The sequence below is a fragment of the Nicotiana tabacum genome, chromosome 24, assembly GCF_000715075.1.
Source record: "Nicotiana tabacum cultivar K326 chromosome 24, ASM71507v2, whole genome shotgun sequence".
NCBI lineage: Eukaryota > Viridiplantae > Streptophyta > Magnoliopsida > Solanales > Solanaceae > Nicotiana > Nicotiana tabacum.
In genome coordinates this window covers 101,281,484-101,352,860 of record NC_134103.1, presented here as the reverse complement: position 1 = coordinate 101,352,860, position 71,377 = coordinate 101,281,484, and the positions used below count along the sequence as shown (strand labels likewise).

The following is a 71,377-nucleotide window of genomic DNA, read 5'->3' as shown; positions in this document are numbered from 1 at the left end:
GCCTATTGTAAAAATATATTGGACCCTTGTCCATTGAAAGGCGCATTGGGAAAGTTGCATACCGGGTGGATACCCCAGCTTGGTGGAAAATCCATCATGTTTTCCATGTGAGTCTCCTAAAACCTTTTCGGGAAGATATGGAGGATCCTTCATGAAGCCAACTCATAATACCAAGTATTCGAGGCCCCAATTCAACCGGGAAAAGGCGTGCTGAAGCTATTCTTGATGATCGAGTGATTCACGCCTCAAGAAAGGATCACCAGGAGTTCTTGGTGAAATGGCAGGGATGTGATGTAGAGGAGAATACTTGGGAGAGGGGAACAAACCTCAAAGCCTACAAGAGCCTGATTGATGATTACCTTGCAAGGAAGGCGCCGAGGACGTCGCCAACTCAGGTGGGGGAGAATGTCATGGGCGGCTTTCCAACCATGCCCCATGACCCCTTGGACGCGCCCCGTGGCGTCCTGGCCAGCCTCCCAACGCCCGTCGCCACGGTCGGCCCCGTGGTCTCGGCAGCTCCAAGTGACAAGCGCGCATGTGCCTCTGTCGCCCCACCGATAGCCATCGCCAGCGCCCAGCCACAGGCAAAAGCCAACAGCACCGCGCGCGCAGACAATGCCGTGCGCGCAGACCCTGATGCTAAAGACAAAGTTGCTGCCAACGGACTTGTTGCTGCTTTGTAGAAGACTAAGTCCTTTTCATTGTAAATATAGAGTAGTTTTGCTGCATTTTCTTTAAGTGTGATTTTCCAGCTTTCATAGGTCTAGTCATGTAACTTTGGTTTATTTTTTTTAAATATTATTAAGGGGGACCAAGCAATCAAAACTTTCAAGCAAGCAAACAATTCTCTGTACTGGTGTCTCCCCCCTTCCCCCCCTCCCCCCCTCCCGACACCGTCTTGTTTTTCTGTAATAGCTTTTATTCAATGCAATCAAGCTTTCTTTCATTTTCAATTCTCTTTTCTGCTCTCTTTCAATTGCTCATGACTTTGGTTTTCCCGTACGGCAATGACAATCTAGTCTAGCGTACGGAGGGGACCTCAGTTGGCGGACAGCAACCGTACTGACATCGGCTGCTTAGCCTTACGTCGCCCTTCCAAGGAACTTCAGGAAGGCGCCGCGTAACAGTAAGTACGCGATCGCGTAAGGCTGGAAAAATGTACTCCGCGATCGCATGACCATTTACGCGATCGCGTAGAGTTAAAAGTCTGGGCAGCCAAAATGTGCTTCGCGATCGCGAAGAGTAAAATAAACCTGGGCAAAAGTTGTTCTACGCGATCGTAAACGAATTTCCGCGATCGCGATGAGTAAAAATCCCAGAAACAGAACTTAAGTTCTGAAAATAGGGTTTCGACCCATTTTCAATTCTTTCCCATTTTTGAGCTCGGGTAAGGTGATTTTTGGGCGATTTTCACGGAAAAATATTGGGGTAAGTATTCCTTATCCTATATTGATTATATTTCATGATCTCATACTCATTTATACCATGAATTCTTGAATTTATGGAAGAAAAATCAGATTTTTATAAAATCTTCCAAAAACAAAAATTTAAGATTTGAAGGTCCATTTGATATCGGAATTGGACAAATTTGGTATGGTTGAACTCGTATCGGAACGGGTGTTCGGATTTCGTGAGTTTTTCCGGGATTTGAGATGTGAGTCCCACTGTCGAATATTTTAATGAATATTGAATTTTTATCAGGAAAATTTATAAATTCATATGGAATTAATTCCTATGATTAGTATTGAATATATTGAATTGTTGGTGAATAGATTTGAAGCTTTCAGAGGCAAATTTAAAAGGAAAAGCTGTGGTTGAATAATTGATTGGAATTTGCAAAGCGAGGTAAGTGTCGGGGTTAACCTTGACTTGAGGGAATAGAACCCTTAAATTATTTGTTATGTGAAATTCATGTGAACGACGTATAGGCGAGGTGACGAGTGTCTATACGTCGTCAAATTGATTGTTTGCCTATTTACTTGAAAAATCATAAATTATTTTAAATCATGAATTAATTATTATAATAATTATTTCTCTCCTATTCTTTGTCAAACATTAATCCTTGAATTCTTGCATTAATTATTTCATGCTATTTGAATTATGTGTCTTAATTATTATTTGACATTTAGCATATTAAATATTAAACTGCCTATTTTCTCTCTGATTTTCATAATAATTTGCTATTTGTCATTGTTTGTTTCATAATTAAATCATAATTACTGTATGCTTGCTATCTTATAGTTTTATATTAATTGTTGCAATTATGGAGAAAATTTCTTCTATAAGAATTGGTAAATGGATATATTTTGGAGGATCGGGTTGCACGCCACAACAGACTTTTTAAAAAGTCAATATTGGGGGATCGGATTGCATGCCGTAACAGACTTATTTAAAAGTCTATATATATATATATACTTGATTGAAATAAATACATGACATACTGGATTAAAAGGAATATATTGGGAGAGCGGGTTGCACGATGTAACAGAATTGAACGTGAATATATTGTGAGAGCGGGTTGCACACTGCAATAGAATTGGTTGAAATAATAATGGGTTATGACTGTTGAGTTGGCTTCAATTATTATAAATGAGTTACCTGATTTATTTCTATTATTTGTTGTTGTTATTAATATTGCGTACAGGTTAATGTAAGTGAACCGCCTTAGCCTCGTCACTACTTCGTCGAGGTTAGGCTCAGCACTTACCAGTACATGGGGTCGGTTGTACTGATACTACACTTTGCACTTCTTGTGCAAATTTTGGAGTTGGTCCCAGTGGCGTACCATAGACTTTCTCGGATTTCAGCTACCAGAGGAGACTTGAGGTATAACTACATAGCGTCCGCAGTTCAGAAGTCCCCATCTATTTTACTTTAGCTGTGTGTTTATTTTTAGACATCTATATTTTATTCAGACCTTTATTTGTATTTATTCTTGAAGCTCGTGCACTTGTGACACTAATTCTGGGATGGTATTTAGACATTGTCGTTTTCATGGATTATTTCACCATATTTTAAACTTTGCTTCCGCATTTGTTTCTTGATTATTAATAATTTAAAGATTGTTTAAAAATTGGTTAATATTATTCTAACATTGGCTTGCCTAGCAAGTGAAATGTTAGGCGCCATCACGGTCCGAAGGTGAGAATTTCGGGTCGTGACATTATCCATATAAAAAGGAATGTGAGTCGTCTAGTGAAATATCTAAGCGATCTCGGGAAGAAGAAAAGGAAAGTACACCTAATGAGGTGAATCCAAGACGTAATAAACGTCAAAGGACAACTACTTCCATTGGATCAGATTTTCTGATATTCTTGTTCGAAAATGAGCTTTAGACTTTGAAAGAAGTTATATCTTCCTCGGAAAGAAGTGGTCAATAGTGAGATAGAATCCATATTAAATAATCATAGTTGAGAGTTAGTTGATCTTACTCTAGGCAACGAACCATTGGATTCCAAATGGATGGCATTATTGACATGTATAAGGCAAGACTTATTGTCAAAGGATATAGACAACGAGAATGCCTTAACTATTTTAACACATATTCATCGGTTATGAGTATTACATACATATGGATGTTAGTAGCATTGGCTACGGTGTATGGTCTTGGAATCCATCAAATGGATGTGAAGACAACCTTCTTAAATTGAGATTTAAAGGAAGAAATTTATATGGAACAACCTGAAGGGTTCGTGGTTCCCGAAGGGGAAAAAAGGTGTGCCGACTTGTTAAGTCACTTTACGGACTAAAATGAGCACCCAAAAAATGACATACGAGATTTGACCAAATAATATTGTCAAATCATTTCAAAATTAATGAGTGTAAACAAATGTGTTTACGTTAAGAATAACTCAAATCATATCGTCATTATTTAATTATATGTGGATGATATGTTGATGAAATATATAAAATATGGGGGCTTTTAGCTTATGCATGACAAAAGCCAATGTTAGACATAATGACTAAATGATATAATTTTTGAACCCCACCAATCCTTAGTGGATATTGATATGATAGTCGGTTAATTCATTACTTATTCAGTCTTAGTGATGACTAGTGATGAAACTACAAATTTGATAGTTGTTTACGTACCTTTCCAGAAATGATTTATTCTTTATTGAACATTTACAATGTTTAGCTCTTTTATGAAAGGGTGTCACCTCGAAGGCTATAACTTTTCATGAAAGGTGCGTTAGTATGTTTTGTATAAACATGACTGTTCATAAACGAATGTATTAATACGTTGGTCTATAATGAGGTGAACCAACCGATGAACATGACCAAAATCCATTGCAAGTTAGATTAGTTTCATGAATGAAGGTGCTATAATTTGCATATCATATAGACGTATGAATAAATAGCATACAAATGCTTGAAAATGACGGAGTGATTGCGAAATGTGTTATATATTAAAAGGTTGTGGCCACAAGTGATGCCAATCATTCCAACTGTTGTTATAATATACTATTTCTACATTAAGTGTAGTCAATAATCTGATATGCAATAGAAAGTCAAGACGTATTACTCTACGACATAAGGAACTTCGCATTGAACTGCCATGATAATAAAATGAGTTTTGGGATATTTGAAATATATCTATGACTATGCATTGCACTATAATAAGTATCATACGGTTATTAAGAGGTATAGTTATGCAAATTGGATCAACGGATTAACCTAAACTAAATCCAAAAGTGGATATATTTTTACATTAGTAGAGGAGCAGTGTCTTGGAAATCGTACAAACAAACGTGCATTGCCGGTCTAAAGGGGGGTCTGATTGTTCATTGAACACATTATAACACGAGTACCTAGGCAATATACTATTATTTTTTTATTATTCAAAATTCTTACACTTGTTGATCAGTGTTCCACTACTATAAGTTTGGGATCGAGGACGGATGATAAGTATATATTATATATGTTTTTAGGTATATATTATATTAAATAAATAAATACTTTATTTATAGATATGACTTTTTATTCAATATTTGTACAAATTATTAATATAAGTTGCATGAAAAGAAAAGAAAAGAAAAGGAGAAAAAAGAAGAGTGTTCAAGCAGAGATAGCAAAAAGGCCAAGGATGGCATCTCCAATCCAAGGATGTCATCCTCAATTCTAAGGATGACATCCGTGGAAGAAACAACTGGAGAAAATTGAGCAACTCAGACCAAGGATGACATCCCAGGCCAAGGATGACATCCTTGGGAATTTATGCTTGTGTTTGTCCCTATAAAAAGGGCGTAAACTTCAATTGAAAGGAGAACCATTCTTGTGCAGAGAACACCAACTTTAATTATTTATTTTAGTTTTAAAAGTTATTTCTCTTATTGAAGGAATAGTATTTTTCTATTTTATCTTTTCTCCATAATGGAATAATTTTCTTTGGTTGGGATACTAGATGAAGCTATAAAAGTGTTCTAATAATTATCTTAATTTTATTATCTTCTTATGTTGAGATTTTCTCTTTATCATCATTATACACCAAGGTATTTGATATTGATTATTTTGATAAAATTATATCACTTACTGAAATCTTTATCTTGTTATTTTGTTTCTTATTCGGGAGAAGAGAAAGATTTAAACAAGTTTATTGATTTAGAAAAAGGCTAATCGAAAGAGGCTTTTTCTCACTTAGTGCACTCAACTAAGATAATTCTTGTTTGAAGCCATTACTTTAATTGGTTAACTACACTAATCGAAATAGGTATTATTAGTCAATTATTATTTAATGTCACTAACTGTCAATAAATTAATAACATTATGCGCGAGCGGTGCTATTTATATAATGTTATTATGTGGAGTGATGTCTTAGAAATAAGTGGTCATTCTTCAAACAAGGTCTTTGTTTCACTGTTAATCGATTGACTACACTAATCGAAAGAGGTGTTATTAATTGGTTACTTTTATGTGATTTGGTTGAATTAGAAATAAGCGATCATTTCATTAAACAGAGAAATAAATAATAAAATTTTGATTTTATTATAATAGTTTATCTTGTTGATTCACAATATCCCAACCCCTATCTTTTGTCATAAAACTATAAATATTTATTGCTTTTATTTTTTTAATTTTTTCAACAACTCTCTCCTTACCAATTTGATTCTCTCAAATAGTGACAAAGAAAATACAAATCTGTAGCCTAGGTGATTCCAATCTCTGTGGGACGATATCTTAAACTTTATTATATTTTGACAGAGTACGAGCAGAAAAATTATTTACGCCCAGAGCTCGTCAACGAATATCACACTGAAGCTGCCGTCGAGCGCAGAATCATCCCTTTCCCCTTGTTTTCGAGTGATTTGACAATTTATTACATCTTTTATCTGTTCAATCTAGCAATATTTACCATTTGTATTGAATTAATCTATGTATTCTTAAAACCACTAACAAATATAATTTTTATGCATTTTTTAGGGTAAACACTTTGGCGCCCATCGTGGGGCTAAGGATAATAGTGGCAATTTGATACAAATCTCTGCAACGCACCCTATTTTACACTTGTTCTTTTAAGTATTTTTAATTTCAAGTCAAAGTTTCAAATGTCGAACTCCCAATCTGCTCCTCAGAACGTGGATGTTGAGTTTGGCCACCATGGCGAGAATATGGCACCTAGTAACGAGGTGCCCCATATCGACCCCAACGGAGTTCCGGTCACGGACCCGATCGACGTTAACTCACATATGGCCATCAATGTGAATTTGCCTACCGATCCTGAGAACAGCATCCGCAGGGGAGTCCGTTTGGTAGCCCAACATACACACGACGGTGAAGGTGACAGAATCAACTTGGGAGTAATCTTCGAAATGTTGCAGGCTCAACAAACAGGGATAGCCCAGTTGCAGAATCAGAGCCACGCCCCCAGCAGAGTCGATCCCAAACTATCCCGGGGGAATGCTCGCGAAATGAACCGATCGTAGAAAAGCTGAGTGAAGACGAACCCGGGAACAACCCCGAGATCATAATAATGCTTGAGGAACTGACAAAATAGGTAGTATCGGGAGAAAAGAAAATTGAAGCCAATGACAAAAAGGTGGAAACCTACAATTCTACGACCAAATCCCAGAAGCACCATCGATATTGAAGGGTCTAGATTCCAAGAAATTTGTTCAAAAACCTTTTCCTCCGAGCGCAGCTCCGAAGCCAATCCCAAAGAAGTTCTACATGCCCGAGATTCCTAAGTACAACAGAACAACTGACCCAAATGAGCATGTGACCTCTTACATGTGCGCCATCAAAGGGAACGACTTGGAAGATGATGAGATCAATTTCGTTCTGCTGAAAAGGTTTGGGAAAACTTTGTCGAAGGGAGCTATGATATGGTATCGCAACTTACCCCCTAATTCTATTGACTCGTTTGCTATGCTTGCAGACTCCTTCGTGAAAGCACACGCCGAGTCCATCAAGGTCGAGACTAGGAAGTAGGGGTGCTTATCGGACGGATAATTACGTTTAACGGTTCGGCTTATTGGTTATCGGATTATAAATGTAGTAATCTGCTAGCCATCCAATAAGATAACTGGCGGATTGGTATCGGCTTAACGATTAACGGGCCGTTTATCGGCTAAACCAAATAAAAATTTTTTGAACAATCCTAGTCATCTATTTTCAACTTCAAGTAATAGTGGATCACTTTGTAATTGCAGGTGGGGATACCAAAGGTCCTTGGCTCTTGCCTGATATCTTGGTCAATGTACTGATACTGTCATTGGAGTTGTACGTGAGGTGCTAGCGGTATGTTTATTCAACACTGATTTGCTTTCCTTCAGATGGCCTTTTCTTTGCATACTCTGACCTGGGGATGTGTATGTGATTTATAATATTAACATGCAGAAGGGTGGTCTTTCTTTGGAAAAGGTTGATGATACTCTTGATCTGAAAATTTTACACATGGTAATTTTGGCGAAGTTAGCGAATGCATAGTGACGATCAATTCTAGTTAGTTTGTATGTTGTGGTCGATAGCATTAGTTTGCATTTGAAGTATATTTTTTGTTATGTTAATCATGAATCTGAGGCTAATATTTATGTGTAATCTTTCGGTCAGATTTACTATCCTTTTTTACTTTGCTTTGTCATGTAATAAAAAGGACAATATTAACGCATCTCACATTTCCCCTGATAGATAAAAAGAACATAATCAATTAAAATTCATAGAGGTCATGACTTTCTCCAGAAGAAATTAACTACGTAACAAAGATACACATATTGTCATTAATAAGGAGGTAAAAGTATAAATATAAAAATTCTTAACGGGCTAACGGTTTATCCGATTAGAAAATTGAGTAATCCGCCCCCAAACCGTTAAGCCGTTAATTATAAAATCTTAATCCGTTCACCATCCATTACCCCGATAACCCGATACCAATAAGCCAATAAGTCATCGGTTCGACTCGGTTAACGGCTATGGTTCGATTTTGAACAGCCCTACTAGGAAGTCTGACCTTTTCAACGTGAAACAACGAGATAATGAGATGCTCAAGGAATTCATTTCCCGGTTTCAAATGGAACGAATGGACATGCCTCCGGTTGTGGACGATTAGGTCGTTCAGGCATTCACAAAAGGACTCAATATCGAAGCTCATTGTCTTAACAACAGTTGAAACAAAATCTAATAGAATATCCGGCGGTAACTTGGGCCGACGTCCATAGCCGGTACCAATCAATAATCAGGGTCGAAAATGATCAGCTTGTGGCCCTTTCCGGGTCCGTTTACCTTGTCAGAACTGGTAACAGATCCAAAAGAGACATTGATCGAGGACCAAGATAGAATAGGGACCGGTATCAACCATACAATGGAGATCGAAGAGGTAATGGGTCTGGACGAAACCCTGTGAGAAGTGAAAGTAGCAACGACCGAAGTCAAAACAGTCGGGGTCTCATGAGCAAAAGCGATTTTGAAAGATCCATCGGGCGTAAGGAAGCGCCAAGTCTATCGGAGTACAACTTCAACGATGACGTTTCTACCATCGTATCTGCTATCGAATGCATCAAAGACACAAAGTGGCCTCGACCTCTATAGTCTGACCCTACTAAAAGGGACACCAACCTAATATGCAAATATCATGGCACTCACGGCCATAGAACTGAAGATTGCCGACAACTAAGAGAGAAAGTAGCCCCGGTTATTCAACGACAGACATCTCCGGGAGTTCTTAACCAATAGAGCCAAAAATCACTTCAGGAATAGGGACTCCAATAAGCAGACCGAGCAAGAGGAACCTCAACTCGTCATCAATATGATCATTGGTGGGGTAGATATCCCCCAGGGACCAATGCTAAAATGCACCAAAGTGTCCATCACAAAGGAAAAATGGACTCGGGATTACATGCTAGAAGGAACCATATATTTCAACGATAAGGACGCTAAAGGCATCGTACAACCGCATAATGATGCACTGGTAATATCTGTACTCATAAATAAATCTCGAGTTAAGCGTGTGTTAATTGATCCGGGTAGCTCGGCCAATATCATCAGATTTAGGATCATAGAACAACTAGGTATACAAGACCAAATTGTGTCTACAGTCCGAGTTCTAAATGGATTCAACATGGCATGTGAGACCACTAAAGGGGAGATAACACTACCGGTGAACACCATCTGAACTATTCAGGAAACAAAGTTCTACTTGATCGAAGGAGATATGAGATACAATGCTCTGTTCGGGAGGCCATGGATTCACAACATGAGGGAAGTGCCCTCGACACTGCACCAGGTGTTGAAATTCCCAATGCCATGAGGGATTAAAACAATTTACAGAGAACAACCGGCCGTAAGGGAGATGTTCGCGGTCGATGAGGTGGTCTCAATATCTGCACATTCGACACCAAAGGATCCAAACTCGGTCACTAAGGAAGAGATCAAATAGTAGTCACCGACACCAGCCCCGACCGAATCAGAAAAGTAGGGGACGTGTGAGGATGACGACTACGGAGTTCCTAGGTATTTCATAGCCCTTGATGATTCCGATGCCACCAAATCAACGGTCGAAGAACTGGAGCAAGTCATATTGATCAAACACCTGCCCGATCGTAAGGTATACCTGGGCACGAGGTTAAGTCCCGAGCTCAGGTAAAAACTCATTAAATTCCTTATAGCTAACATAGATTGTTTTGCTTGGTCCCACCTTGACATGAAAGGGATCCTGCCGGAAATAACTACTCACAAGATGAGGCTGGATCCGAAGTTCCACTCGGTCAAATAGAAAAAGAGGCCCAAGTCCAAAGTCAAGCATGCATTCATCAAAGACGGGGTATCTAAACTCCTTAAAATAGGATCCATTCGGGAAGAAAAGTACCCTGATTGGTTAGCAAATGCAGTAGTAGTCCCTAAAAAGGAGAATAAATTAAGAATGTGTGTAGACTACAAAGGCTTGAACAAGGTATGCCCCAAGGACTATTTTCCCTTGCCCAACATCGATTGCATGATCGATGCAACGGCCGGCCACTAGATTCTCAGCTTTCTCGATGCCTATTCCAGGTACAACCAAATTCGAATGGACTCGGGCGACCAGGAAAAAATGTCCTTCATCACTAAATACGGCACCTACTGTTATAACGTAATGTCATTCGGACTAAAAAATATTGGTGCCACTTACCAATACCGATAAAATCAAGAAATAAAGGACATTAACGTGGTGGACAATGTCAAGGCAGTTCAAAGGTTAACCGGGCACATAGCCGCCTTGGGTCGATTCATTTCAAGGTCCTCCGACAAGAGCCATCGGTTCTTCTCATTATTGAATAAGAAGAATAACTTCTCATGGACCCCAGAGTGCCAGCAAGCCTTGGAAGAACTCAAGCAGTACCTTTAGAGTCCGCCTTTGCTTCATACTTCGAAGGCGGATGAGCAGTTGTACATGTACTTAGCGGTATCCGAGATAGCGGTAAGTGGAGTCCTAGTCCGGGAAGAGAAAGGTAAGTAATTTCCTATCTATTATGTAAGCAGGACTCTAGGCGAGGCCAAAACTAGGTATCCTCACCTGGAAAAATTGGCGCTCGCTTTGCTAAGCGCCTCTAGGAAGTTAAAATCGTATTTTCAATGCCATCCCATTTATGTCGTGACTATTTACCCGTTAAGGAACATAATGCATAAACTCGAGCTCCCGGGACTATTGGCCAAATGGGTCATGGAAATCAGCGGGTACGATATCGAATAACGACCCCGAACCGCCATCAAATCTCAAATTTTGGCGGACTCCGTGGCTCACTTCACATTGGCCCTAATACTCGAGGGTGAAAGGGAATTGTTGTTGAACTCGGGGACTTCCTCCGGAATCTGTAGTCTCTTTACGGATGGTGCCTCGAACGCAAAGGGGTACGTACTTGGCATCATGTTGAAACCACCGATGGGTAATGTAGTTAGGCAATCTATTAGAACTGTAAAATTGACTAACAACGAGGCCGAGTATGAGGCCGTGATTGCAGGTGTCGAACTAGCTAAAAGCCTGGGGGCCGAGGTGATCGAAGCTAAGTGTGACTCCCTCCTTGTGGTAAACTAAGTCAATGGGACGTTCGAAGTCAAAGAGAAACGAATACGGATGTACCTGGATAAACTACAAGTAACGCTACATCGGTTCAAGAAATGGATCTTGCAAGCCGATGCTCTTGCTAACTTAGGATCGTCTGTTGATGATGATGAATTCAGCTCAAGAACGGTCGTACAGCTCATGAAATTGGTAGTGGAAGAAGGCTACGCCGAAATAAACTCGACAAGCCTAACCCGGTACTGGAGAAACAAGTACATAGATTACCTGAAGATCGAAAAGCTGCCCTCGAATTCTAAAGAGTCGAGAGCTCTGCGCACAAGGGAGGCCAAGTTCAGCCTGTCCGAAGATAATACCCTATTCAGGAAAACTTTGATGGCCCACTCGCCATATGTCTGGGACCAAGAGATACCGAATATGTCTTGAGGGAAGCTCACGAAGGCAACTGCGGGAACCATTCGGGCTCCGAATCGTTGGTTCGAAAGATAATCAGAGCCGACTACTACTGGATCGATATAGAGAAAGATGCAAATGAGTTCATTCGAAAATGCGACGGGTGTCAGAGGCATGCAACGATGATTCATCAGTCCGGGGAGCTACTATATTCAGTCTTGTCACCCCTGCCATTCATGAAATGGGAAATGGACATCGTCGGGCCCTACTATGGGCACCCGGTAAGGCTCAATTTATATTATTTATGATTGATTATTTTTCTAAATGAGTGGAAGCCCAAGAATTTAAGAAAGTCAGGTAGAAAGAAATTATTGATTTTATTTCGGACCACATAATATGCCGGTTCGGAATGCCGGTCGAGATCGTGTGCGACAATGGGAAGCAGTTCATCGGCAGTAAGGTGACTAAATTTTTTTAGGACCATAAGATCAAAAGGATCCTATCAACACTCTATAACCCTAGTGGGAATGGGCAGGCAGAGTCTACGAACAAAACCATACTCCAAAATCTTAAGAAAAGGTTGACCGACGCAAAAGGAAAATGGAAGGAAATTTTGCCCGAAGTCCTGTGGGCGTATCGTACAACCTCAAAATATAGTACAGGGGCCACACCGTTCTCGTTGGTCTACGGTGATGAAGCGCTAATACCGGTTGAAGTAGGAGAACCTAGTCTCAGAAATGATGAGGACTGTTGCACGAGTGGCGCGAAGCCGCCCTCGTCTGGTTGGCCGCCCAAAAACAACGGATTGAAAGGTATTATAACCGGAAAACCAACCTCCGACACTTCAATATCGGGGACTTCGTGTTAAGAAAAGTGACACTAAACACCCGAAACCCGAACGAAAGGAAACGGGGATTGGGAAAGTCCATATCAAATTATCGAGATCACCAGCAAAGGATCATACAAACTCGAAGCAGTGAACGGTGAGCGACTACCGAACAACTAGAACATAACCCACTTAAAACGATACTACTGCTAAGGTACGACCCCATTCATTCTTTTCTTTATATATATTATGAATTGGACTAACGCTTGCAGGCAACAGCCAAATAATGATATGGCTTTTAGGCCTGAAAGTACGCATTGCACTTTTTTCCCTTGAATCGATATTTTCCCAAATGGGTTTTCCGGTAAGGTTTTTAATGAGGTAACAATAGATCATGCTAACTTAGAATTGAAGACCGGTTATGAACCAGAGTCGAGGATAACCTCAATAATATCTGGGCCCTCTCTACGATTGGCCTCGAATACTGGGAGCCATCACCATCGGATAATGATTTTAGCAAGGAAGGAAACTTTGTTCTTGAACAGTATGGGTTCGGTGGATAGGATTTATTGTAAAGGTCAAACGGTAAAATGAACCGTGCCCACATAGACCACTTGAGCCATAACACGAAGCTTCTACACATTTGCAATCATGTATGTTGCGCAAAGAAATGAAAGAAAGTTTCTACATTGCTGATACATAATTTTGTCCCTTAAGACTATTACATTTTGTTCCTCAAGGATAATGAGCCCAAGGGCCGCCTCTATCCAAATCTAAGAGATAACCCTCACTCGGGGATTGTCATCTAAGTGAAACTCGGATGGCTAGGGTTATCGAAGCTCGGGGGAACAAAGCCTATTAGGCAATCCCTGAACTTAAAAGGCTACGATCATCCTAGAAATGGCTCGGAGACGTCCGAAGGCCGTAACCAAAATGTAAGGCCTTCAAAAATTCCAAACCGGTTCAAAGGCTACCCTCAACAAAATTATAATCTAAAAATATCTAAGTAAGCACTTTGGGGAAATCTTCTGGTCATACCAAGCCCCCACGAGCTTTAAACAAAATTACATCGAAAACGAGCCTTGTTCGTACCTCCAAACTAGACCCTATTACTATTATTTATTCTGTGATACGACATTCAAAGTCTTTGCAATCATAAAGAAGGAGCCGAAAGAAACAAACTCGAAAATTTCTAAAGGGAAAAAAGCCTTATTTATGAATATCCCGACAAAGATCTTTACAAAGGCCAAATGGCCTCAACAAAATATATAAAAATACAAAAACAAAGAAAAATCTACAAGGTGCCTAAGCCTGATCTTCGCCGGAGCCCGCCTCGTCACCGGGGACATCGGGGTCTTCTCCAGCCTCAGATTCGTCGAAGCCCTCAGAGCCTTCTTCGTCCTCGGGATCGACTAACTTCTTGGCCTCAACCTCGAGCCTCTTAGCATTTTTGATCTCGGCCGACAGGTCAAAACCCCGGGCATGAACCTCCTTGAGAGCCTCTCTTCAGGATTGCCATTTCACGTACTCGATAGTGACTTTCAAGCGATCCTAGGCTTCCTCAGCGTCAGCTCTGTACTGGGCCACCATCTCTTCAGCATCGGCCCTGGTTGTTTCCGTCACTGACTTAGCTATTTTAAGCTCCTTGCCAAGGGCATCCCGTTCGGCGATAGTCCAGCCCAGTTGAGACTTGGGGTCTTTGATTTTTTGGGACTAGACCTTACCTTTCTCCCTCGCCGCTCGAAGTTGGGCCTCTGCCGAGGCCAACTGCGCCCGGGCAATCTTCTTCTTTTAAGCCAATCGGTCTATTTTTTCCCTTCCACTCTTCGGCCATGGCCTTGACCTCGTTCATCTCGGCTCGAGGCTAGTCAATCCGGTCAAGCTTTTGCTGGACCCGCGAGTTTTGACCGTTAGTCTCCATGTTTAACTCGTTATCACTAACTTCAAAGATCTTTACATGTTCTACCAGGTCGGCATGTTCTTTCTAAGTCGCATCCAACTCAGCCCCGAGATTTGTGACTTCTCCTTCCCGTTACTCGCTGAGAAGCTTATACATGTCCATCTTCTCAGCAAGCTCTTTGCACTCAGCCTCGAGTTCTCTAAGCTCAGCCAGGTACCAGATAAAGGTTTCGTGGTGGAGTATCGAGGCCTACAAAAATGTGAGAAAGAAAAGGCATTAGAGTTATCAAAAACTAAATTCGAAGATAAAGAGTGTAATAACATCTTACCCGGTTCAGCGCCTGTTGTGCTTCGTTGAACAAGTATGGCGCATCCACCTCATTCATTTTCGCTTGTTCTTCTTCGGTTTCCAGGCACCGGAGGTAGCTAACTATATAGACATGGGTAGAAAGAACCCGGGCATCCTCCAAGATGGTGATAACAACTGATCGCTTACATCCAGGATCCATGCTCGGAGTGGGGAACCGGCTGATCAACCTTGGGCTCGAGTTCAGCCCACCGACCTCCGAGGATGGACTTTTCCTCGGCACCTCTAAGTTGCCCAACCCGGAGAAGTCTTCCAGGGCGGTGAATCCACACCATCCAAGAAGCAGCAGAGGGGATCATACGCTCCATGAACCCCTTCGTTGGATCGCCCCTTCGTCGCTCGGGCTTCATCAAACATAGACTCTGTAAACGAGAGATCATGAAATTTCTATAACACCGGGCGGGGCAGAGCGGCATCTCGAGAGGTCTCGGCCCTCACCTCTGCACTAGCCTCATGAACTTGAGGGGGATTAGCCCCAGTTGTTTCCCCCTCGGCTGTCACCCATTCCTCGGGGACAGACGGCTCACATACCACAAAAAGTCCATCCTCCTCGGGCTCGTCCCTGAGCCGGTAGAGTAAGTCTGAGTCAAGAACTTGGGAGTGGAGCTTTCCTTTGTCTTACGAGCCAACCGTCTCCTCGGTTTCTTTTTCTCCGAGCTCGTGAAACTCGGAGCTCTCCTCTATTTCTTCTCTCTTACTACGACTCCGAGCTGCCCCGAAGCAGAAGGATCAGCGGGCAGGTCTTTTTCACCTACCAAGGGCCTAAGCTCGATGGTCTTAGGCAAGCCATCAAAAAAAAAGAAGAGAAGCAATAAAGACATAGTGTTGAAAAAAAAGTCTAGTGCTACTTATTCAGGAAAATGAATCTTACCGTGAGAACGGGTCTCCTAGCAGCCCTTTGAGAGCTCGCACTACGAGCACTCAGCATAAGGCATCTGCGAACAAATGCCCTTAATCTATTCCTTGAGTCGAGGAATGACGTTTGGGACTCGAGCGAGGGTTGCACCACAGCAAATACCGATGAGCACAAGGAAGATAAAACATAAAATCGACATTTAGGGAGTTATACTTACGTGATACGTTCCACTTCTCGGGGAATGTCCTCCACTCGGCAGGGATCAAGTCTGTGGTCCTCACCAGGACAAAGCGTCCCTACCATCCCCGATCCCGAAAGATTCAGGGATTATACAAGCGGAGTAGAAGATCGATGGTAAACGTGCAGGAGTCGATTTTGTTCATAAAGAATCGGAGGAGAATCACGATCCTCCACATAGATGTGTAGATCTGGCCGAGGCATACTTCATACCTCCTACAGAAGTCCAAGATGACCGAGTCCACCGGGCCCAATGTAAAGGAATAAGTGTAAACACTCAGATATCCCTCAACATAGGTGGTAATGTCGTCATCAGGCCCGGGAATCACTATGTCCTTATCCGTCCAGCCGCAGTCCTTTCGAACCACAGGAAGAACGACCTCAGTAATTGAGCAGATGTACCGTGACACCGCCTCACATCGGCCTTGAACCGAATCGGGCTTTTCGACCTTGAAGTCGTCATTAATCGAACACTCCCTGGGGATAAATATTTTCAAAGGGGGTTCGACCTCCGGTTCATCAGTGGTCGCGCCCAGAGCAGACCTCTCGAGGACAACTACATTGCCACTAGCTATCTTATTTAAGTAAAATATGAAAATAAAATTAAAAAGTACTTTAATTCTTTTAATATTATTCAAATATATTAAAAATTAATTAACAAATATAAAAGCATTCACCCCTAAAGTCACTATATATTAGAAAACTATCCTAAAAATAAAAAGAAATACTTATACATTAATATCCTAAGTATTAGATTTAACGGTTATTTTAGTATATACTATTGTTAACGGTATTTTTGGTAAGAAGAAAAGTCAAAACTGCTTATGCTTCTGCTTTTGGGAAGAAGCTATTTTTTTCTACTTCTCAGAAACTGTTTCTGCTTCTTCCCAAAAATATTTTTTTCCCAGAAAAGCTTGGCCAAACACCTTAAGTTAAGGGGGGAAAATGCTTTTGAGAAGGAAAAAAAAGAAGAAAAAAAGACACTTATGACCTTTGAAGAGGCTCGGCCAAACATGCTATTAGAATATGTCCCTATAATTGTTTTTTCTTTTCTTTTTCGGCAGTGAAAACTACTGCACTATATTGTGGGCTAGGTTTGTTTATGAAAGAAGCGAATTGCAATCTGAACTTGTTCCAAGTCAACAATCTATAGAATCCTAGATTATATATTTGGTCATAGAAAGAAGCTACCCTAGACTCTAGAGCATATTCTTCTTTTGGTTATGGAGAGTGTCCTTAAAAATATTAAAGTAAAAAAATTACTATCTCTGTCTCAATTTATGTGACACACTTTGAGTGGACACAAAGTTTAAAAAATAAAAAAAAACTTTTGAAACTCATGATCTAAAAAAAGTCATAAATATTTGCGTGACAATAAATTATTAAGGGTAAAATAAAGTTTAAAGTTAAATTATTTTTGAATATAAAAATAAATCGTTATTTTTGTGACAGATTAAAAAAGAAAAATATATCACATAAATGGGTTATAGTAAAATATTGCAAATCGAGAATCTAAAATATGAAAGTTATCAATTTAATTCACCAGCTAAGTTAGTATTTTCTTTTCCAGAAGCTCAACGAATTTATTCATTCACAGGAAACATATAGGAACCTAAACATAGAAGGGAAATCTAACAAGAATATCCTAAAATTTCACTACAAGAAAGCAGATGGCAAAATGCCTATTGTGGCAGCTCAAAAATCATCGGTTATTTCGCGGCTGCGGTTTTAGCAACCGCTGGAATAACCGCCGCAAATATATTTTGCGGCAGTGTGATCCGACGCTAATAACAAAAAAAAAAAAAGTGTTCAATCTGTTAGGCCAAGGAGCATTAATGAAATAAAATTCGGGATAAGTTATCAACTCTTGAAATATGGTGAGAATTTTTAAACTTTTTGAAGGGATTTTAGAACTTGGATCATTATAAAGGTATGAGCTTAAGATAATGGAGGAAAATGTGTCAAAATTTGTGAGTAGTACTTTTAATAAATTTAGCAATTTGAATATGTCTTTTGGAGGAAAATGTGTCAGTTCTAATAAACTTATGTTTTTCATCAATCGGAGGAAAATGACTTCCCTACCGAAAGAGAAAGATTTTTCATAAATTTTTTCTCAATCTTTCCCACCCTTACTACCACCCTCAATTCACACTCTCGCCACGCCGGACCCCCAAACCCTCACCTACCACCTTGCACCCCGACCTTACCCCGTCCAACCCCACCCGACAGCCTCATCCACCCTCCAACCCCACACACTTGCCCACCTTCCCCCCAGCAAGCCCCGCACCACCAACCCCCCTCAGCCCCCCTTCCCGCCGTCTCATCCCACCCCATTCCTTCCGCCCGTTGTCCACCAACTCCCGCCACCCCTCGTTAAAATATTCTTGGGATAATATTTTCTTCTTATTAACCAAACGCTAAAAAAATAAATTAAAAAATCACTTATTTCCCATAAAAATATTGTGGATGGTGAGTCTCCAAGCATACATGGTCTTCCATACACTTTTTACCTGATGTCTCATATTTTATACCTCTTTCTTTTTTTAAGTAAGATAAAAGGCCAAATATGGCTAGTTAAGAGCATCGACAATCTTTTTGACTTGAAAGTCCATGTTCAAGTCCATAAATGATTCTAAAATCACAAGCTTCCATTCAATAGTACACTAAGCATATTTCATATCACGTTTAATTGTGCGTCCCTATCCCTCAATAGGACTAAACTATTTTAGTATTGCCAAACTAAAAAATGACAAAGGTGTGAACAAATAGAGATCCTTTCCATATTAGGTAATGATAAAAGAATCAATTAACCTTTTCCAAAGAATTTGTAGTGGACCATTAAAATAACTTTCCAAGTTATGAAGTATCAAAATGCCTACTAGCAAACAGAAAAGTGAAACTGAAAAAGCATCCATTTGCAAATAACCAATTTCACTTGGGTTTTGTTAGAATCACACGCGATATAAAGGGATCGGGATATAATGGGATAAATGAGATTTCTTCACTCTTATTTAAAATTCTCGAGTCCGAACTCTAAAAATCAAAAAACCCTCGGTAGAAAGCACACGCCCTTTAATTTTAATCGGAGTCGGGTCAGTATAGGAGGAAAAATACACATCTCAACCAGCTGTGATGACTGCCAAGTCACATTAGCATGTTACAGTTTTTACTCAGTATAATAAGACTATGCCTAAAAAGATGAGCAAAGCACCACAGACCAGGTTTTGTAAAGTTTTAAGAAAGTAGAGAATCAAGTGCCAAATGTGGGAATGCTATGGACCCCTTTTCTCTCCAAACACTCACCCCCCATTGTCTTTATTTTTTTAATTAATAAACAGAACAAAGTGGGTATATTTTAAACTTTTATTTGTCCTAGATTGGCTTTCCACTAAATAAGTCGAATTTGATTTATTTCTGTCATTTTTAATTGAAATAACAATTTGATCACTGCCTCTCTTTTTAACTTTTTTAGTTGCTCCTACTTTTCTTTTATTCCTCTTGCTTTTTGGTTAAATTGATTCAGACTTTTCTTCTGAAAGCTTAAGAGAAAAAGAAAAAAACGAAAAGTACTTTAATCATCTTTTAACGTTAATTAATATGATCGTATTAATATTAATTTATCCATTGAAAAAATAATAAATACTTCTAAATTTTTTACTCCAAGGACAATATTGGAAAAAAAAAATTAATTCTTTTTTGATATATGAAAAAATCAAATATTGTGAACCACAAAAACAGGTCAAAAAATTAATTAAATTAGACCGGAGGAAGTAAAAGTCAATTTATAATTTTTAAGTAGACTAATTACAGTATATTAAAACAGTCACTACTTCTTTGTTATATGCATAGTATTTAATTTAGTGTTGTTTGATTACCAAGATTAAAATATTAATTTTGATGTTTCCAAGTGTTTGATTATAAGTATAAGCTAATACTAATATAAATTCTTCACAAAAATCTTCATATTATTTATCCATATTAAATGTGGAATTATAATCATATAAATAACTTTGTTCCAAACCGATCCTATAAAAATGATGACATAGGCAAGAGTGAGGTCAAAATTGGACAATTATAAATAGTACTTAGCATATAAAACTAAGGGCTAAGATTTATTTAATTATTTAATTATCTATTTGAAAGTTGTCTTGGATGTCTAATTTTATATAGTAGTGCACATTTTTTTTCTTATTCTAGAGAGAATAGAATGTGGGTCTGCTTCTATTCTTACCTGAAGTTAGATTGAGCCTCAGGTTTTTGGCAGCAAAGCAGCATAGTTTCTGGGTTTTTTGTTCTCTCATGGCTGAATGTTGGACATATGTTGCTGCATGCAAGCTAATTCATTCCCTAAGATTATTTCCCTTTTTGAGTATTTCTTCATTTTCTTGGTAACACTGTTTCTCCCTTTTTTTAACCTCAATCCCTAGCATTTTCTTGAATTTGATCTGGGTATTTTGTTTCTTGATTATTATTATTATTTTTGAAATCTGTTGATGGGTTTTATGATTATCATTGGAAGTGATAAATGGGGTTTGATATTTTGAAATGTCTTTTGATGTGAATCATTGGGCTAAAAAAACATTGAAAGATTAGAACTTTACTTTCTTGGTGTGTTAAAAAAGGAGTCTTTATCATATCTGGAGTGGTTGATTAGTTGGGTATATTCAGGCGGGTGAGTGGAAAATTTATGTGATGTTAACCATCGGGCTAAAAACATATAAAGATTAGAACTTTAGTTTCTTGGTTTGTTAGGAGTCTTGAATTGATTTTCTGGAGTGGTTGATTAGTTGGGTAAATTTATGTGATGGGATCTCAGGGTGGTGGTGGTGGTGGTAATAGTATGGGTGCAACTCAAGCACAAGACCCAAAGCCAAATGCTTTGGCTAGGCAAGGATCATTATATAGCCTTACACTTGATGAGGTTCAGAATCAATTGGGGGATTTAGGGAAACCACTAAGTAGTATGAATCTTGATGAGCTTCTTAAGACTGTATGGACTGTTGAGGCTAGTCAAGGAATGGGGGGAACGGATTACGGGGCGCTGCATCATAGCCAGGTTGCTTCAGGGAGTTCTCTGCATCGACAGTCAAGCATCACGCTAACTGGCGATCTATGTAAGAAGACTGTTGATCAGGTTTGGCAGGATATTCAGCAGGGGCAGAAAAGGGATAATAGTGATAGGAAAACTCAGGAGAGGCAGCGTACTCTTGGTGAGATGACACTGGAGGATTTTTTGGTTAAGGCTGGAGTGGTTGCTGAGCCGACTCCGGGCAAGAGAAGTAGTTCAGGCTCTGGTTTAGGGGGTGATTCAATGGCATTGCCACAACAGCAAGCTCAGTGGTCACATTATGCAATGCCTCAGATACCACCGCAGCAACCACAACAGCAGAATATGCTACCCGTTTTTATGCCTGGACATCCGGTTCAACAGCCTTTGGCTGTTGTTGCCAACCCAATAATGGATGCAGCTTATCCTGAATCTCAGATGACAATGTCTCCAACTGCTCTGTTGGGCACATTATCGGACACACAAACACTCGGAAGAAAGAGAGTTGCACCAGAAGATGTGGTTGAGAAGACTGTTGAAAGGAGGCAGAAGAGGATGATTAAGAATAGGGAATCTGCAGCGAGGTCACGAGCAAGGAAGCAGGTGACTTTTTGAAATGTGTTGCTGAGTCTTGAATATAGTTTATCATCTCCATGGCTATTGAAATATTATCTTTTGATCAACAGGCTTACACCCATGAACTGGAGAACAAGGTTTCACGCCTCGAAGAGGAGAATGAAAGGCTCAAGAGACAAAAGGTATGTTTTGCGATAGAAAACTTTCTCGTCGGTGAATATGGTATTTATTTGCTTATCCTTCTAGTCATTATTTGAGAGTGTATGGTTATGGGTACTTTGTGTCATTTGCATTTACTTGCATTGATGTGGTCATCACTAAAAAGTGTGAATGAGTCCAAATGTTAAAACAGATGAGAAACAAATGTGAAAGAAATGTAGAACAATTTCAATGTAACAATTTTTTGATACCATTTCCAACATATAATGTTGAACTGTTTACTATTAAAACGTATATTTTTCCAGATATGTACGATTTTCACTGCTCTGCAGAACAACCTCTCATTCAATCCAGTCTAACAATCGTCTTAATTTTACTGTCTGAAGCTCTAACTCCTGAAAGAATGTTTCTTATATCTCATATTTATTAAGGTTAGAAACAAAATGATGTTGATCATTTATGCAACGAGAACAGTCGCTCTTTCTCATTCTGGGTCTTGTTTAATTTCCCTTACCCCATACGTAAGGAAAATGAACTTTGAGGGTCTAGTACTGAATTACTGTTTAGTATTATAACTTTATATTCATCCTTGTATCATTGTGTTTCATTTTGTAAAACCTCTAAACTATTACGTTTCCTTTTTGCTGGTTGAGTTGCATAAAGGTGCAGTAGCTATCTGATGGTTAAAGTTCACTGCTTATTCAGATTGGAGAAGGAAATAGCTTAATAGTTTAAAACGCTCAGGCAATCTTCTGAAATTTTATGTTAATTCTCGTGTCCCTTGGTTCATTGAAATAGGAGAAGGTGGGGGTAAGGAAGAGACAGACAACAATGTATCTTTGTAAAACCTCACTGCATTCATTCAAGTTTGTTCACGTGAGAAACTAAGATGAGAATCCAAATACCAAATCCGACTTCTATATACTCCCCACAAATTAGAAGAAGCTCGTGGGAAGGTCAAAGAAAGAACTTGTTCTTCCGACGTTAAGAACTCTTCCAATAATTCCGAGCCCGATCTTTTCAAAAAAGCGCGTACAGTACTTTTGTGTTTCCGAGCTAAAGTTCTAGCACAAGAAAGTCGAAGTATATACTTTATTCGATATAAAGTCTTTTTTTTGGAAGATCCGCTATAATAATGAAAAAGATTTCTGCATATAAGCCCAAATCGGTCAATAATATCAAAATCTGATAAATCGGTCAAAAGATTCAACCTTTGGTGTATGTTCTCTACTTTTGGTCTATTGCTTGTATACCAGAGCTTTTCCCAACATTAATCAAAATATTTACCTCATCAATAAAGATATCCTAAACTTTACCATTCGAACACTAATTCTTTAACCTTCTAACAGTTTATGGCTTTACTTAAGGGGTTAGGAGCAAAGAGGAATGGGTGTTATGAGAGGATCATTTTCCTTTGTATACAAAAAGGGGATGGTCGTCTACATGAAAATAAAGGCAGATTGTTAGTTTTCATCCATCTGAATAGGATCAAAGTAGTATCAGTATGCATCTTCTTTCTGTGTTGGCAAGTGTACTCTTTTCAGGTTGTCTCAAGGTGCAGACATTGGAGGTAAAGTCAAAGATTAGAGGAATAGTTATGCAGTCGTCTTTGGGAGGATAGAGATGAAGATGAAAGAGTCGATGAATGAGTTTTGGAGAAACAGAGAGATTGGAAGGGGTAAGAGATCCAAAGGAAAGGGAGTGCAAGGAGGAGGTCAAGTGAGAGACTGGCGACTGCACAAGACTAGTTGGAGGCAGAATTTGAGGGCATGATGGTTAAAGGAGGAGAATGGTAATACTAGTTGGCATAAAAACCGAAATAACCGGCCAAATCAAAATTTTCGATTTTGGTTTTTCAGTTTATTTGGTTGGTTCACAGTTAATTTTTTATAACTTCAGTTCTTCGGTTCGGTGTCGGTTTCAAGGGATTGGTTTTTCGCTTTTCTTTTCTTTTCTGTTTTGTCTATTTAGTTTTTGAAAGTAGCGAACTTAGCTAAATTTTATTGACCAACTGTGTGTAACTTATGAGGCCGTATCCAAGTAGATTTATTCCTACATGAACCCAAAGTAGAAATGATTAAACCGAAACGAACATGAAAAACTAAAACCAAATCGAAATTACTACGGTTTAGGTTCGGTTATCAAAATCGACAAACCAAATACTGAACTGACTGATACCCACCCCCTAGAGTATAAAGTCAATAAGGCGGTGATGAAGGGTGAGTAGGAAATGAGAGGGGCAATGCAAGATTTTACAAACAGTTGACATGGAGGAAAATTGGGGGGGGGGGGGGATTGGGAATATTCAAATTGGAGAGGAATAAGGGATTGGTTGGAGAGACTTATAGGAGGAGATGAGGGAGGCGATGGGGGAGACAAAGCCCCGGGATCAAATGAATTCACATTGCTTTTTCTTCTCCTGCATTGTTGATCACCTATTGAGAGAGAGTTGTTGGAGACCCATCGCAGAATTTCAAGAAGCTATGGAGTTTGAAAGCAGCCTAAACGCATCCTTTATACCTAAAGAGGGAGTAATGAGCATCAAGGGTTATAGGGCTATTAGTATGCTTTGAGGCATCTATGACGTACATGCTAGACAAGACAGTGTCTGTTTCTCAAAATCTATTTGTGGAAGAAAAACAAATATTGGATGCAGTTTTGGTGGCAAATGAAGTGGTTGGCTCTAGAAGGAAGAGCCAAGGATATTATGCAAGTTGGACTTTAAGAAGACTTTTGATCGCGTGAATTAAGAATTTTGGACTTCATCATGACGATGATGTAATTTGGTGACAAGTAGAGGAGATATCTTTTCTTAGTTATGCTATTGTCCAAACCACTAGTAAGCTTTCCACAAACTAAAGTGCATAAAAATCATAAAATTCGCCCCTTTAAACAATGTCAAAGGAAAATTCAGGGACGTCATGTTTGGTTAATTTTTTCTAAAAATCAAAGATGGGTGGCTCCAATGCTTTGGTCTAGTGGTGAAAGCGTATAGCGTGATGTGTGGCTTAGGTGCACGACGCAGATTTGAACCTTGCCGCCGCCGACAAAAGCGTGACATTTAAGTGGAAAATAGAGGGGCATGCCCATTATCCACCAAGTTTCAAACCGTGCGGCACTGGCCCTCGGGGATTTTTCAATTATCAAAAAGAAATTCAAAGATGGGGTTTAGGATGTATTTATCGAAAAAATAAAAAAAGATACACCATTTTGTTTAAAAAGCAGTTTCTGGTGTCCGACAATAACAACAACAACAACCCAGTAAAATCCCACAAGTGGAGTCTGGGGAGGGTAGAGTGTCCAACAATAAATTTTTTTAAAATCAAAAACACCAAATAGTAGGTTTTCACTATACTAACACACTAAACTAACACAAAAGGTTTTCAAAGACATGTTATCAAAAACTAATTAAACACATTTGTCCCCCAAAGTTATTTTGCCAAAAAAACTTTTTACATATACTAGTTTGCAAAAATTAAACCAAATCAAACCCAGACAGCACCTTAAGTCAAATTGAAGGGTGTGAAGGTATCGGCTCTTAAATTTATCCTTTGTTTCTTTCAAGAAATAGGAGGGTAGCTTGACAACCAAGCATTTTGTATGAAACTGATAATGATCACAATCCGTTTCAATTTTGCCTATGTTGATGCACTCTTGTTATATTTCAAAGCCATCATGATTTTTCGTTGAGAAAAGTTCAACACTTCCTATTTTAAGTAATGAGTAATGATTTGCACGAGTAACTTCTCCTATGTAAGCTCATTTATGGCATGAGAATCTTGTCTGCCTGTAAACTGCTTCTTGCTGACACCTACACCAATGAAAGAAAAGAATTCCATGTCTTCTTCCACATGTGTTTATCCTTTTGGTTTGACTATCAGAGTATAATGCAATCTGGCAAAGAAGAGACGCAACTGAAATCATGGTCTTTGTACACTACTTTGAGGTGACCGTTAGCTGAGACTCTTGGGTGGGTGCAGAGGGAGGAAGATCTTCTAGACTGATTGATATCTTAAAAAATAGAACCAACCCCATAACTTTGTGCTACGTAAGACATGCTGCAAAGTTCTGGAACAGAATATAGTGAGTCTCAGACTCACTACTTGGTTACAGGATCTTGGCCATCTCGAAAGCAAAATTCATGCTTTCCCTGCTTCCCATGGTCTTCCTTATTTTCTGTCTGAAAGATGTTCCGATTTAACCCTTGAAATGCTTTCTCAGAAGTCACTTATGCTGATGACTAATATGTCATATATATTGGTCAGATAGCAAAATAATTGTTACTTAGTTCTTGATGGTTTGTTGTCTTTTCAAAATTAGAAAGTATTTTGAGACTACTCCTTGTTGCCTCCATTCTCGTTCTTCTCAGCTATCAGTTTCACTGAATATTATGTTTACTTGCAGGAGATAGAGAAGGTGTTACCAAGTGTTCCACCTCCAGAGCCTAAGTATCAGCTGCGTAGAACAAGCTCCGCCCCTTTCTAACATCCAGTTTCATGTATGATGAATATGTAGATGCATAGTGTTCGTTATGTCATTGAAATTTATGTTAGCTAATCATTATCCGTCCATCTCCTTGTTCTCAGTTAACATCATTGTTCAGGAGATTGCCCTTGGCTGTCTCAACTTCTCTAGATAAGTTTCCTTGTATGTACATTTTTAATAGTTTTAACTTGAAATTGTGCGGAGGACATAGTTTTTGTAGTTTCCTTTCAGTTACTGTAAGCATTTCCAGTATGAATGCTTTCTAGACAAGTTAAAAACGAAGTTATTGTATGTTTCCAGTTGTATTAAAACGAAGGGAGAGGGGTAACCTGAAGTTTACGACTCATGTTTAGATTAACCTGAACTTTGACAAATTGTTTTCTAAGTTCAATTGTGAGGTGCACATAACTTGATTATAGTGTAGCTTTGCTAAATGTGAGCTAGTTGAACCTCATCTTTAGTTGACTCTATAGATAGCACAAAGTTCTATGTTCAGTTAGCTGAAAGGACTCGGTTAAATGGAACTTTATTGTATCTGGTGTGTGTGTGTGTGTGTGTTTATAATATTAAAATTTTCGAAATTATGTATAACTATGAAAATTTATATAAAATGAGTTTGAGGATTTTTTGGATCACCAAAAATAAAATAAAAAAGTACGTACGTGAATATAAATAGGAGTTACGGATTGGTAGTTACCATAACGTCAAAGTTTCTTCTTTATGTAAGGAAAATATTTTGAGCAATTTTCAGAAACCACTATTGTTTAGTGGATATTAATTTTTTATAGCTATCATATATATAATTACTTTTTATAGCTACCTTTCAGTTGTTATGGTAATGTATTTGATGTATTCGCGCTACTGTATTCATGATGTATTCGCGCTATTGTGTTCATGAATACAGTAGCAAAAATCGGCTAAAAAATAGGGCAGTCCAGTTGTACGCCATTGTATTCACATATATTCGCGCATGTATTCATGAATACAGTGACGGAAATCAATGTAAAAGTAGGTCTCCCCAACTATTTAATAACTGAAAGCAGATCACTTAACGTGATACACACCTAATATAACTCAACAAAATCAATTATAACATGCAACATTATCAATCCAATTAATGAGAAGATTTGTCAGACGCTTAACACCAAAAAACAGAGCCTTCTTCAGAGTTTCAGTCCCTCTTTTTTTTTTTCTGATATAGTTCGATATTTTTTTCCCTGATATTGTCTGAGGTTCTGCTCGGAATTGATACAAGTATCTACAGAAATATTTTGAAATTCGATTTTCTAGATGGCAAGTTTAACAGTGCCAATTCGTCATTCTGGCAAGTGAAACACATCAAATTGTTATGTCGATTATTCAATTGACGGGATATTAATAAAGGAGTATGCGTCGTACAATGATTTGGTTGCTTCAATTTCGAAGCAACTAGGCATTGATTTGAGCTTCAAGTCAATTAAAATTGAATACAAAGTGAAAGGAAATTGCACGCCTATGAAAATACACAACGACATGGGTTACATGGTGTATGTAGAGGTTAAAAGGGAGAATAGAGAATTCGGGATGTATCCATTGTGTATAACTACATTGGATAAAGAAATTGTAGATGGAGGAAGTTTAATTCAAAGATACCTAATGCAACTTGACGCAACAGATGGGGTGAATAAATTTGATACAGTTGATACACTTGCACTTGCGTCTTTAAACTCAGGTGAACCAATTGAGATTTTCGAACTGAAAAGGGATTTGATTATTTCAAATACTAATCAAAAAGAGGTGATGGCTAGACAAGTATTTAAGGATAAGGCCACATTGAAGGCGATGATAGCAATATACAATTGCTGAAAGGTTTCAATTTCGGGTTGATAGGTCAAATGCTATCAGGTTTGCTTGTTACTACTTACAACCTCTTCACTAATATGTTGTATCCAACTGTATGTATATGTATTCATAATAGTTTTATAGTATATTCATGGCAGCATATTATAAATACAGCATATATTATGTTGTATTCATAATATATGTTTTTTTCATGATATGTTTCTGTATCAGTGATTTTAATTAAATGTGCCGAAACAGTTATAGGAGAAGTGAACTATTTATATTAATGTGTTGATAATACATTGTTGTATACAATGTACTGAACATTTTTTTTATGGTGTATTCATGTAACATACATTATATTTCATATTATGTTTCTATATTCAAAACTTTGTTGAAAAATGAAAATGTTTTGTGTATGTGGTTAGAAGACACTTAGCCGAATCAGTTGGTAGGAGTACTTCTCCAGCTATTTTTAAAATATTAATAATGTCACGTTTATACAACGACATTTAATATTAACCAATCGTGATATGTATATATTTAATCCATACATGATCAATTGTATTTATAAATAGCGAGTTACAGATTCGTAGATACCCATAACGTCAAAGTTTCTTCTTTATGTAAGGGAAAAATCTATTCACACCCAATTCTTACACCAAATTACACTAATTCATCACAATTGACTGATATATGTAACAAAAGGTAATTTAGAACATCTCCAATAGTATAATGGTAATTTGAACATCTTCCCTAGTTATATTAATTAAGAAATTTGCTTTGACGTGATGAAAATACTAATGAGACTAACTATATCTCCTTTCCCATTTTTAATAACCAAACCATCCAGAAAAGATGGAAAAGGAAACAAAGTAGTAGAATAACAAAGTACTCTTTCTTCTAAAGACAAAGGTTACTAACACTATGTTTGAATCATTGTTACCCATCGTTTTATAATGTATTGTATTGTATTGTATTGTATTGTATCATTTTATGGATACATTGTATTGTATCATTTTATGGATACAACGTTTGAATAGATTGTATCGTTTGCTGTTGTTAAATAATATTTTTGTTATTGGTTTGACTGTATTGTACAGTACTGTAACTGATAAGTTCACTAAAATAACCGCAATTGTTTAGAATTACATATAAAAATAATTTAAGAAAACTTCTTTCTACTAATTTATCATTAATTACGTAGCTTGGAAACAAGAGCAAAGACCTGGGAAAAAAAAGGTTAACTAATATTAGCTACACTAAAAAAAAAATTAAAACGATGAAAAGAGACAAAGAATTGAACGGAGACTTGGATAATAAAAAGAACGGGACAAACCAACTCCAGAAAAGATGGAAGAAGACAAAGTAAGTCAATAGGTTGGAGATTTGGAATTAAAAAAATAATAATTTAAATGATAAAATAGAATTATGGAGTAATAAGGACATAATTAGAAAAGAAAATAGGAAACGATCGCACCACACCAAATCGGTTGTTTCATAAAATGGGGCTTTTGGTTGTTCCCGAACAATGTATTTAACAATACAATACAATCAATTTTAAACAACCAATCAAAACAAACATTGTTTTAGGATAACAATACAATACGATACAATGGGTAACAACCATCCAAACAAGTTGTAATGTATACACATGGCTTAAAATCAGTCTTCCAACCACCCCTCCCTATACATCTAAATACTTCAGCAAGAAAGTCACATTTTGTTTCCTAAAAACTAAATCCTAAACATCTCCGGCAATCAGCGTCTTTTTGAAAGTTTTAAGCAGCTGCTTCTAATTTCCTCTAGCCTTTTCCAGGTCTGGAAGATCTGCAATCAAGAGATGAATTAATGTTACAACTGGAAAATTCCATCTCCTCATAATTCACTTGCTTCTATCTAGCTGAGGAGTTTGGATGGGGGAAAGTAGGACATCAAAACGGATGGTATTAAATAAACATGACATTTTTTATTTGTTTTCTCGTAAGCAAATAACCAAAATACTCGAGATGATCAACAATTATAAAGATGTTTTGGGTAACTTAGAAGAGAAGAAATAAAAGAAAGAAGAAAAGAGAGAGGGATATTAACTTGCACATTAGGAAAGATCAAGATTAAAAAGAAGCTATTGGGTGTTATGTGATTTTAATACCTTTATCAGATGTTCATATTAATCTTACTTCTAAGGTGTCTTTTAGCATTTACAAAAAGTTCCATCAAGCGAGGTTTCCCAGTAAAATAAACTAAAGGTCCCACTTTCTCATGTTCTCCGCAGTCCATTTCCTTCCTAAAATTTTATTAACACTGCGAACCTCATAATCCTATCTGCACTCCTTGTTCCTCTCCCTTTCAAACTCTTTAAGTTCCCTGTCTCTTCAATGTCGTCCGAGCAGAAAAAATTGCTCATATAAGCAAGAAAACGAGAAGTAAGAAGTTGGTGCTATTCCTCTGTTAAAGGAAATGAGACCTAGACAAGTATCTGAGAGCAGGAAAATACTGATGAACAAGAGTTTACTGGAAAACTTAACATTGCATCTTGGATATATACAACAAATATTTGTTCAATCAGATAGGAAATAACTCACAGAGCATTCCTCCATCATCGCTGCTCTCATCATCTCCTCCAGTGTACTAAAAGAAAATACATTCAAGTCAAATAACTATGATCAAAGTCATTGAACATTATGTTGCATGTAATATTTAACTAGATCAGGGTAGGTATTACCTCAACATCATTGTCAGAGTCCGCTACATGGAACAGAAATCTGGATTAGTCTATGAGTATAATAGGAAATAACACGTACAGATAAACATGAGAAGGTGAGTTAGTGCCAACTGCTGAAAAGCTTCAGTTCTTCCCGAAGTAGAAAAGAGAGAGAAGCAGGAAGTAGGTAAGATGGTATTGTTCATCGCTATTGATACACAGCTGTAAAAGAACACTAACTTGAGAGAGTTGATTATCACTATAGACGGAGAAGGAAGAGGGAGGGAAGTGATGAAATGAAATTTAGTAACTGGATCAACCAGGAGTTCAAAAATCAAATTATCTTGGGAAGTAGGAAGTGCAAACCTGCATGCCTAATCTCTGAGCACATTATCATTTTACATTAACAACTATATCAATTGCAAAATCAAAATTCTAGATAAGCGAAGTTCCCTGGACTTCCGTGTCCAGTAGTAAGAGTAGTAAGAGCACATTGTGTGATGTGTGGTTTAGGCACAAGTCACAGGTTCGTACCGTAAGTAAATGCCTTTATATAAGAAGAGAATGGTAGAGACGTCAACCCATTATCCTTCGAGTTTCAAACTTTGTTCCACAAGCTCTCGGGGATTTCTCGGTTATCAAAACTTTTTTAGACAAACTAACACTTCGACTCAAAACTAAGGAAGACAAGGAAAGGAAAGTTCAAAAAGTCTCCTTTGCCTAATTATTTTTTATCGAGAAATTCCTGAGGGATGTGGCAGACGGTCCAAAGGTTGGTGCTAATAGGCCCGCCCCTCTACCTTCTCGACTTAGATTACCAAGTTTTTGTCTCAAGAAGGTTCAGACCAATGACATGCGCCTAACCCACACATCACGCGATGTGCTCTTACCAGTAAAATAAGAATGAAAATATAGAAAGAAGTAGGTTACTGTCCTTCTGGCACCAGGTTCCATAGTCAAAATATAAGGCAAAATGGTAGCAAGAATTTCCGTGCTTCCCCACTTTGTCTCAAACCAGACAAAAGAAAGAAAATGGTTTTACTTTCTCATTTACTTCTTTCTTCTGATTTTCCTTTCTTTTCTACGCCTTTCCTTTTTTCTAAAAACCATACTCCTTTAATCAGGCATGAAAAGTCTGATTAGAGACAGCCAGACTGAATACACTCAACCTGCAGTCTAATTACTAAAAGTTGCCTTTGATCATTCAAATGAAACGTCTTGCAAGGAAAGTAGAAAGAAAAGAAAATCAAAAGTATATCTAATATTTCATCTGCCACTTAGCTCCTGCTCCAAAGCACAAAAAGAAGAAAAAGAGGGAAGGGCGGAGATGGAGTTGAATTACAAATTAAAGGAAGATTCAACAGCAAAACGACAAGATTGGCTGAACTGCCAGGAGGCTTACCAGCATTAGGATTCACTAAATACTTAGGTTTTCTGATCTGCTCACTGTCTCAAATTAATGTAAAGATAGCCATAATAACTTTTGGAAATTTAAGGAAGCAAGTAATATGCAGCCAACTCACAAGATTCCTCATCATCTTCATCACACCATTTGTTCCAATCGACCTTGAGGTATGGAGCGGGCTTCTCTTCAGACTTCAACAATCTTGGCCACCAGCCTTTTTGCTCCTTTTGGATTGAGCAGAGGATGTTTCTCAATCCAACATTAGTTTTACACCGCTGCACCAAAAGACACTCTTAAGATATTAACCATGAGAATTTTCTTAACACTGAAACAAATATGAAAAGGAAGAAATGTCCGGTTCAACTGTAACATTTCTGTAAGAGAATAAACTATTCGTATCTCATTTCTGTAAGAGAATAAACTATTCGTATCTCATCTAAAGGGATTAAGACAATATACTATTATTCAAACAAAAATTAACAGAAAGATTCTTTAAGTCACGATAGTCATAACACAGCTCAAGCCTCAATGCACATATCAGAATTAGGAAATACAATATCCAACTACGCATAGCGAAGAGCAATCAAACAATGATACCAAGGTGCATACAAGATACTGCGAATAAGGTGCATACACTAGGGTTGCAAATCCCTTTCAACTTTATAACTGCTAGTATCATCAGGTATAAAGGAGCAGACACTCACGAGAGGCATGATTTCATACGATGCACTCTAAACTACCATCACGACATATATACAGTTTGAGGATGTGAATTATGTAAGTGTATTTCACTTCTTCCTTCAAAAGATAAATTACACCTAGAATATATTCACTAAGCTAGAGACATAATTCAAAAGTGTATCCCTAAGATCATGGCTTTTACCCACAATCTTTGACTATACCATCAGACATAATTTAACATACAATCTAATATTGAAATACTCTGACAAGCTCTAAGTCTTAACACTCCCCCTCAAGCTGGAGCGTACATGTCATATGCTCCAAGCTTGCTACAAATGTATTCAATCCGAGCCCCTCTAAGGGACTTAGTAAGAACATCTGCCAATTGGTCATTTGAACCGACGAAGCTAGTGACAATGCATCCGGACTCGATCTTCTGCCTAATAAAATGACAATCCACCTCTATATGTTTCGTTCTTTCATGAAAAACTGGATTTGAAGCAATATGAAGGGCAGCTTGATTGTCGCATATAAGCTCCATCTGTTTGAACTCAACACATTGTAACTCTTGGAGGAGTTGTTTCAACCAAATAGGCTTGCATGTAGCAAGGGCCATAACTCGATATTATGCTTCTGCACTAGATCTGGCAACAACATCTTGCTTTTTGCTTTTCCAAGAAATTAGATTTCCCCCAACAGTACCCAAAAGTGGAGCGTCTATCTGACGGAGAACCTGCCCAATCAGCATCAGAATATACAACAATGTTTGTGTGACCTTTGTCTTCATATAATAGTCCTTGTCCAGGAGCATTTTTGATGTATCTTAGAATGCGAATTACTGCGTCCCAATGATCTTTACACGGAGCTTGGAGAAACTGACTAACCACACTTACTGCAAATGAAATATCAGGTCGTGTGATAGTAAGATAATTCAGTTTACCGACCAGTCTTCGATATCTACCAGGATCTTCTAATGGCTCCCCCTGTCCAGAGACGAGTTTGACATTTGGATCCATAAGAGCGTCAATAGGTTTGCAGTTTAACATGCATGTTTCCTCAAGTATGTCCAAAGCATATTTTCTTTGTGAGATAGCAATACCGGTCTTGGATTGTGCTACCTTGATTCCCAAAAAATACTTTTAACTTTCCCAAGCCCTTGGTTTGAAAGTGGCTGAATAGATGTTGTTTTAGCTCAGATATTCCTTTTAGATCATTTCCAATTATGACTATGTCATCAACATAAACAACCAGATAAATGTTCTTTTCTGCACCATTATGTCGATAGAAAACTGAGTGATCTGCTTCACTTCGAAACATCCCAAATTGTTGGACAACAGAGCTAAATCTGCCAAACCATGCTCTCGGAGATTGCTTAAGGCCATATAATGAACGTTTTAGACGGCATACTAAGTTTGACTCCCCCTGAGCAACAAACCCAGAAGGTTGCTCCATATAAACTTCCTCAGCAAGCTAACCATATATGAAAGCATTCTTAATATCTAGTTGATGAAGCGGCCAACGGTGCATTGCTGCTACGGAGATAAGCAGTCGGACAGATGCAATCTTGGCAACTGGAGAGAATGTGTCACCATAGTCAAGACCATAAATATGGGTGTATCCTTTAGCAATAAGGCGAGCTTTCAGCCGATCAATTGTTCCATCTGAACCTACCTTTACTGTATAGATCCACTGACATCCAACGGTAGATTTTTCTTCCGGTAACTGGACCAATTCCCAAGTGTTATTGGTCTCTAGAGTAGTCATTTCTTCGATCATAGCACCTTTCCACCCTGAATGTTCCAATGCTTCGCCAATAGTCCTTAGGATAGGTACATTAGATAAGGCAGATACAAAGGTATAATATAATGGGGACAATCGATGATAACTTAAGCAGTTAAATCGTACTGGTTTTTGAGTAGTGCATATACCTTTGCGTATGGCAATCTGATGAAGGCATGACTGGAGCAGGTGACGTAGGAGCAAGAGATGAGTCATTGGGAGCTACCAACGTATCCAGATCAGGAGTAGTGCTATCATTAGTATAAGCTAGAGGACTGGCACGTCTGGAGTATACTTGGAGAGGAGGAGGAGAGTCTTGAGGTCCGTCAAATTTCTGGCAAAACTTGAGGCGTCAAATTTCTACTTGTAGTGTTTAGTGAAAAATAGGGAGATGTCTCAAAGAAGGTTACATCTGCAGAGATCAAATATTTATGTGCTTTTGGATCATAGCATTTATAACCTTTCTAGTAACGAGGATATCCAAGAAAGACACACTTAATTGACTTTGGTTGGAGTTTGTCGCTTCCAGGACTGTGATCATGAACAAAGCAAGTACATCCAAACACTTTTAAAGGTAAATGATAGGGATTTTGACCTGCAAAGAGAATTGAGTGAAGACTTTAGTGTTGCAACACAGAAAAGGACATCCTATTGATCAGATAGCAAGCAGTGAGAACAGCATCTCCCCAAAAACGAAGAGGAACGTGATGGTGTATAAGTAAGGTACGAGTAGTTTCAATGAGATGCCGATTTTTACGTTCGGCAACTCCATTTTGTTGAGGAGTATATGCACAAAAAGTCTGATGAGTGATTCCTAGAGATGACATGAAACTAGTGATGGGAGATGATAAATACTCCTTTGCATTGTCACTACGTAATACCTTTACTAAAACACCAAATTGATTGTTTACCTCAACGCAAAAATTTTGAAAAATAGAAAATAATTCAGAACAATTTTTCATTAAGAATACCCATGTGCAGCGGGAGAAGTCATCAATAAAGGTAACAAAATACTGAAATCCTAAACTTGAAACAACACGACTAGGACCCCAAACATCTGAGTGAACAATGTCAAACATAGATGAAGCCCTATTATTGACTCTTTTGGGAAACGAGGTGCGAGTGTGTTTCCCAAGCTGACAAGTCACAAGACTCACATTCAAAAGAAGACAATGTGGAAAGATTAGGAATTAATTTTTGAAGCTTTGCAAGACTCGGGTGGAATAAACGGCTGTGGAGTAGATCAACTGATGTAGCGGAAGTGAAGGCAACTGGTGGTTGTGATTTGTACATATGATATAGTCCTTGTGACTCATATCCTGTTCCAATAGTCTTCCCCGTTTTCCAGTCCTACACAATAACAGAGTTAGCAAAAAAAGTGACAGAACAATTAAGGTTTTTGGTTAATTTACTAATGAAAATCAAATTGAATGAGCATTCAGGAGCAAATAAAACTGAGTTTAAAGAGATAGAGGGAAGAAGTTGCACTTCTCCTATTCCTTTTACTGCAGTTCGAGCAATTGGGTGAAGACCTGCTCAGACAAGCAAAGGGATTACCAGTTTGTGAGGTGCCAGATGAGAGTGATTGTTGTTTAGCCGCTTGATACTGCAGGTAATCACTATAATCCACCCCAGATAAAGTAATAAAATCAGCATGTTGATCATCTGTTTCACCACCATTTTGAACTATGTGGGTTGTACTGCGATTGTTTGTACGTGGTTGTCGACCATGCAGTTTCCAACAAGTTTGTCGAGTATGTCCTGGCTTGTTGCAGTAGGGTCTGCTGCTTTTTCTTTTTTCTCTTTGATAGATATTTTGTTCCTGTGGATTTTCATTTTGCACAACCAATACAGATGTCTCCACTTTATTAGTATCAAGTACTTCTGTTCCAATACGCAATAGCCAAGCTGAAACCTCAACTAATGAAGGAACTACAGAGCTTGCCAAGATCTGATCTTTTATAGGGCTGAGATCAGATCGAAATCCTTTCAGTGCCAAAACCATAAAGAACTTATCTCTTTGTTGCTCCTGGGTGGTGACACTTGCAGAAAGTGGCATGAGCGAGTCAAATTGATCTTTCAAAGTATCTATTTGTCCTAAATAACTCGCCATATCTTGATTATTCTGCTGAAGTTGGACTAAATCTGAAACTACTTTGTATATTCGTTGTATATCATTCGTATACAAAGCTTTAGCTTTAGTCCAAACTTTATAGCAAGTTTTACAAGATTGAAACAAGTTGAGTAATTTAGGATCCAAAGAGTTCCATAAAAGATTACACAATTGTGCATTAATTCGGGTTCACTTAGTCTTTTCACTAGTATTAATTTCACTAGCATTTTTGACTAAGTGATCCTCATATCCCTGTCCCATGAACCACATCTCAACTGAAGAAGACCATGGTGAATAATTATTACTACCTTGTAATTTAACAGTAGTGATAGTGGAAGGATTCAAAATTGGAGAAAAAAATGGTTTGACTTTTTCTGTCGTGGAGGACTCACCTGTCATTTTGATATTTAAATTTCAAGAAGGCAAGTGTACAAAATAATATGGGACAGAGGACAAAAGTAAGAGCACTCTGTAATGAAATAGAAGACTTTGTTGGGCAAGAAAGCTTGTAAGAATGGCCCCCACATGTAAAGACAAAGTAATAAAGTATGACTTGAAATAAACAAAGCTTAACTTTGGAAAAAGCTTTTCAAAACCAAAATTTTACTCTTCTGCTTCAAACGAAAAATCCCATCTCAAGTGACCCACCAAATTAAGACTCAACAGAATACTTTTCTTTTCCTCTCACCAAAATCACAAGATCTGACCGGGAAAGTAGCTTACTAATGGAATCGGGTCAGAGGGTAACAAGATCTGACCGAAAACTACTTCGGAGATTTTAGAGAATGTGATGGGTAAGACTGGAATAAATGGTCGAACCTCACGTATCTGAAATGAAAGTCAGAGATGGCTGGAAAAATCCGCCGAAGAAGTGGATGCCGGAAAAAGCAACCGGAAAAGGTGGTCGGAAAAATCCGTCGGACTAGTGACTGCCGTAAAAAGCAATCGGAAAAAGTATTTGAGTCTCTACCGAGATCGTAGAGGCTCTGATACCACAGCGTTTTGGATAGCGTGCGGCGACAAATAGTGACGAGGGCCCCCTTCACTGAGGCGAGAGGCGCGCAGCGAAGCGCTCGCCTTTTTGATGTGAAGCGACAATTTATACAAAAACATAAAATATTATATACATATAACTAAAAACTCAATAACAATAATATATTAATAAATATATCATTCAAAAATTAAAGACTCAATAGATAGTCATAGACTCATAGTAGATTCATAAACTAAAGTCTAATAGTCTAAAACAAGCAACGTCTATTCTTCTTCAAGATTTTCAAAAAAAGGCTACTGCCTCTGGAAAACAGCAAAGAAAGAAGAAGAAAAACATAGCAAAAAAAAAAGGCTACTGCCTCTGGAAAACAGCAAAGAAAGAAGAAGAAAAATGAAGAAACTAACAACAAAGAAAGAAGAAGAAAAACAGAGCCCAAAAAAAAGGCTACTGCCTCTGGAAATCAGCAAAGAAAGAAGAAGAAAAATGAAGAAAGAAAGAAGAAAGAGCTGATCATTGAATGATTGAAGAAAGAAGAAAGAAGAAGAAAAAGAAAAAAGAAGAAGAAGCTGCTGAAATAGAAGAAGAAGAAAGTAGAAGAAAAAAGGAGAAGAAGAAGAAAAGAAAAGAAAGTAACATACCCGGTGATGATGGCTGATGATGGAAGAAGAAGAAGAAGATCGAAGGTCGCTGAAGGAGAAGAAGAAGGTCGCTGCTCGTCGCTGAAGGAGAAAAGTGAAACCCAAGCCCTAATTTTGTGTTTTAATATTAATGCTGTCTTTTCTTCCGTTTTATTCAAAAAGCGACGCCTCGCAGCGCCTCTCGCTACACAAGCAGAGGCGCTCGCCTTTTCTTCCTCGCAACGCAACAGACCAAAATAGCGATGCTGTCTCGCCTCGCGTTGCTACACGCTATTAGCACTGTAGCGCTCGCTATTTACAACACTGTGATACCATGTGAATTATGTAAGTGTATTTCACTTCTTCCTTCAAAAGATAGATTACACCTAGAATATATACACAAAGCTAGAGACATAATTCAAAAGTGTATCCCTAAGATCATGGCTTTTACCCACAATCTTTGACTTTACCATCAGACATAATCTAACATACAATCTAATATTGAAATGCTCTCTGACAAGATCTAAGTCTTAACAGAGGGCATAATGTAAAATTCAAATTTCTTCTTTCACTTTTCAATAGATTAACATGGATAGAGCATATGTACACAAAGCATTTTTCTAGCTTAATTTATAAATTCACCTCAAAAAGTAAATCACATATAAACGCAAAACATAACTACATACATGATACCAAACTATAGAAGAATAAAAAAACAAGCAAAGACAACTTATTGGTGCGCGGTCTGATATGCACTTCCTAACATTATGATAAATTTTTCTATCCATTTATATAGTCCAAGACCAAGGCAGTGGGTAGATCTACCTTACTCCACTGCAGAAAGAAAGAAGTGTTACAACAGCTATGATTGAGCGAGCAATGTACTAACCCTGTGAAACCCATTAGAAATCACAGCATAAAAGTAAACATCCTGATTCAGAAACTACAGCCCTTTTTGTCAGAAGAACACCTCAATTGCAAACTAGTTATAGTCGGCTATATGAATCTTCAATATCTGTCTGACTCCAGTTGTATCCATTCTATTCTAATATTCAATACTTTGGGGTTCTCTAACATTTGAAGTTAGCAACATTTTATAATAAAAGACAAATCCCAGAACAAACTAAAAGTAATTATTAAAAAATATCTAGCAAACACTGGTCGTAACGTGAACATACCAACAACCATGTTCATCAAACTCAACATAATTGCTACATTTTTTTGATAACCAAGATTCTTCGGAGGGCCAGTGATATATCATACATGGTTCCAAACTCAGTGAATAATGGGTCACCGTTCCTCTACCCTTCTCCGCTTAAATGCCATGCTTTTATCAGCGGCATGGTTTGTACCCGTGACGTGCTCCTTACCACAGAGCACACATTGCGATCTTACCAATAGACCAAAGCCCTAGGGGCGACATAATTGCTACTACATTTTGCACCCGTTTCATTCCAATACTCAGTAATTTAGGGTTTCTCTACTATCTCCACATATTTTACTTACATACAAAACCCTAAACAAACTATTAAAAGAGCTCCTAGCAAACACAGGACTTAAATTAAAAGTGCCAATATCTCTTTTCACCAAACTCAACAAATTTGCCACCAAAAAAAAAAAGAAGAAAAAAACAAGACTATGCAGAAAATAGTAAAAAGAATAGGAGGGGAACCTCAGGGGAAATATTCCCATAAAGTTGGAGAGTGAAGGTAAAGGAATCGCCTTGGACACCAACAGCAGAGAAATTAAAAACACCATCTCCCTCACATTTCAATGTTACGTCTTTAGCATCAGGCAATGATATGGTCAAGTAAATTTTCTCAGATCGTTGAGCCCAAAGAACTTCTGGTTGACGACTACTGCACATTTTTTCAAAATTTTCACATTAAGAAATACAAATCGGAAAGGAAAGAAAAAAAATAGCAGATTTTGAATTTTCTCGAAAATGGGTACCTCATTTTTTTGGAGAGGAATTGCAGGTTTGTTTCGTCCACTGAATCAGTTGATGTCGCCTTTTCCGCTACTTTTCGAGTTTAGAACCAAGGTTTTCTACTAGTAGTTCGCACTTACTCCTTTTGACTTGAGTCCTCAGGGGTCGTTGTGGCAATCCAAAATAATCCCTTATATATTGGTCAAATGTTTATTTGTTAAGTATTTTTAATAGCTAATAGTATACGTAATAATTAATAGGACTTTATATATATTGATAGCATAAAAAAATTTATATTATTTGTATAATTTAATTAATTATTTAGGTTAAAATATTAAGCTACGTACAAAAAATTACTTGTACTGGATCGAATCATCGAACTCAAAAACAATATTCTGGAATTCAAACTTATAAAAGTGAAAGTCGAAAATACTATCCTGAAATTCAAACTCATAAAAATAAAAGTGAAATTCAAATTCATAAAAATAAAAGTCGAGAATACTATCTGGAGGTTATATATAAATAAAATTACATCACATTCTCCTAGAATACGAGAAGGAGGCGATTTGAACTCCATGATATTTTTTTTTTTTTTGGGAGTTTGCAAGTTTATGTTGGAGTAAATTTCAAACTCCTGTATATTGCTGGAGGTTTTCTGTAATTTTTCTTAGAGTATTTGCGTTTAAATTTCATTTTCGTATTAAAAAACGGCTAAAGTTTACAATATATAATTTTGACTAATGGCTAAATGTTCGACTAGCGGTCTCAATTCTCAAAAAAACTGTCCATTTTTTTGGAAAAATTACGCGACACATCAAATATTTTTACTCTATTTACTATTCGTAGCTATACTTTTAGTAAATTTATCATTCGTAATTATATTTGAATTTTATAACAAATTCATGAAATAAGAGATTACTTGTTTAAACTGAAACAAAAGAGCAACAAGCTCACTAGCTCACTATAGTTTAGAGCACAATAACTATAATTTGCCTAATTACCATTCGTAACTCTCAGCTATGAGAGCTTGCTGCTCTCTTATTTCAGTTCAAAATAATTAATCTCTTATTTTATGGATTTAGAGCCAACTGAGCTATGAGAGCTTGTTGCTCTCTTATTTCAGTTCAAAATAATTAATCTCTTATTTCATGAATTTGTTATAAAATTTAAATGTAGCTACAAATGGTAAATTTGCTAAAAATATAGTTACGAATGATAAATACAGTGTAAATGTTTGATGCGTCGCGTAATTTTCCTTCATGTAAGAGGATTGGACTTGGGCATCATAACCTTACATGGGCCAACCCACATCTAATTGTAGTTTGGCCCATTAAAGTTTTATAAGCCCATTCATCTCCAGCGCAAAGGAGAAAAATATCGACTAAGGGCAGTTCCTCTTCTTCTCCCACTTTTCAGAAAACCTTAAACCCTTGAAAAGCTTCCATGGCGGTAAGTACTCAAGTAGCATTCTTCAATAGCTGCTCTTGCTTTTATATACTCGCTGTTACTTTGTTCTTCTTTGTTATCTTAATATTATTATTTTACCTTATTATTACAAAAGTATATATATTTGTTACTGAATAATTGTATTATACTTCTTACTGTTTCTCTGGTTAATAAACCTGCAACATGTGATGCACCGTGCTCAGCTTTTTTTCTTCTCGAGAGTCTAACTAAGTTAACTTAATCAACATTCTAAAAAACGTATTTTTTTGGTCAATTTGATATGAGAATAGTACTTTTAGATTTTTTCTTTTAAATTTCTTAATTTTAATTTGAAAAAAAAATGAATATATCTGGTCGGAATTAGCTTAATCAATTTATCGAATTGATTCTCCCTAAGCAGAATTACCAAACAGATTGAAACATAGAGGGTAGATCCTAAGTATCGGTGCAGCTTATTTTAGAAGCTTGTTGGTAGCCCCAAAGGCTTAGTTCAAGTGGCAATGTTTGAGGGACCACTGACTTTGGTCGCAGGTTCAACCCCGATACCATGTGAACTAAGCCTGGTATTTAAGTGGGGAAGGGTAGAGGACTGCAGTTGGTCCTAAGGATCGGCCTCAGATGGGTTTCTCGGTCATAAAAAAAAATTCAGAAGGTTGGTACTGAAAATCTTCTGAAGAACTCCAGGTCTGTTGGTACTCAAGATTTTATCTTTGCCATATTAATCATCATGATGTTGTACCATTTACTCATTATGCGGTGAATAACAATACAAATAGAGTAATGTTCTATACTTAGAAACTTTGGGTTCTGATTCTGAATAGCTTTTAATATGTCGTCATTGCAGACAGTGCCAGTTAACCCCAAGCCTTTTTTGAACAATTTGACTGGAAAGCCTGTGATGGTAAAGCTAAAGTGGGGAATGGAGTACAAAGGTAATCTGCTGATTGGACTTATTGGTTCCTAATATTATGTTCTTCATTAAGGTTTTTGAGATTGAGATGTCTGCAGACATTGTTTAACTAAACTCCTTCTTGTCTTTTCGCTTTCTAGGGTACCTGGTCTCAGTGGATTCATACATGAACTTGCAGGTAATAATGTTTATTTGAGTTTCTGTCCTTTTCCATTTCAAATTCTCTAAAAGAACATTATTAAGTGGAAGTATGTGCATCTATATCTTTATGGTATGCTTGACTCCATTACTATTCCTGCTATCCATCAGGGGCATGAGTAGCTGTCTAGATAACCGCATTTACTACTACTGTATTAAAAGTTTTGTTATGCAAGCAAGTTGAAAAGAATTTTTCCTAATATCAAACTTTGTTGGTCCAATTCTGTTTTTTTTTTTTTTTGTGTGTGGCCAATTGTTGTTAACTTTGAAATGGTGGGAACATTTACTTTTTTTTCTTTCCTATATGTGGATGTGGGTTGGGGATGGACTGTGTTCAGTAAACTCAGAGCTTTGTTCAAGAAAAAGTAGCATTAAGTTCTTGCAATAATACAGATTGATCACGGATGCAATAAAATATCAAAAACTAAGAGAAAGCCCGTGAACTATTATACATTTTGAGCCCTTTCCACAGTATTTCCTTGTTAAGGATAGCTTCTTGTATCCTGTCTACATAAAAAAAATGACTCTGGGAGGAGAGTCTGTTTTACAAATGGCTTTACAACTAAAATCAGAAATATAGCAAGCACAACAATAAAATTTACAGTAAAAGCACATTCATTGCCCGAAGAAGTAATTTCAAGCTCCTAGTAACCTGCTTGTTCTATAGAAGTGTGCATGCGTGCGTATTTTTCTGTGTGATTTTCTGAAATCGTGTTATTCTTTTTACAGCTTGCAAACGCAGAAGAATACATTGATGGACAATGCACTGGTTCTCTTGGAGAGATCCTGATTAGGTACCTTTGTGGCTTCGTCATTTGATCTTGATAATCGTATTTGAAATTAATGCCAACAGCTGAACATAATAATCATAATATCATGGTTATTTTTTTTAAAAACATAGTAATTGTAATAGCTCAAACTCCTTCATTTCTTCCTCTCCCCCTGGCTCTCTTTTCTGCCTGCATCAGGTAGCAGGCGTATAAAACTGAAGAAACATTTAGTTGTAAATGGAGCTCATCCTTTTTCTTCCTTGGTTGACTTCTTTTTTTAAAAAAAAAGGTTCCTACAATTGGTTGAATTTAGGAGGTGGAAATATGGAGATTTTTCTTTGTTTTGCATCTTTTTATTAGTTGCATGTCTCGTGTGAATGACAAATATTAGACGAGTATGACAAATGTTTGATGTACTCTATTTGCCCTGCTGCCTTAGTAATATGAGTGAGTATGCAGACATTCGTAGCGTTTCAAAAGTAGTCTCTTATTGCTAACTAATTCTATCCATACCTGCGGACTTGATTTACATGTTCCATCTTCCTCACAATACCATTCTTCAATCGGATCAGTTACATAAGATCGTAAAAGTTGCCTCCCTGTTTTCATTTTTTTTAAGATTTTCAATTCTTGTAAAAAAGTGCCTTAAATATTTATTGATTATTGATTGGTTTATAAGTTTATGATTCAGAATTATCTAAATGGTAGTTGACTGACACATCACTCTACCATAGTGATCTATTTAGCTCTTATAAATTTACTTGTTAATTTGTAAGAATCAATTGTATCATGGTAAATCACCAATTCACTTTTGGCAGTCTTTTCATATAGTTATATAACTTTATTCGTAAAAGCATTTGCCCTAACGAAAATGTGACTTCTGTTTCTTAACCTTAGCGATTTCGCTTTTGCAGATGTAATAATGTCCTCTATCTTCGTGGTGTACCTGAGGATGAAGAATTGGAAGATGGCGACCGCGACTAGATAGTGTTTTGTATTAGTAGTGTGATGGTTCTTTTGGTGCAATCAGATTTCTGGTTCATTGAACATGATGGAACAACATATTCGTCTGCTCGAATGTATTATCAATTATGTGTAAGCTTTCCTAGATGCTGCTATCTAATCTATATGATGATGGATATAGTTGGGGAAGAGGTTGGTTTTCACTATAGAACAAAACGAAGATGGAAACGCCTCCCTTCTTCATATTGAGGATCTTGATAAACTCTACGACTATGAGGATTCAAGTAGGTTTTTGGAGTGTGTTTATGGTCTATTTTGTTTCTCCACGTGGCAGCAACCTGCTATAATTTGCAATCCCAGTACATGAGAAGTAAGATTTCTTTCCGACGTAGATATGGACCGCTATTGTCACTTTTCGTTAGGTTATGAACCAGAAGAAAAGATTTCGTTGTTTTTATGAGACTCGAAAATACAACAAGGTATTTTAAAACATACACAAGAAACTGGATTTTCACTTTAGGCATAGACAAATCGTGGAAGGAGATCGAAACCATTTCCCAGTTTAATCGATTGAGGGAGTTTGCATTAATGGAGTTTAACTCCATATGTTGAATGGTTTTATTGGGAAGAAAAGTATGGTTGCATTCGATGTGAAAGCCGAGAGTTTCAGAACTATTATATTTAAATAATTATCACCTATAGAAGTGAAGGAAAGTTTTTAGGAAATGGCCAACTTGAAGAATGGGGGAGGCATTTCATTACTGGCTTTCACTTGGTTTATAATGAAGGATATGCAGTTCCATAAAATGCATTTTTGTCCCCAGACGTACATTAATGGAGAGATTATAGAGTGAAGCGCTATAAATTCTCTTATTTCTGTTACGATATTACAAGAACAACTTGGATTAAACATTAAAGGCATTTATCAATGTGTAGAAAGCCTCATCCCATTGGAGAATTGCAGTGCTGCTCAACAGGGTTGAAATGTTAACTCACCTTGTGCTCGGAATAGACAATTCAGTAATACCGTATCACCAAATGTCACAGAAAGCACAGAGAAAGTAAGATATATAGCAGAAAGAAACTATTAATATAGAAACTGCATGGATATCAATGTGGCCTGTTTTAGGCAAACTATTCCCCTAAAAATTCTACATTGCTTTACATCCATTCAGATATCCTACATTCTTCAGCGTTCAACTTGATAAGAATTTAGAACAAAAATGATATCCTAAAAAGGGAAATCTAGCTGTATTTATAAGAAAACATTATTTTTTCACGAAAACAATCAACTGATACACAGTAATAACTTCAAATCAGCTGTTCTTGAATATAAGCGACAACTTCTGCATTTTCATGCTACCTGACAAAGCCAACTATATCATGATAAAAAGCCACAAGATCAAACCGTTAGAATCAAGCAAGTACAAGATGACCTCGTCCTCCACAGTCTGAACACATTATGTTACCAGAACCCCCACAACCTGCAAGGTCAAAGTCAAAGAGTAAAACATCTGGCTGCTTTAAGATCTCAATAAAGATGATTCTAGAAATCATTTAGATGAAATTAAAGACAGAGGAACAATATAAGCAGGAACTGAAATACATGAATAATTTTAACAAGGGAAGAAATATTGTTAAGAAAGAGCATCCACGGTTTTTAACGATTTGAAGGTTAGAGAAATTGCACATCGACAAGGAGCAGATTCAGGATATCTTTTCAGATCAAATTAGTTCCGGTATTTGCACAAAGTCTTTTAAACAGGTCAGAGACTTTTATGTCAACGTAGGGATAATTGTCAGATTTACTAAGCCTCTAGTTTTAAAGAACCCCTAATTTGACTTAAAAACAACTCATCTACTATTGGGATGAAATGGATGCAAACAGAACAAAATGTTTATGGAGGATTCACATAGACAGCAATATGGTTCTTGAACCTTATTTTATGCTTTAGCATAGTGTAATATCAACCACATTTTCTAGATATGGTTAACAAGTTCTCAAAATTCCTACATTTTGTCATGGCCTCCAAGTTCTAGAAAAAACGGTGTGAAAACTCAGCTTGCAAGTTCATTTGTTCCCTAGAAGTTAGTGTTCTCTGTGTTATGATTCTCTGGTTGTAAGGCCATACAGTTTCTATATTCACGGGTCGCCAAAGCTTAGCTAAAAGCTGAAGGCTCTTGCCCCAAAGCTATGAGTTTCCACTGATTAAGCTAGCTGAAAGAAATTAAAATGAGAAATGCTCAGGTAATAACTTTCAAGTTCCAACTATCCAGGGTAGGAGGAATTTGTAAAGCAGTTAAACTTGTCCACGTTTTCTCATTTCAAAAATTTCTTAAGTGATCCACTTGTAACAGCAAAATAGTAATATATCATCAATTTCCACCACAGGGAATTAAATCCCTCAGCCTTAGATAATCCTCAAGTACGTAATATTGCAATATTATGGACCTAAACAATGCATTTATGATATTGAGGACTCATATAGCCGACCCCAACTAGCTTGGGATTGAGGCCTAGTTGTTGTTGTTGGGAGTTAAATCCCTTAATCAGAATAGAAAAACTGATTAGCTATGGACCTACACTTAGGGATAAAGAGCGGAAATATAACAAGTCTAAAATATGTCCAGCAATCAGCATACAGTGAAAAAGATTGAAGGAAATATGAAAGTGAAGGGAAAGAGAGAAGAAAAGTAACTTACCTAAGCATCTAACTTTGACAATTATCCCCTGACTTTCCATTATAGAATCAACATATAGGCCTGTACCGGAGCAGGTGGTGCAAAGGACAGCACCTTTAGCTTCACACCCGGGACAATGAGGATTATCTCCAATACTTTTCTTGGCCAAGGACAATCCAGTTGGCTTCTCAATTCTTTCCTCTGGTACAGATTTATCATAGCAAAACAGAGATTCAAGACTGCTTATTCGTTTGTGAGCATCACCTACACCATTTATTTGCATTGCCTGCAATATTGAGGCACATACTCTTATTAAGAGAAAAGTAAAATTTGAGTTTTTGCTAGATTATTTTCAATCACGTTTTTCGTTATGATCACGAAAACAAATGAAATATATTTGCTTTGTGAAATTGATGCAAAAGATCTTAAATAAATTTTGATACTGACATGCCTAGCTAAATCCTTCTCTCTAAGTTTTTTGGTAGTGTTTTTTCAATGTTAAGCTGTATGCTACCATCCATTTGTCATGCTTCTAGTTTTCATTGGAGGCGGATGCAGTGTAGTCTCAACAAGTTAAACTAAACCCAATATATTTCTCACAGAGCATAAATACACATACGAAAATTCACTAAAATTTCAATAAATACTAAGTTTTGAATCCATAATTTCAAAAATACAATGGATTCAGTAGCGAGAATATAAATATTGAACTTGTCAACTTAAAATGCTGGATCCGCCACTCTCTAAATAAAGGCATGTGGTGGTGCCTCATCAAGAGTACACATTAGGTTAACACTATGGTCAAAGTATCTCTTAAAACAAAAATTTTAATAAGAATTCAGAAAATTGAAGAATTGAAATAAGATAGCATCAAACATGTACTATAAAATTGGAAACAAAATAAGCACTCACTCTTGGTGAGGGAGATTGAGAAATAACATTGTTTGGGGTATTTCTCAAAATGGGTCTTGCAAAGAACAAGCCTGTGCTCCTGTTGAAAATAGAAATTGGCGAAAATTTGGGCAGGCAAACTGAGGAAGATGATATCTTTAACGTACAATCCATTTTCACAAAGTGAATTCAGACCCAGCTAAAGGCGAGAGTTGCTGAAATTAAGAAGATGAACCAAACAAACCTGAAAGATTTTTTTTCTTTGTTATCTGACAGCAATGTATTTCTCTTTCGATTCATATGTCGATGAAATTCAATGTCTCTCACCTAGTATTTAACGACAAATGGATCTGTCTTTACATTCTCTGTACCTTTCTATTTCTGCAACTCGAACTCAAGAGAGATGAGGCTCGTTATGGATAAATTTGGCAAGTGGGCTGGACTAGTCCCTTGAACCCAATTGGCTCATTGAGTCTTTGGACCACCGTAAGTGGAACCTTAATTCCGAGCCCCGGGATCATCCCGGCCTTGCACTGCCCCCAACATAACAAACAACATAAATAAAGTTTTTTGAAAAATTGGCATCCTATAACTAACACATAACATGAATTGGCAATTTTTTAGCCTTATATTAGGTTTGGCAAAGATAGCTCCAAACAATTGGCATTATATAGCCAAATCTTAAAAAAATTACTCTCTTTTATATTCTCTCTAAAAAAAAAACTACACGCTTATTTTGGCTTCCCACCCCTTTTCTCTCCTTGTATTTCTTCTTCCATCTCTTCTCTTTTCTCTCATAGTTTAGCAAATTTTTTGCAAATTATGCAAAAAAAATCAGTGAGATGAAAAGGTAAGGTTGATCTCACATCAGAGAAAATCAGAAGCAAAAACTAAGAGAGAAAAAATATATTTCAACTTTATTTTTCTTCTCTCTTCTTTTTTTGGTTGGATTGAATGAGCGGGTGTGACTGAAATTAGTTAAAAATATCTAAACAAGGCTATATATAAAATTTGAGCAAGATTAGCAAAAACTAAGAGAAAAAAATATATTTCAACTTCGTTTTTCTTCTCTCTTCCTTTTTTTGTTTTGATTAAATGAGTGGGTGTGATTGAAATTGGTTGAAAATGCCTAAACAGGGCTATATACAAAATTTGAGCAAAATTAGAAGTGATTTAGACTGGTTTCAGGTAAAAAAATCAGACCTAAAAATCCAACTGCGACATGTGTATATCACGTTGTATATCATGTAACATCAGTGTATATCACACACAAGTTTTTTGACCTCTGTGTATATCACTTTGTATATCGTGTATACAACACAATTTTTTTATGGACGCCCGTGTATATCACATTATATATCATATATATAACACAAATTTTTATGGATATACACAGACACACATAATATACATGATATATCACTGATGTACATAGAGATATACACGGATTACAATAGGGGATACACATGTGGAGTCGTCTTGAACTTGAGTTTTCAATATGAAATGTGTTATACAAAGAAGGAAAATAAAATTTTAATAAATATTTTTGATATACACATTATTATTATGTTATACATTATGATATACAAATAATATAATTATTAATTATTGATCAAAAAAGGATTTTTTTTTATATAGCATGTTTAAGCAAGTTCTAAAATATAAAAATAATAAATATAATTGAGGGAGTAAATAATATTTTGGTATACAAAGAAAATTAAATTTTGATATACACAAAGAAGAAAAATAAACTTATGATATCTATTTTGGTATTACACATGTCTGATATTCTATACACTGTGATATACAAATAATACAATATTTTTATTGTGATATACATTAATATAAAGGCAGCAATAACTATATATATAATTTAATATTATCGATATACAAAGAATAATATTATTTATATACAAAGAATGAAAATAAAATTTTAATATACATGTTTATATACATTGTTCCTTTCCTATAAAAGCTCCAGATTCCTTTTATCACTTTTTTTACTTTATGATTTTGAACCTTCTTAAGTTACCCTCGAATTTTCTATCAGCCCATCAATCCTTCAGATCTTCATAAGTTGTTCTTCACATCTTTATATCTTCATCTCTTGTCTTCAAACCTTCATACTAACCTTCAAACCTTCATATTTCCATATTGAGATGGCTAAGACTTCGTAATCGGCAACCCAAAATACAACACCTTCGACTTCTACCTCGGCCGCAGGCACCAAGGCAACACTTCTGGTAGTAGCCCCGGGACCTCCTCTTATAGAATTCATCCCCAGAGGCTGCTCCATAGATAACAACTTCAAGGTTTTGATAATTGAAAATTTTGAACCAACCCGACTCATCAGGGGCGGCCCAACCCTAAAGCAAGTGAAACACTTGCTTTAGGCCCCAAAAATTTAAAGGCCCCAAAATTACTAGTATTTCTCTATATATAATAGTATATTATTTATATAATTATCTTTTATTATTGATAAATTTATTTCTTTATTGTCATATTAATTTTTAATAACTCGATTTCTTCCTCTAATTAATATAACTAAAATAGTTTTTTGTCAATCTTATTTTACTTTTTTACTTAATTATATTTCTCTATTCATTAGTTGGTCACGTAACTGTATCTAATAATCTAACTTATTATTTATTTTTCTTACATAAATTATACTCTCTCTGTCCCAATTTATATGAAAGTGTTTGACTGGATATGGAGTTTATCAAATAAAGGAAGACTTTTGAAACTTATAATCTTAAATAAATCATAGAAATTTGTGGGTTAGAAATTATCTCATTAATGGTAAAAAGAAAAATTTAAAGTTGAATTGTTACAAATATAGAAAGGGACTTACTAAAAAAACGGAGTCACTTAAGTTGGGATGGAGGAAGTATGTTTTCTGGGTTCTCCCATTTCAGTAGTGATGCAATCAACGTTAAATTCATTTAATTTTTTGTACTTTATAAAACTAAGTTCTTATTTTTTTTAATTCTACATCCTCACTTGTCTAATTTTTTAAAAAAATAATGTTTAATTAATATATATATATATATATATATATATATATATATATATATATATTGCTTTAGGCCTCACCCGATGTTGGGCCGCCCCTGGTTGGCATAAATTGGTTGCTCCATCACCGAGGAGATGCTTCAAGTGGTCCGAGAGGACTGCAAATAGGAAGGCAAAGACATAGTCGTTCCCAGTCTTGATTAGGATATCACGATACACGTGGGAGGATACTTAAGCATTTACTCGTATCCTTTCACGTTTGGTCCGGTGGATACGGTGATCATCAATTTTTGTAAGAGGTATGAAATCTGCCTCGGGTAGATGCACCCGTCTTTTTGGAGGATTGTGACCCTTATCCGTCACTTCGCTAACTCGATTCACGTTTGACCATCTGCTCCGAGTTTACAACCCCCGAATCTTCCGAGGTGGGTTAATCATTCTCGCCCGTCGGGCAAAGAAAGCTCCATTCTCCTGTATAGACGAGGATAGGGACCGAGGCTGGCGGGGAGGGGGGGGGAAGGGGGGAGTTTGTTCGGATAAAGACCGAAGACCTCATTTCCTCCAAGTTCCTACTGTTCCTCGAGAAGTGAAACTCAAAACGTAAGTTTGCTTCCTCTTACATTGTCAAAGTACTTTTTTAAATCTACTCCTCTTTCTCATTGTTCACCTATTTTGACATGCAGTTGTCGCCCGAGTCCCCAATGCGGTCCCTCGTTTTAGGGAATGGGTCGAGGGAATATGTAAATAACTCACCTATTTCGAGCGTGAGTGGCGCAAGCTTTCCATAGGCAAGTGGGAGGCTCGTTCCCATGGTGAGTGTCCCTCTTCTTTTGGTTGAATTTCCCTTGGGGTCGTTTTTATTTTGTCATTGTTATGATTAATCCTTTTCCCCTGCCTTTCCTAAGACTAGCAAACTTCTGGCAATCACTGAGGCCGTGGCCTCGTCCCCGTCTTGAAAACTCTTTACTTCACTACAGCCTACTGCCGAAGCTTAATAAGGAGGAGAAAATGAAGAAGAAGAAAAGGTATCCTGACTTCTCGGACGCTCCTGCCGAGGCTAAGAAGAATAAAGGATCGTGGTCAGGGTTAGAAAGAGCACCAAGAAAACTTCCTGTGCCCGTGTCCCTGATTCCAAAGCTCTTTATCGTCTTAAGGACTATCTTGAGGATGACGACGACATGGAATTCATCATTCACAAGCCGATTGATATCGACCTAGAGTTGGCACCCCCGGAGGGGGATGCTCGAAAGCCTAACTCCCTTATAGCTCGGGGGCTCGAAGAAGATCAAGTAGCTACTGCTTCGCAGGAAGCTTCTCCAGTTCTGAGGGAGGCTGCCTCGGAAAATGCTGACGTTGTCCATGTTTCGGAGCCACTGCCTAATGTGGAAGCCTTCTTAGACGAGGCTCGAGTCGCTGTAAAAAAAAATGAATGAGGCGTCCCGGGCCATGACAAGGCCTTTAACTCATTTTTTGAGGGCGTAGATGTCGGCATGCTAGAGGATTACTCTGGCTTTGGCCACTGGAGATCCCAAAAAGGGTTGTGCAGCCAGAGTCATGTGGGCCGAGTTCGAGCCCAAAGCTCGAGAAGCAGATTCCTACCACGAATGTGGACCCTGACCAAAAAACGACGGTCATGTTCACAGTACCGGCGGATACTAGCATGTTATTCGTGCTAGTTGGAGTGGCCAACTATCTCTTCTCCTTGGTAACCGAAGAGGACCAAGTGAAGATGAACGAGGTAGATGGGCTAAGCCTCTTTAACGAGGCTCAACAGGCATTGAATATGGCATACCTTCTTCACTTCATATCTTTAAAGAGTTCTTTTTTCATTAACGTCATTTTAACTATTTTTCTCTCTTTATATTTCAGGCCTCGGTGCTTCATCATGAAAGCTTTCACCGATCCTGGATGGAGGTGAGCCATCTCGAATTTGAGCTCAAGGGGCAGGTCCAGCAAAAAGATACTCCCTTCGTTTCAATTTATGTGAACCCATTTGATTAGGCACAAAGTTTAAGAAAAGAGAGAAGATTTTTGAACTTGTGGTATAAAATGAGGCACATATATTTTGTGTGGTTATAAATTATTGCATAAAGCTAAATTATTTCCAAATAGGGAAAGAGGTCATTATTTTGGCACGGACTAAAAAAAAAATAGGTTTACATAAACTGAAATGGAGGGAGTATGTATAAAGCTCTCTGCGAGAAGAAGGATAAAGTCCTCAGGGACATGTCTGACCGCCCTACCCTCCAAGCCGGGATGGAGAATGCCCAAAAGAAGGCCTCGAAAACGAAACAGGACCATGCCCTTCTTGTTGAAAATGTAAAAGTGCTCAAGATCGATATCGAGAGTTTAAATGCAAATGCTAACGCTGCAACCTCACAGGTCCCGAAGAAAATAAACTTGATCGACCAGCTCAGGTCCAAGATGGACGAGGTCACGGCTTCAGCCGACGAGCTTAAGGGCAAATGGACCTCCTAGCATCAGAGCGAGATACCACCAAAGAGGATCTAGAATCGACCAAAGTATAGCTCCGAGTGATAAGAGAGAAGGCCGACAAATGGTCTCGGTTGAATGAGGAGCTCCAAGCACAACTTGCCTCGGCCATTGCAGAACGCGATGCCCTTGGCCAAGAATACTCGACGCTGAAATCCAAATTATAAATGGCTTCGAACGGGGCCTCTGAAGCCCAGGACATGATGGCCCAGTACAAGAATGATGTAGAGGTAGCCAAGGCCCGTGATATAACGAAGGACGAATATGTAAAATGGCTATCCCGGAGAGAGACTCTCGAGGAGATCCAAGCCCGAGCAGTTGACTTAGTGGCTGACATCGAGGAGGCCAAGAGGATCAAAGCCGAAGCTAAGGCAAAGTACCAGCCCGAGTTGTTAGATAGTGAGCTGGGTTCCGAGGAAGACTAAGCAGGAGATGCCTTAGCTTATTTTTGCCTTTTTTTACTCGTACATTTTGTACTCTGGAGCCATTTAATAGTGCCTCTGTAAATACCTTTTGGTAAATATATATGAAATTTTCCTTCGGCTACATGTTGTGTTCTTTAACTTTTCTGCATTTGTTTATGTTTAAGACTTAGGATATATGACTTGTGTCTCGGTCTTAATATGCCATCGATGCCTTAACATAGATTTTGACATTACTTAAATTGTTAAATTTTCCAAAGCACGGATGAGGCCTGGGATAAATAATAAGTCCGAGTTACTTTGACTTCGGAGGACCTGATAAAAAATAAAGTCTTTGTTAAAATATTCGAATGAGTTATCCAGACACAACTAATTTTTGCCGAAGGCGACTCTTTTCATGGCCGCAATTCGAGTTTGATTGACTTGGTCGGGTCAGAAGTAATCTTTTGTGGATTTAAAATGTATAAGGACCTTACTTTTTATGCACGAACTCAGACGTCTACGAGCCATTTATATGTTGTGATCGAAGTTCTAAAGGCTTAGTATCTTAAGTTGGTCATGGCCTTTCGTGTTTGGGCCCTGACTTGTAGGCTCGGTGCCTTTGGGATTTAGTAGCCCAATTTTTCCGATCTTATTATCGGGTAGTAGTCCCCGATTCGGGGTGACCCGCAAGATTATGGGTCTTTAGATGGTTGTGCACGGTATTGTGGATTCTTACCACCTTCGGAGTTTCATGCCCCCATTTAATAGTGGCTCGGTGGTCTAGAAAGTTTTGAACCCAATATTCATTCTAAGTGACATAACAATAACATTGCTTGTGCGAATGTGAACCGATGAAACATAGAAAACGAATTTCTTTTTATTACTTAAACTTTTGTGTACGAAATTAAAGATACAAAAGCTATCCACCATGGCGAGAATGAGCTATACGGGCACGGTTCGTTTGACCGTTTGACCCTTACAATAAATTCTAATATTCAAGCCTTGGCTTTCGATGTCGAAAGGAGTGCCTTCTAAATTTCCGAACTTAGGTCTTCGGTTCTTGACTCAGGGTGTGATAGTTACTAATATTCGAGACTGAGTTTTGAGGGCTTGAATACTATTGATCTGATACGTACGATCCACAGTCTCCGATCTTAAACAGGTCTTCAAAACTAGGGTAGCACACTTACTATTGCCTCATTAAAAGCGTTGCCGTAAAACCCACTTCAAAAAAATCGATCGAAGGGAAAACGAGTGCAACACGTACTTTCAGACCTAATCCTTGGATTTAACTTCGATCGAGTACCTGCATGGGTTAATTCAAGGCGTAATAAACAATATAGAAATTTATGTTTCATACCTTCGCAGTAGTACTGCTTTAAATGTGCCACATTCTAGTTATTGGGTAGTTATACACCGTTTTCAAACTCGAGCTAGTACGAGCCTTTCCTGGTTATACCGGTGACTCTGTATGGTCCCTCCCAGTTCGGGCCTAATTTTCTGTCATTCGGGTTCTTATATGCAGCGTGACTTTTCTCAATACGATGTCTCCGACTTTGAAGTGTCGAAAGTTCACCTTTCGATTGTAGTATCTTCCCATTCGCTATTTTTAGCCGCTAACCGGACTAGGGCAGCTTCTCGCTTTTTGTCTGCTAAATTTAAGCTTGTGTCCATGACCTCGTCGTTCGATGTCGCCGTAGCATATCAGAAACTTAAGCACGGTTCTTCCTATTCTACCGAAATCAAAGCCTCTGTGTCGTAGACTAGAGAGAATGGTGTTTCACCGGTACTCGACCTCGTAGTTGTTCGATATGCCCATAGGACCTCGAGCAAAATTTCTTTCCACTTTCGTTTGGAGTCGGTCAATCTTTTCTTCAGTTTCCACAATATAGTTTTGTTTGTTGACTCCATTTGACCATTCACACTTGGGTGGTAAGGGGTCGACAAATCTTTTTGCTTTTGTGATCTTTAAAGAACTTATTGACCTTGCTGCCGATGGATTGTCTCCCGTTGTCACACATGATCTCGGCCGGTATCCCGAACTGGCATATTATATGGTCCCAGATGAAGTCGATGACCTCCTTTTCTCTAACTTTCTCGAACGCCTGTGCTTCAACCCACTTGGAGAAGTAATCGGTCATAAGCAAGATGTACTGGGCCTTATCGGGTGCCCATGGTAAAGGACCTACGATGTCCATTCCCCATTTCATGAACGACCAAGGGGAAAGGATCGAGTGAAGCACATCCCTCACTTAGTAGATCATCGGGGTGTGTCTTTTACATTAGTTACATTTTTGAACAAAGTCCTTTGCCACTTTTTCCAACTCGTTCTAGTGATAACCATCCCTTGTCAATTTCCGAACCAACGATTCCGCTCCTGAATAGTTTTCGCAAGTACCCTCATGGACTTCCCTCATTATGTAATCGGTCTCCTCGGGACCCAGGCACCTTGCTAACGGTCCAAAAAATAATCTTCTGTATAGTTTCCCTTCAACTAAGCTAAACTTGGCAGCCTTAGTTCGAAGGGCCCTCGATTCTTTGGTGTCCGATGGCAATTTCCCATTCTGAAGGTAGTCTATGTATTTGTTTCTCCAATCCCAAGTCAAACTTGTTGAGTTTACCTCGGCATGGCCTTCCTCTATCACCGAGTTCATCAATTGCACCACCGTTCCGGAATTGAATTCATTGGAAACTGACAAACCCAAACTAGCTAGTACATCAACCTCATTATTCTAATCCCGAGGCACATGTTGTAGTGTCTATTCATTGAACCGATGTGACCCCACTTATAATTTATCCAAGTATCTCCGCATCCGGTCTTCTTTGGCTTCAAACATTCCGTTAACTTGGTTAACAACGAGGAGGTAATTGCACTTGGCTTCTATCACCTCAGCTCCCAAGCTCTTGGCCAGTTCTAGACCTGCAATCATAGCCTCATATTCGGCTTCATTGTTAGTCAATTTCACAGTTCTAATAGACTGCCTTATTACATTACCCGTGGGTGATTTAGTACGATTCCTAATCCTGACCCTTTCGTGTTCGAAGCACTATCCGTGAATAGGGTCCAGACCCCCAAGCTAGTCCTCGAGGCAAGTAATAACTCTTTCTAGACCTCGGGGATCAAGGTCGGTGTGAAATCGGCCACGAAGTCTGCCAAAATCGGAGACTTTATAGCTGTTAGGTGTTTGTACTCAATATCGTAACCGCTAACATCTACGGCCCACTTTGCTAGCCGACCTGAAAGCTCAGGTTTATGCATAACATTCCTTAGTTTCCTAGATACGCTTAACAAGGCAAGCGCTAATTTCTCTAGGTGTGGATACCTTATTTCGGCATCACCTAGGGTTCTAGTAACATAATAGATAGAAAACTGCGTACCTTCTTCTTCCCGGATCAGGACACCACTTATCGCTACCTCGGAGATTGCCAAGTTAAGGTACAACTACTCGTTCGCCTTCGGGCTGTGCAACAAATGAGGACTTGATAAGTATCGTTTGAGTTCTTCTAAAGCCTCTTGGCATTCTGGGGTCCAAGAGAAGGCGTTCTTTTTCTTTAGTAATGAGAAAAATCGGTGGCTCTTATCCGATGACCTAGAAATAAATCAGCCCAATGCAGTTCTCCGACAGGTCAACCTCTGTACCGCCTTGAAATTGTCAATCACGGTGATATCTATGGATTTTATTTTATCCGAGTTGATCTCTATTCCTCGGTTAGATACCATGAAACCGAAGAACTTGCCCAAGTCGACTCTGAAGGCACACTTCTCCGGGTTCAGCTTCATGTTGTATTCCCTTAGTATGTCAAAGGTTTCCTGCAAATGTTTCAAATGGTCCCCTACTTGCAGAGACTTAACTAACATATCATCAATATAAACCTCCATTGATTTTTCTACTTGTTCCTCGAACATTCGGTTAACTAGGCGTTGATATGTGGCACCTGCATTTTTTAACCCAAACGGCATCATGTTATAATAATAAGTGCTGAACTTAGTTATGAAAGAAGTCTTATCTTGGTCACTCAGGTCCATCCGTATTTGGTTGAACCCAGAATAGGCATCGAGAATGCTCAATGTCTCGTGCCCAACCCTTGCTTCTATCATTCGGTCGATGTTAGGCAAAAGAAACGAATTTTTCGGGCAAGCCTTATTCAAGTCCTTATAATCTACACACATTCTAAGCTTGTTTCCTTTTTTAGGTACGACGACTACGTTAGCTAGCCAATCTGGGTATTTAACTTCCCGAATGGAACCTATTTTTAAGAGTTTAGATACCTCGTCTTTGATGAATGCGTGCTTGATTTTGGACTGTGGCCTCCTCTTCTGTTTGACTGGGTGGAATTTCGAATCCAAGCTCAATTTGTGAGTTGTTATATCTAGAGGGATTCTTGTCATATCTAAGTGGGACCAGTCAAAACGATCAGCATTAACTTTTAGAAAATCAATGAGTTTTTTCTTGAGCTCGGGGGTTAATCTCGTGCCCAGGTATACCTTTCTGTTCGGTAGGTGCTCGATCAATATGACCTATTCTAGTTCCTTGATTCTTGACTTGGAGGATTAGTATCATCAGGTGCTACGAAGGATCTCGGGACCCCGAAGTTATCTTCCTATTTCGGTGGGACTTCCTCTTATTTTTTCGGCCCGGTCGAGGTCGGGACCAGTGATTGCTATTTGGTGCCTTTCTCTTCAACCAATCCCTCACTTTTTGATGTCCTGATTGCGGGCATCGGGCTCACTTCCTCGATGGTAAATATCTCATTTGCTGCCGGTTGATAGACCGTTTTGATTCCACTTAGGGTTGGAAACTTCAACGCTTGATCCAAGGTCGACAGTACCGCCCTCATGTTGTGGACCCATGGTATCCCGAACAAGACGTTCTATCTCATATCCCCCTCTATTACATAGAACTTTGTCTCCTGGGTGGTTCTGGCTGTGTTGACCGGTAGGGTGATTTCACCCTTCGTTGTCTCATACCATATTGAACCCGTTCAATACTTGAATCGCTGGTACGATCTGATCCAACAGCCCCAGTTGTTCCACGACTCTCTATCGGATGATGTTGGCCAAGTTACCTGGATTAATTAACACACACTTAACTCGAGGTTTATTAATAAGTACATATATTACCAGTACATCGTTGTGAGGTTGAATGTTGTCCTCGGCGTCCTCGTCGCTAAACAAGATGGATCCCTCCAAAACATAGTCTCGAGTTTGTTTTTATCTTGTGATAGAAAATTTGGTGCATTTTATCATTGGCCCTTATGGAACATTTATTCCTCCGATGATCATGTTAATCTCATGTTGAGGTTCTTCCAACTCGATTTGTTTGTTGGCGTCCCTGATTTTGAAATGGTTTTTGGTCCGCTCAATTAGGAATTCCCGAAGAATCCCATTGTTGAATAGACGAGCCATTTCTTCCCTTAACTGTCTACAATCCTCGATTCTGTGATCGTGAGTTCCGTGATATTTACATATCAAGTTGTGATCCCTCTGTACGGGATCAGACTAGAGTGGCCTTGGCCATTTGGCCTCCTTGATGCAACTGATGGCTGCTACTATACTCATTTCATCCACGTTGAAGTTGTATTCTGATAGTCTCGGGGCATCCCTGCCCCCGAGTGATCTGTCGAAACCGTTTTTATTCACTAAACCTCAGTTGCTTGGACGCTGGTAGCTTCTTTTATCGTTCCTGGTAAGGTAGCGATTGGGTCTGTTTAACCTTCTATCTGAGCTGTATGGCTGGTATCGATCTCGTGGTGGCCTCGACTCCTCATCCATAATTCTTTTAGACTTGTCATTTGTTCTATTGGGATAAATCGACCCCGAGGGAGCTCCTAGTTAGTCGTACTCGACTCTGATCTTTGACTTGTACCTGTTGTGGATATCGGCCCAGGTAACCGTAGGGTATTCTACCAAGTTTTTTTTTAATTGTTGAGAAGCAACCAAACTTCGTGGGTTGAGTCCTTGAGTAAATTCCTGAATGACCCAACCGTCTACAACTAGGGGCAGGTCCATCTGTTCCATCTGGAACCTCAACACGAATTCCCTAAGCATCTCGTTGTCCCTTTTCTTGACTTTGCACATGTCGAATTTCCTCATTTCGACTTTGATAATATATCGACCCAACCAGTTGTTTTGCCTTCTAGAACCCTGTTTCCCTAAATAAGACTCCTCGTATGAGATTTTACTATTTTATGACTTATGGGGATGGTTAGTTCAGGATTTTAAAGGGTTCGGGTTAAGATCGGAACACTTGGTTCCTTAGTTTGGCTTTAAAAAAGGTAAGTATGACTTCGGTCAACGTTTTGAGTAAACGACCCCAAAATCAGGATTTGATGGTTCCAATAGGTTCGTATGATGATTTTGGACTTGGGCATATGCTCGAATCGGGTTTTTGACAACCCGGGAGCGTTTTAGCGCTTAATAATGAAAGTTGACTATATGAAGGTTTTAAGGTTCTTTAAATTTGGTTTGGAATATGTTTTGGAGTAATCGAGGCACGTTTGGAATTTTGAGCCTAAGAATAGTCCCATATGGTGATTTAAGACTTACACGCAAAATTTGGTGTCATTCCGAATAGTTTAAGTATGATTCAACACGTTCGGAGTAAGTTTGAAGAACATGAAGTTCTTGAGTTGAATCGATTTGGTTTGGGGGTATGATTCTTAGTTTTGATGTTGTTTTATGCGTTCCAATGGTTCGAGCAAGTCCGTTTTACGATTTCAAACTTGTTGGTATGTTCGGGCAGGGCCCCGGGAGCCCCTGGTGTTAATTGGACGAGGCTCAGACCAAGTTTTGACTTAGGAGCAATGGCTAAAGCTTCCAGCTTCTGGTGTAACCGCACCTGCGCATGGACAACCACATGTGCGAGCTCGCAAAAGTGAGCAAGAAGCCGCAGAAGCGGTCCAATGGGGGTAGCTCAGAAGCCGCATGAGTGAAGTTATTGGGCGCACCTACGGGCGCGTAGGTGCGATGGAGGAATCCGCAGAAGTGGACCCGCAAAAGCGGGCACATGGTCCACATGTGCGAATTTTGGCTCAACTGGAGGAGACCGCATTTGCGAGGATTTTTTCGCAGAAGCGGTTGTACCTCTGCATGTGCGAAAATCAAAAAAGGCAGAACCTTCATTTAAGTCAGGGTTTGAGTATTTTGACTATTTTCTTCATTCTTGGGGCGATATTTGGAGCTTTTGGAGAGGAGTTTTTACCTAGCACTTTGAGGTAAGTAAGTACCACCAAATGTAAGTTTAATACATAGATTATGGGTAGATTATAACATATAAATTATGAAAATCAAGATGAAAATTGTATACTTGAGTTCCTAAGGTTATGGGTAACGATTTCCTTCAAAATTTTTCGAAAATTCGGGCACGTGGGCCCAGGGTAAATTTTAGAAATGTTTTCAATTTGGGTTAGGTAATCAATCTAATAGTTAAATTATGAATTTTTGAGCATATATTTATTAAATTATATAATATTTGACTAGTTTCAGATTAATCGGCACCGAGTTGGGGCTTTAGAATGAAATTGTGACCGGAAAGTAGGCTTTGAGATGAGGTAAGTTTCTTGTCTAACCTTGTAAGAGGGAATTCACCCCATAGGTGTTCTAAATAAATGTTTACTTCTAATTGTGGGGGGGCTACGTACATACGAGGTGATGAGAGTCTGTACGTAGCTACTAATTATGCTTATGTGCGGGTAGTTTAGGATCCATATCGTGAACTACTTGAAATGTTTACACTCTAACTGTTAATTAAAGTGCCAAAAATTATGTAGAACATGCGAAAGAAAATTGTATTACTTTGTATATAATTCATTAAAAACGTTTACGGCAAATGCTTATAAAGTATCCTTCTCTTCTTGTGGAGCGGGCCGAACACCTTGACAGTAGATAAATGCATCTATGGTTCGTGCCGCTCGACCCTCGCATTGTACACATTATTCTGGATCGGGCCGTATGACCTCAGCATAAATCGTGCTTAATAATAATTACTCGGTGCTTTGATATTTTGTTGCAGCTTGTGAACATAAAGACTTATTGAAAATTACTAAATTGTGAAAGAATTATTTGTTCCTGGTTGCTAAGAAAAATTGTTATTATTCACATAACCCGTGTTTATTTAATTATTTCTATCTTAATATTATTGACCCATAGTAAGTGTCGAAGTCGACCTCTCGTCACTACTTCTTCGAAATTAGACTTGATACTTACTGGGTACGTATCTGAGATAGGTGCATTAGGCGGTCCTACCAGCGCGCATCCCAGATATCTCGAGGCCTAGTGGTGAGCTACTTTCTGAGCCGTTCTCCAGCACCTAGAGTCTCTCTTTCATATTTGTGTTCTGTCTCTACTAAATGCTCATACACTCGTGACACCAGGTATGGGCACACACACTAGTAGAATTTTGGTTTGGGACTATCACTTTGGTTATGAACGCACGCATCTGTTTTGTTTTATTTCTTAAATCTCGCAAATAAGGAAAGTTTAATTACTCAGAAACTTATAAAATGAGGAATAATATGTCTAATTCACTATTTGGCTTGCCTAGCGTTAACGTTGGGCGCCATCATGACTTATAGGTGAAATTGGGTCGTGACAACATGGTATTAGAGCACTAGGTTCACATAGGTCTCACAAGTTATGAGCAGGCCTAATAGAGTCTTGCGGATCGGTACGGAGACGTATATACTTATCTTCGAGAGGCTATAGGGTGTTAGGAAACTACTCTTTCTTCATTTCCTATCGTGCAATTGATGTAGTACTAAGTATTTTTCTCTCATTCTCTTACAGATGGTGAGAACGTGCACAACGGATGTACCGGACCATGGAGGAGCTGCTCCCCCTGTCGGGAGAGGCAGAGGCAGAGGCCGAGGGATGGATCCAGTTTGTGGTAGAGGACGAGGGCGTCCTAGAGTTGCTCCAGTTACACCACCAGTGGATCCAGTAGAAGATACCATTGTTGAAAAGCAGGGTGAGGTGCCTGCACCAGGACCAGCACCGGTAGATTTCATGACAGCACCGGGATTTCAGGAGGTCATGGGTCGTATGTTATGGTTCATGGATTCTATGACTTAGGATGGTTTATTTCCACCAGACCCTGCCATATCTCAGGCGGGAGGGGGAGCACAGAACCCTACCGCTCAGGCTCCAGGGCACGCAACTACCATATATCAGACCCCGGGTGCACTGCCCGTGGGCGGAGCTCCATCAGTTGCAGCAGCCATACCTGAGCCCATACCAGCTGTGGTCGGCGATCCACATAGGCTATTGGACAGATGGACCCGACTATAGCCTCCTTTCTTTGGAGATGAACAATATGAGGACCCTCAGGACTTTATTGACCGGTGATAGATTGCACAACATGAGGATATTGGAGTCTCACAGAGTGGTTTTCACTACTTTCCAGCTGGAGGGTAGGGCCCGTAGATCGTGGCAGTCTTATCTTCTTAGCATACCAACAAGTTCTCCTCCCATGACTTGGGACCAGTTCACACGCCTCTTCTTGGACAAATATATTCCATCCTCTTAGAGGGAAGAGTTGCTGTTTCAGTTCGAGCAACTCCAGCAGGGCCAAATATCAGTGACCGACTATGAGGTAAAATTCTCTGAGTTGTCTCGTCATGCACTTATGATACTTTCGACCGATGCAGAGAGGGTGCAAAGGTTTGTTGTAGGATTACACTCTACCAGCCATGCCACTATGGTCCGGGAGGTTAAGATAAGGACTTCTTACGAGCTAGTTGTAGAGATAGCTTGGAGGATCGAGGACGCACGTCAGCATGCTCGGGAGTAGGCTATGAGGGATAAGAGGTTCAGGTATTCTGGAGAGTTTAGTAGAGCCCCGGCTGGGGGCAGGGGTCAGTCTAGAAGGCCTACATATCTAGCACTGCCGCATCCTCGGGGTGCTCCAGTGTGACATTATTTCAGTGTTATACCAGAGAGTTCTTACCGCCCACCAACTATTCAGGGTTCCTCCAGTGGGTATTCAGGTCATCAGGGCCAGACTTCAGGTCAATAGTCCACTGCACCGAGGGGTTGTTTCGAGTATGGGGATTTCAGTCATGTACGGAGATTCTGCCCCAGGCTTCAAGGCAAAGCAGTACAACAAGGTTAGCAGCCTATTATTCCAGTACCACTTGCCCCACTAGCCGTCCGACCGCCTAGAGGCGGAGGGCAGGTAGGTAGGGGTCGTCCTAGAGGTGGAGGTGAGTCGGGTGGGGGCCAGTCAGTGGGCGCTCCATCCAGATTCTATGCCTTTACAGCCCGATCAGATAATGTGGCATCATATGTCGTGATTACATATACTATTTCTGTCTGCGGTATGGATGCTTCGGTACTATTTGATCCAGGGTCTATGTATTCATATGTTTCATCTCTGTTTGCTCATTTCTTAGGTATTCATCGTGAGTCCTTGGGTACTCCTGTGTATGTGTCCACACCAGTGGGTGATTCTGCTATTGTAGACCGGATCTACCGGTCCTGCATTATTATGTTCTGTGGTTATGAGAGTAGAGTGGATCTTCTGTTGCTTGATATGACTGACTTTGAGGTCATCCTGGGCATAGATTAGTTATCTCCATATCACGCCATCCTTGATTGCCATGCCAAGACTATTACCTTGGCGATACCAGAGTTGCCTAGATTGGAGTGGAAGGGTTCATCTGTTTGTACACCTAGTCGGGTTATTTCATTCCTGAAGGCTCGACACATGGCTGAGAAGGGATGCTTGGCCTATCTAGCCTATGTTTGGGACACTACGGCAGAGACTCTGGAGATTGATTCAGTGCTCGTAGTCCAAGAATTCTCCGACGTGTTTCCTTCTGATCTTCCAGGCATACCACCAGATCATGATATTGATTTTTTGTATTGACTTGGCTCCGGGTACCTAGCCTATATCTATCCCACTGTACCGTATGGCTCCAAAAGAGTTGAAAGAGTTGAAGAAACAACTTGAGAAGTTGTTAGCAAAGAGGTTTGTCAGGCCAAGTGTGTCGCCTTGGGGTGCACTAGTGTTATTTGTGAAAAAGAAAGATGGGACTATGAGGATGTGTATTGATTACTGCCAGTTGAACAAAGTCACCATTAAGAACAAGTACCCGCTGCCGTATATTAATGATTTGTTTGAACAGTTGCAGGGTGCCAGAGTGTTCTAAAAAAATTGACTTGAGATCGGGTTACTATCAGTCGAATATTCGGGATTCGGATGTTCCGAAGACTAATTTCCGGACTAGATATGGCCATTATGAGTTTCTGGTAATGTCCTTCGGGTTGACTAACGCCCCAGCGATGTTTATGGATCTGATGAACCGGGTGTTCAAGTCGTATATCGAATAGTTTGTCATTATCTTCATTGATGACATTTTGATCTACTCGTGTAGCATGGAGGAGCACGGGCAGCATTTGAGAGTGGTGCTTCAGACTTTGCGGGAACAAAAGCTATATACTAAGTTGTCCAAGTGTGAGTTTTGGCTAGACTCTGTAGCATTACTGGGGCATATCATATCGGGCGAGGGTATTAAAGTTGATCCCAAAAAGATCGAGACAGTTCGGAGTTGGCATCGTCCCACTTCGGCAACTGAGATCATGAGGTTTTTGGGGTTAGCGGGTTATTATCGTCGATTTGTGGAGGGATTTTCATCTATTGTAGCAACTTTGACTAGATTGACCCAGAAGGGTGTTCCGTTCCGATGGTCCGATAATTGTGAGGTGAGCTTTCAGAATCTTAAGATCGCATTAACTTCAGCATCAGTATTAGTGCTGCCTTCCGGTTCAGGGATGTATACAGTATATTGCGATGCGTCACGCGTTGGCCTAGACTCTATATTGATATAAGAGGGGCGAATTATTACATATGCTTCGCGTCAGCTGAATCCCCATGAGAAGAATTACCCGGTACATAATTTAGAGTTGGCCTCGATAGTTCATGCTCTTAAGATCTTGAGGCATTATCTTTACGGCGTGTCCTATGAGGTTTACAATGATCATCGCAGCTTGAAGCATTTGTTCAAATAGAGGGATCTAAATTTGAGGTAGCGCAAGTGGCTTGAGTTACTAAAAGATTATGATATTACTATCCTTTATCATCCGGGCAAAGCAAACGTAGTTGCAGACGCCTTGAGCAGAAAGGCAGAGAGTATGGGTAGTTTGGCCTTCATTTTAGCAGAGGAGAGGCCACTAGCTTTGGACATTCAGTCCTTGGCTAACAGACTTGTAAGGTTGGATATTTCAGAGCCTAGTCGAGTTCTTGCATGTGTCATTTCCCAATCTACACTATTTGAGCAGATCAAAGCTTGCCAGTTTGATGGTCCAAACTTGTTGGTTCTCCGAGACAATACTACGGGGTGGTGACAAGGAGGTTACTATCAGTGAAGATGGTGTTTTGCGACTCTAGGGCCATCTATGTGTTCCTAATATTGATGGCTTGAGGGAGAAGATTCTAGAGGAGGCACACAGTTCTCGGTATTCTATTTATCTAGGGGCTCCGAAGATGTATCGCGACCTGAGGCGGCATTATTAGTGGCAGTGAATGAAGAAGGACATAGTTGAGTATGTGGCGAGATGCCTAAATTGCCAGCAGGTCAAGTATGATCATTAGAGGCCAGGTGGCCCACTTTAGCAGATGACTATACCGGAGTGGAAATGAGAGTGCATTACTATGGACTTCATAGTTGGGTTGTCGCGGATCTTGAGAAAGTTTGATACAGTTTGGGTTATTGTCAACAGGTTGACCAAGTCGGCACACTTCATTCTGGTTGTGACTATGTATACTTCAGAGAGATTGGCCCAGATTTATATTCAGTTTACTTCACATTTTTGGAGAGCAGTACAGAGTGAATTGGGGACCCGTGTAGATCTCAGCACAACCTTTCATCCGTAGACCGACGATCAGTCGGAGCGGATAATCCAGATCTTGGAGGATGTGCTCAGAGCATGTGTGATTGACTTTGGAGGGCAGTGGGATCGTTTCTTGCCTTTGGCCGAGTTTGCTTATAACAAAAGTTACTAATCCAGCATCGAGATGGCTCTATTCGAGGCTTTATATGGTCGGCAATGTCGTTCGCCCATCGAGTGGTTTGAGCCCGGCGAGGCCAAGTTATATGGTACAGATTTGGTGAAGGATGCCTTGGAAAAGGTAAAGTTGATTCAGGAGCGACTTCGTACAACACAGTCCAGATAGAAGAGTTATGCGGACCAGAAAGTGCGTGATTTATCATTTATGGTTGGTGAGAAAGTTCTCTTGAAGGTTTCGCCGATAAAGGGAATTATGAGTTTCGGGAAGAAGGGCAAGTTGAGCCCAAGGTTTATATGCCCATTTGAGGTATTGAGACGAGTTGGGGAGGTTGCTTATGAGCTTGACTTGCCTCCCAGTCTATCGGGAGTTCATCCGATTTTCTATGTATCTATGCTCCGGATGTATCATGCTGACCTGTCACATGTGTTAGACTTCAGCACGGTTCAACTAGATGAGAGCTTGGGTTATGAAGAGGAACCAGTTGCCATTATTGATAGGAAAGTTCGCCAGTTGAGGTCCAAGAAGATTTCCGCGATAAAAGTTCAGTGGAGGGTACAACCAGTCGAGGAAGCGACTTGGGAGGCCGAGGAGGACATGCGGAGCAAATATCCACACTTATTTAGCACTCCAGTTATGATTCTAAATGATTGTTTAAGAAGTGGAGAATGTAACGACCTAACCGGTCGTTTTGCCTTATAGAACCCCGTTCCCCTAAATAAGACTCCTCGTATGTGCTTTTACTATTTTATGACTTGCGGGGATGATTAGTTCAGGATTTTAAAGGGGTCGGGTTAAGATCGGAACACTTGGTTCCTTAGTTTGGCTTTTAAAAAGATAAGTTTGACTTTGGTCAACATTTTGAGTAAACGACCCAGGAATCGGGATTTGACGGTTCCAATAGGTTTGTATGATGATTTTGGACTTGGGCGTATGCTCGAATTGGGGTTTGGACAACCCGGGAGTGTTTCGACGCTTAATAGTGAAAGTTGACTATTTAAAGGTTTTAAGGTTCTTTAAATTTGGTTTGGAGTAATCGAGGTCCGTTTGGAATTTTGAGCCTAAGAATAGTCCCGTATGGTGATTTAAGACTTACATGCAAAATTTGGTGTCATTCTGAGTAGTTTAAGTATTCAGCACGTTCAAAGTAAGTTTTAAGAACTTGAAGTTCTTGAGTTGAATCAATTTGGTTTGGGGTATGATTCATAGTTTTGATATTGTTTTATGCGTTCCAAGGGTTCGAGCGAGTCTCTTTTACGATTTCAAACTTTTTGGTATGTTCGGGCGGGCCCCCGGGGGCCCCGGGTTTTAATAGGACGAGGCTCAGACCAAGTTTGGACTTAGGAGCAATGGCTGAAGCTTTCAGCTTCTAGTGTAACCGCACCTGCGCATGGTTAGCCGCAAATGCGAGCTCGCAGAAGCGAGCAAGAAGCCAAAGAAGCGGTCCAGTGGGGGCAGCTCAAAAGCCTCAGGAGTAGAGTTATTGGGCGCACCTGCGGGCGCGCAGGTGCGATGGAGGAAGTCGCAGAAGCGACCAAGCCGCAGAAGCGGCACGTGGTCCGCATGTGCGGATTTTGGCTCAACTGGAGGAGACCGCATCTGCGAGGATTTTTCCGCAGAAGTGGTCGTACCTCCACATTTGCGAAAATCACAGAAGGCAAAACCTTCATTTAAGTCGGGGTTTGAGTATTTTGACTCATTTTCTTCATTTTTGGGGCGATTTTTGGAGCTTTTGGAGAGGAGTTTTCACCTAGAACTTTGAGGTAAGTAATTCCTACCCAATGTAAGTTTAATACATAGATTATGGGTATATTATAACATATAAATTGTGAAAATCAAGATGAAAATTGTATACTTGAGTTCCTAACGTTATGGGTAACGATTTCCTTCAAAACTTTTCGGAAATCCGGGCACGTGGGCCCAGGGTGAATTTTAGGAATATTTCCGATTTGGGTTGGGTAATCAATCTAATAGTTAAATTATAAATTTTTGAGCATGTATTAATTAAATTATATATTATTTGACTAGTTTCGGATTGATCGGCATCGAGTTGGGGCTTTAGAACGAAATTGTGACCGGAAAGTGGGCTTTAAGATGAGGTAAGTCTCTTGTTGTAAGAGGGAATTCACCCCATAGGTATTCTAAATAAATATTTGCTTCTAATTATTGGGGGCTACGTACATACGAGGTGATGAGAGTCCGTACGTAGCTACTAATTATGCTTTTTTCCGGGTAGTTTAGGATCCATATCGTGAACTACTTGAAATGGTTGCACTCTAGCTGTTAATTAAAGTGCCAGAAATTATGCAGAACTTGCCAAAGGAAATTGTATTTCTTTGTATATAATTCATTAAAAATGTTTACGACAAATACTTATAAAGTATCCTTCTCTTCTTATGGAGCGGGCCGAACGCCTTGGCAGTAGATAGATACATCTATGGTTCGTGTCGCTCGACCCTCGGCAATATACATATTATTATGGATCGGGCCGTACGACCTCGGCATAAATCGTGCTTAATAATAATTACTCGGTACTTTGATATTTTATTGTAGCTTGTGAAGATAAACGACTTATTGAAAATTACTAAATTATGAAAGAATTATTTGTTTCTGGTTGCTAAGAAAACTTGTTATTATTCACATAACCCGTGTTTATTTAATTTTTTCTATCTTAATATTATTGACCCATAGTAAGTGTCGAAGTCGATCTCTCATCACTACTTTTTCGAGATTAGACTTGATACTTACTAGGTACGCGATGATTTACGTATTCGTGCTACACTTGCTGCACTTTTTGTGCAGGATCTGAGAGAGGTGCATCAGGCGGTCCTACAGCGCGCATCCTAGATATCCCGAGGCTTAGTGGTGAGCTGCTTTTTGAGCTGTTCTGCAGCCCCTAGAGTCTCTTTTTCGTATTTGTATTCTGTCTATTTTATGTTCAGAGAGTAGTTAGAATTTTGTATAATCTACTAGATGCTCATATACTCGTGACACCAGGTCTGGACACACACACTAGTAGAATTTTGGTTTGGGACTATCACTTTGGTTATGAACGCAAGCAGTTGTTATGTTTAATTTCTTAAATCTCGCAAATAAGGAATGTTTAATTACTCGAAAACTTATAAAAGGAGGAATAATCTGTCTAATTCACTATTTGGCTTGCCTAGCGGTAACGTTGGGCGCCATCACGACTTATAAGTAAAATTAGGTCGTGACAACATGGTGTCAGAGCAGTAGGTTCATGGCGATCCACATAGGCTATTGGACAGATGGACCTGGCTATAACCTCCTGTCTTTGGAGGTGAGCGACACGAGGACCCCCAGGACTTTATCGATCGGTGCAGGGATAGACTGCACAACATGAGGATATTGGAGTCTCACGGGGTGGATTTCACTACTTTCCAACTGGAGGGCAGGGCCCGTAAATGATGGCAGTCTTATCTTCTTGGCAGACCAGCAGGTTCTCCTCCCATGACTTGGGATCAGTTCACACGCCTCTTCTTGGACATCTATATTCTACCCTCTTAGAGGGAAGAGTTGCGATTTCAGTTCGAGCAGCTCCAGTAGGACCAGATGTCAGTGACCGACTATGAGACGAAATTTTCCGAGTTGTCTCGTCATGCACTTATGATACTTTCGACCGACGCAGAGAGGATGCGGAGGTTCATTGCAGTATTGCACTCTACTAGCCAGGCCACTATGGCCTGGGAGGTTGAGATGGGGACTTCTTACGAGCTAGTTGTAGAGATAGCTCTGGAGGATCGTGGGAGCACGTCAGCGTGCTCGGGAGCAGGCTACGAGGGATAAGCGGTTCCGGTATTCTGGAGAGTTCAGTGGAGCCCCGGCTGGGGGCAGGGGTCAGTCTAGCAGGCCTACATATCCAGCACCGCCGCCTCCTCGTGGTGCTCCAGTGTGACCTTATTTTAGTGTTATGCCAGAGAGTTCAACCGTATCGAGGGATTGTTTCGAGTGCGAGGATTTCAGTCATGTCTGGAGATTTTACCCGTACACAATCTTAAAAGTATTTTTATATAATCTAGGTAAATATTATATGGTTGACGCAAGGAAACGGGGTTGGAGTGGAGGGTTCGAGGGTAGGAGTGTGTTGTTGGGGGTAGGGGTTGAAACGATATTTTGGGGGCCGAGAGAAAACAATCAGCGTGGAATGCCGAGTGCCACTTCGAGAACTAGTTTCCCCTAATTCAACTAGGGAAGTTAATTTGTTGA

At 39.0% G+C, this 71,377-nt stretch overlaps 5 protein-coding genes across 8 annotated transcripts; 2 read left to right on the top strand and 3 right to left on the bottom strand.

The window, feature by feature from the left end:
- The first annotated feature begins 20,870 nt into the window (after positions 1–20,870).
- On the top strand, positions 20,871–26,333 carry LOC107815582 (ABSCISIC ACID-INSENSITIVE 5-like protein 2). Its single transcript, NM_001325954.1, has 3 exons — positions 20,871–21,716; positions 21,800–21,871; positions 26,253–26,333. Exons 1-3 carry the CDS (start codon positions 20,871–20,873, stop codon positions 26,331–26,333), a joined length of 999 nt encoding a protein of 332 aa, NP_001312883.1.
- A 3,379-nt stretch (positions 26,334–29,712) lies between these two features.
- LOC107815574 (co-chaperone protein p23-2-like) lies at positions 29,713–40,556 on the bottom strand. The gene is made up of 6 exons (XM_075247905.1): positions 40,401–40,556; positions 40,120–40,306; positions 32,382–32,538; positions 30,880–30,902; positions 30,740–30,785; positions 29,713–29,984 (listed from the first exon to the last, which is right to left on the bottom strand). The coding sequence occupies exons 1-6, from the start codon at positions 40,403–40,405 to the stop codon at positions 29,950–29,952; spliced, it is 453 nt and encodes a 150-aa protein (XP_075104006.1). The 5' UTR covers positions 40,406–40,556; the 3' UTR covers positions 29,713–29,949.
- LOC142178437 (uncharacterized) lies at positions 32,547–38,107 on the bottom strand. 3 transcript variants are annotated; one of them, XM_075247904.1, is made up of 4 exons: positions 36,281–38,107; positions 35,881–36,073; positions 35,184–35,318; positions 32,547–35,057 (listed from the first exon to the last, which is right to left on the bottom strand). In XM_075247904.1, the coding sequence occupies exons 1-3, from the start codon at positions 36,401–36,403 to the stop codon at positions 35,188–35,190; spliced, it is 447 nt and encodes a 148-aa protein (XP_075104005.1). In that variant the 5' UTR covers positions 36,404–38,107; the 3' UTR covers positions 32,547–35,057; positions 35,184–35,187. The 3 variants fall into 3 exon arrangements, with proteins under 3 accessions (XP_075104005.1, XP_075104004.1, XP_075104003.1); XM_075247903.1 differs by having other exon boundaries at positions 32,547–35,318; XM_075247902.1 differs by having other exon boundaries at positions 32,547–36,073.
- A 1,156-nt stretch (positions 40,557–41,712) lies between the features above and the next one.
- LOC107761142 (putative small nuclear ribonucleoprotein F) lies at positions 41,713–44,988 on the top strand. Its single transcript, XM_016579315.2, has 5 exons — positions 41,713–41,826; positions 42,668–42,755; positions 42,874–42,911; positions 43,661–43,725; positions 44,616–44,988. The coding sequence occupies exons 1-5, from the start codon at positions 41,821–41,823 to the stop codon at positions 44,683–44,685; spliced, it is 267 nt and encodes an 88-aa protein (XP_016434801.1). The 5' UTR covers positions 41,713–41,820; the 3' UTR covers positions 44,686–44,988.
- A 744-nt stretch (positions 44,989–45,732) lies between these two features.
- LOC107761144 (uncharacterized) lies at positions 45,733–48,739 on the bottom strand. Of its 2 annotated transcripts, XM_016579318.2 has the most exons (4): positions 48,482–48,739; positions 48,259–48,337; positions 47,368–47,632; positions 45,733–46,148 (listed from the first exon to the last, which is right to left on the bottom strand). In XM_016579318.2, exons 1-4 carry the CDS (start codon positions 48,535–48,537, stop codon positions 46,081–46,083), a joined length of 468 nt encoding a protein of 155 aa, XP_016434804.1. In that variant the 5' UTR covers positions 48,538–48,739; the 3' UTR covers positions 45,733–46,080. The 2 variants fall into 2 exon arrangements, with proteins under 2 accessions (XP_016434804.1, XP_016434803.1); XM_016579317.2 differs by having other exon boundaries at positions 48,259–48,730.
- Positions 48,740–71,377: the final 22,638 nt, after the last annotated feature.

Coding starts and splice junctions, on each gene's coding strand:
- LOC107815582 (NM_001325954.1), top strand. CDS start 20,871: ATGGGATCTCAGGGTGGTGGTGGTGGTGGTAATAGTATGGGTGCAACT. Junction 21,717..21,799: donor GGTCACGAGCAAGGAAGCAG/GTGACTTTTTGA, acceptor TTTGATCAACAG/GCTTACACCCATGAACTGGA. Junction 21,872..26,252: donor AAAGGCTCAAGAGACAAAAG/GTATGTTTTGCG, acceptor GTTTACTTGCAG/GAGATAGAGAAGGTGTTACC.
- LOC142178437 (XM_075247902.1), bottom strand. CDS start 36,836: ATGGCGAGTTATTTAGGACAAATAGATACTTTGAAAGATCAATTTGAC. Junction 36,074..36,280: donor ATCTGGCACCTCACAAACTG/GTAATCCCTTTG, acceptor GTTATTGTGTAG/GACTGGAAAACGGGGAAGAC.
- LOC107815574 (XM_075247905.1), bottom strand. Junction 32,539..40,119: donor ATGGGAATATTTCCCCTGAG/GTTCCCCTCCTA, acceptor CTTTTGGTGCAG/CGGTGTAAAACTAATGTTGG. Junction 29,985..30,739: donor CGATGATGGAGGAATGCTCT/GTGAGTTATTTC, acceptor TCTTGATTGCAG/ATCTTCCAGACCTGGAAAAG.
- LOC107761142 (XM_016579315.2), top strand. Junction 42,756..42,873: donor GTGGGGAATGGAGTACAAAG/GTAATCTGCTGA, acceptor TTCGCTTTCTAG/GGTACCTGGTCTCAGTGGAT. Junction 43,726..44,615: donor CTTGGAGAGATCCTGATTAG/GTACCTTTGTGG, acceptor TCGCTTTTGCAG/ATGTAATAATGTCCTCTATC.
- LOC107761144 (XM_016579317.2), bottom strand. CDS start 48,411: ATGGATTGTACGTTAAAGATATCATCTTCCTCAGTTTGCCTGCCCAAA. Junction 47,633..48,258: donor CTCAATCTCCCTCACCAAGA/GTGAGTGCTTAT, acceptor TCAATATTGCAG/GCAATGCAAATAAATGGTGT. Junction 46,149..47,367: donor TGTCAAAGTTAGATGCTTAG/GTAAGTTACTTT, acceptor TTGACCTTGCAG/GTTGTGGGGGTTCTGGTAAC.